Source organism: Rutidosis leptorrhynchoides, chromosome 6 (genome assembly GCF_046630445.1).
Source record: "Rutidosis leptorrhynchoides isolate AG116_Rl617_1_P2 chromosome 6, CSIRO_AGI_Rlap_v1, whole genome shotgun sequence".
Lineage (NCBI taxonomy): Eukaryota > Viridiplantae > Streptophyta > Magnoliopsida > Asterales > Asteraceae > Rutidosis > Rutidosis leptorrhynchoides.
In genome coordinates, this window is record NC_092338.1 from 206,938,125 (window position 1) to 207,010,213 (window position 72,089).

Genomic DNA, 72,089 nt, shown 5'->3' on the forward strand with positions numbered 1-72,089 from the left:
AATCCAATTTAACTTCTACCATGAACTAGTCAACTAACTAGAACTCCTTTTAACCCCACTCACCACGAACCATTCACCACTAACCAATCAATCCATTTCACTTCCAATTCTCTTTCTAATTCTCTCTCAACACCTAAACACACTTATGAACGAATTTTTCCAGTATACTAATCATCATCTTCATCAAAAATTACTTCAAGAATCAAGCTTTAATCATCATAGGAAGAACACTTCAAGAACACTTCAAAAATCCTTTCAAGTTTACTAGTTTACTTCCAAGCTTTTTAATCCACTCCAAGTAATCATCTAAGATCAAGAAACCTTTGTTATTTATAGTAGGTTATCTTTCTTATTCAATGTAATATTCATATTCAAATTTTGATTCGATTTCTATAACTATAAACTATCTTAATTCGAGTAAAAATCTTACTTGAACTTGTTTTTGTGTCATGATCCTACTTCAAGAACTTTTAAGCCATCCAAGATCCTTTGAAGCTAGATCATTTCTTGTCACTTCCAGTAGGTTTACTTACTAAACTTGAGGTAGTAATGATGTTCTTAATATCATTCGATTCATATATATATAACTATCTTATTCGAAGATTTAAACTTATAATCACTAGAACATAGTTTAGTATATTCTAAACGTGTTCGTGAATAAAGTTAATCCTTCTAAATTAACTTTTAAAATCAACTAAACACTTATTCTATATCTATATGATATGCTAACTTAATGATTTAAAACCTGGAAACACGAAGAACACCGTAAAACCGGATATACGCCGTCGTAGTAAAACTGGGGGCTGTTTTGGTTTGGATTATTAAAAACTATGATAAACTTTAATTTAAAAGCTATACTTATGGGAAAATGATTTTTCTTATGAACATGAAACAATATCCAAAAATCATGGTTAAACTCAAAGTGGATTTATGTTTTTCAAAATGGTCATAAGACGTCGTTCTTTCGACTGAAATGACTACCTCTATAAAAACGACTTGTAACTTGTATTTACGAATGTAAAATTATACTTTTTCTGTTAAGATTAATAAACTTAAGTTCATTATGAAACCATAGCAACTTGAATCACTCAAAACGGATTTAAAACGAAGAAGTTATGGGTAAAACAAGATTGGATAATTTTGCTTGTTGTAGCTACGTGAAATTTGTAACAAATCTATTCAAATCATAATTTAACTAACTTATATTGTATTACACATGTATTCTAACATATATTATGTAATCTTGGGATACCATAGACACGTATAGTATGTTTTGACATATCATATCGACCCATCTATATAATATATTTCGAAACAACCATAGACACTCTATATGCAGTAATGTTTGAGTTAGCTATATAGGGTTGAGGTTGATTCCAAAATAATATATATACTTTGAGTTGTGATCGAGTCTGAGACTTGTAGACACTGGGTCGTGGATTGATTCGAGATAATACTTATATTGATTTAACTCTGTACATCTAACTGTGGACAACTAGTTGTAGGTTACTAACGAGGACTGCTGACTTAATAAACTTAAATCGTTAAAATGTAATAAAAATGTTGTGAATATATTTCGATCATACTTTGATATATATGTACATATTTGTTATAGGTTCGTGAATCGACCAGTGGCCAAGTCTTATTTTCCAACAAAGTGAAAATACGTGAAAGTAAGTTATAGTCCCTCTTTTGAAATCTATTATTTTTGGGATGAGAATACATGCAGTTTTATAAATGTTTTACAAAATAGACACAAGTGATCGAAATTACATTCTATGTTGAATTATCGAACCGAATATGCCCCTTTTTAGCTTGGTAGCCTAAGAATTGGTGTTTATGATAATTGCCACCAATTGACGCGAATCCTAAAGATAGATCTATTTGGCCCAACAAGCCTCATCCAAGTTACGGATGCTTTAGTACTTCGATTTATCATATCCGATGTGAGTCCCGGAATGATGGGGATATTCTATATGCATCTTGTTAATGTCGATTACCAGGTGTTCATCATATGAATGATTCTTATGCAGTTTGCATGTTATTGAGAAATGGAAATGAAAATCTTGTGGTCTATTATATAGGTTAAACCTATAACTCACCAACATTTTTGTTGACGTTTAAAGCATGTTTATTCTCAGGTGATTATTAAGAGCTTCCGCTGTTGCATGCTAATTTATGGACAAGAGTTGGAGTCAGCATGCTTGCATAATATTGTTTAAAACTGCATTCGAAGACATATATTGATGTGTAATATTATTGTAAACCATTATGTAATGGTCGTGTGAAAACGCTATATTTTAGATTATCATTATTTGATAATCGTCGTAATATTTTAAAGGTTATGGTTTGTTTTAAAATCGAATGCAGTCTTTGAAAAACGTCTCATATAGAGGTCAAAACCTCGCAACAAAATCAATTATTATGGAACGTTTATAATGAATATGAACGGGACATTTCAGAAAGTGCAGGTCTCCGATTTGTTGGAACGAGGTGGGGGATAGACAAATTACGGGTCCGGAGATAATCCAAGAAACTACCGATAAAATCATTCAAATTCAACAACGGTTGAAAACCGCCAAAGTCGATAAAAGAGCTACGTGGACAGCAAAAGAAAAGATGTAGAATTTGAAATTGGTGACATGTTCATGCTTAAGGTATCACCTTGGAAAGGTGTTGTTCGATTTGGTAAACGGGGGAAACTGAATCCAAGATACATTGGATCATTCAAGATTATAGATCATGTCGGACCAGTAGCTTACCGACTTGAATTACCTCAACAACTCGCCGGCGTACATGATACTTATCACGTATCGAAACTGAAGAAATGCTTAGCCAAAGAAGATCTCACTATTCCTTTAGACGAAATCCAAATCAATGAAAAACTTCAATTCATTGAAGAACCCGTCGAAATAATGGATCGTGAGGTTAAAGGACTTAAGCAAAACAAGATACCAATAGTTAAGGTTCGATGGAATGCTCGTAGAGGACCCGAGTTCACCTGGGAGTGTGAAGATCAGATGAAGAAGAAATACCCTCACTTATTTCCAGACGATGCGTTAACACCTCCAACCGCTTAAAATTTCGGGACGAAATTTATTTAACGGGTAGGTACTGTAGTGACCCGAACTTTTCCATGATTATATATTAAATGAAAACTATATTTGCATGATTAAATGTTTCCAACATGTTAAACAATCAAATTTGTTAGGACTTGATTAATTGAAATGAGTTTATGTAGGCAATTGACCACCCCGTTTGCCTGATGATTTACGAACGTCATAACTTGTGATAATTTTTTATTTTATATATATATATATATATATATATATATATATATATATATATATATATATATATATATATATATATATATATATATATATATAAGAACAAATACAATTAAATCAAAGATGTACAGCTAAAACACTATTTGCTACAGTAAAACACTATTTGCTACAGTAAATTTTCGCTTTGCTACAGTAAAATACTATTTTCTACAGTAAAATACTATTTGCTACAGTAAAATACTATTTGCTACAGTAACACACTATTTACTACAGTACACTATTTACTTGTATTCAATCCGTATTCGTACTCGTACAATACACAACTTCTAAATGTATATACTATTGGTATATACATTTCAATGATCAGCTCTTAGCAGCCTTAATGATTCACCTAAACATGTGGGAACCATCATTTGGCAACTAGCATGAAATGTTTAACAAAAATACAAACTAATGGAACCTTATATTCAAGGGTAGGATCACGTTTTTCTTCACCAACCATAACACTTTCATTTTTCAACTTTCATGCATCAAACTTATCTCTCTCAAATTCTCTTTTGGTGTTCTAAGTGTTCTTCATCATCTTCAACAAAATCTAGCTCAATCTAGTTCATAAATCCTAACCTATATCAACTTTCAAAACAACTACTCAAGTAAACTTCAAGAACACTTTCAAGTTTGCAAGTCTACTTACTAGCTTTCAAATCTATTCCAAGTAATCATTTTAGATCAAGAAATCTCTGTTATTTATAGTAGGTTATCATTCTAATTCAAGGTAATACTCATATTCAAACTTTGATTCAATTTCTATAACTATAACAATCTTAATTCGAGTAGGAATCTTATTTGAATTTGCTTTCGTGTCATGATTCTACTTCAAGAACTTTCAAGCCATCCAAGATCCTTTGAAGCTAAATCATTTCTTGTCACTTTCAGTAGGTTTACCTACTAAACTTGAGGTAGTAATGATGTTCATAATATCATTCGATTCATATATATATATATATATATATATATATACATATATATATATATATATATATATATATATATATATATATATATATATCTTATTCGAAGATTTAAACTTGTAATAACTAGAACATAGTTTAGTTAATTCTAAACTTGTTCGCAAACAAAGTTAATCCTTTTAACTTGACTTTTAAAATCAACTAAACACATGTTCTATATCTATATGATATGCTAACTTAATGATTTAAAACCTGGAAACACGAAGAACACCGTAAAACCGGACATACGCTGTCGTAGTGAAACCGGGGGCTGTTTTGGATTAGATAATTGAAAAAATAATAAACTTTGATTTAAAAGTTGTTCTTCTGGGAAAATGATTTTTCTTATTAACATGAAACTATATCCAAAAATCATGGTTAAACTCAAAGTGAAAGTATGTTTTTTAAAATGGTCATCAAGATGTCGTTCTTTCGACGGAAATGACTACCTCTTACAAAAACGACTTGTAACCTGTATTTCTGACTACAAACTTATACTTTTTTTGTTTAGTTTCATAAATTTCAGTTCATTATGAAACCATAGCAACTTGATTCACTCAAAACGGATTTAAAACGAAGAAGTTATGGGTAAAACAAAATTGAATAAATTTGCTTGTTGTAGCTACGTGAAATTTGTACCAAATCTATACCAACCATAACTTAACTAACTTATATTGTATTATACATGTATTCTAATATATATTATGTAATCTTGATAGACCATAGACACGTATACAATGTTTTGACATATATATCGACGTCATCTATATATATTATTTGGAACAACCATAGACACTCTATATTGTGGTAATGATCGAGTTAGCTATACAGGGTTGAGGTTGATTCCAAAAATAATATATATACTTTGAGTTGTGATCGAGTCTAAGACTTGTATACACTGGGTCGTGGATTGATTCGAGTTAATATATATTGATTTATTTCTATACTACTAACTGTGGACAACTAATTGTGGACTACGAACGTGGGACTGTTATCTTAACAAACTTAAATCGTTAAAACATAATAAAACATATTGTGAATATATTTCGATCATACTTTGATATATATGTATATATTTGTTATAGGTTCGTGAATCGACCCGTGGTCAAGTCTTATTTTTCGACGAAGTGAAAATCTGTGAAAGTGAGTTATAGTCCCACTTTTAAAATCTAATATTTTTGGGATGAGAATGCATACAGCTTTATAAATGTTTTACAAAATAAACACAAGTGCGCGAAACTACATTCTATGGTTGGATTATTAAACCAAATATTGCCCCTTCAAGTCTTGTAGCCTAAGAATTAGGGAAATGGCCCCTAATTGACGCGAATCCTAAAGATAGATCTATTAGGTCTAACAACCCCCTTTCAAGTTATGAATGGCTTTAGTACTTCGATTTATATGGTGATTGCGATTGCCAATTTATGACATACTTGCGAGTATGCGGGGATTATTCTATATTCATTAAAGTTAATCTCGGTTACCAGTTGTTCATCATATGAATGATTTTTATACACTTGCAAGTGTAAAATTATTGAATAAATGAAATCGTGTGGTTTATTATTACGATTTGATAAATGTATAGGTTAAACCTATAACTCAACAACATTTTATGTTGATGTTTTAAGCATGTTTATTCTAAGGTGATTATTAAGAGCTTCCGCTGTTGCATGCTAAATAAAGACAGGATTGGAGTCTGCATGCTTGTATAATATTGTTTAAAAACTGCATTCGAAGACTTAAGTTGTTGTGTAATATTATTGTAAACCATTATGTAATGGTTGTGTGTGAACGCTATATTTTAGATTATCATTATTTGATAATCTTTGTAATGTTTTTGAACCTTTATCGATAAAATAAAGGTTAGTTTGTTTTTTTAAAAATCGAATGTAGTCTTTGAAAAACGTCTCATATAGAGGTCAAAACCTCGCAACGAAATCAATTAATATGAAACGTTTATAATCGATATGAACGGGACATTTCAGACTCTGACAGTTTACCTAGTCGCTTCTTCCAAAGCAATTAACTCAGTGTTAATACTTGACAGAGACAAGGTCAAGATGCCGTTATACTTCGTTAGTATAATCCTCCAAAATGGAGAAGTAAATTACCCGACAATGGAAAAACTAATTTATGCACTGGTACACACAGCAAGACGTCTCCAAAGTTGCTTTCAGGAAGACCCAATCCAGGTCCTCATGGACTAACCGATTAAACAAGTCCTGACTAGGCCAAAAATCTTGGGGCGACTGGCCAAGTGGGCAAACAAACTCGGCGAGCACGAAATGAGCTTTGTCCCGAGGAACTCCGTGAAAGGATAGGTGCTAGCAGATTTCTTGGTTGAACTCCCATCCGAAATAATAAAACATGGTGAAACCACCGTCTCTAGGAAAGAAGAAGATGAAATTTGGGAATTATACACCGATGGAGCATCTAGTGAAGAGGGAGCCAGAATAGGTTTACTATTCGTAAGTCCATAAGGAGAAGAAATCACTTATTCCATACGAATGAAATTCGTTGCATCAAATAATGAGGCCGAATACAAATTCTTGTTAGCAGGTTTGCGTTTCGCAAAAAGCATAGAAGTCAAACGGTTCACATCTTATGTTGATTCACAACTAGTAGCAAGCTACCTAAATAACAGCTTTGAAGCTCGAGATACGTCAATGAAAAATACCTGGAGCTAGCAACAACGCTAGCAAAAGATTTTGTAGCATTTGAAATAAAGCAAATACCGCAAAACCATAACAAAAAAGAAGATGCTTTAAGTAAACTTGCCTCCCTATTATACGATCATTTTACAAAAAAGGTCATGGTCAAAGTATTAGAAAGGAAATCTAATGACAAAGATACTTATATAGTGATCATAACGGAAGATGGAGACTGTTGGATGACCCTGTTCATACAGAATCTCACCGAAGGTGTTCTCCCGAAAGATAAGTTCCATGCCCGGAAGATCTGGATGCGGGCACCGATGTACCACTTCCAGGACGGTACGCTTTATCAAAAGTCATTCACGGAAACATATTTAAGATGTCTCGGACTGACATAGGCCAAAGAGATCGTACAAGAAATGAACGAAGGAGCCTTCTAGACACATTCTGGTTACCGAAAAGTGGTTAACATAATCAAAAGGATGGGTTATTTCTAGCCACAAATGTACCGAAACACGTATGAACTAATAGTTAATTGTAAATCATGCCAAATACATGCCTGCGTTAATACGTATCCTCGAACAACTATGGTCCCGGTTCAGGCAGCCTGGCCATTATGCAAATAGGGAATTGATATCGTAGGCCCATTCCCAAAGGGTGTCAGAAACGTTAAATTTTTAGTCGTGGAAATCGACTACTTCACTAAGTTGGTCGGAGAAAAACCACTAAGCATGATTAATGGGAGAAAATCCTCACATTTGTATGGGAAAACATCATTTGTCGCTTCGGTTTTCCCGAGAGATAGTCAGTGATAACAACACTCAATCCGCACACAACTCATTCAGAGATTGGTGCATTGACATGGTAATAAAGCAATCATTCACCTCTGTGGTATACCCACAGGCCAATGGCCAGGTTAAAGTTACAAACAGGGATATTGTAGCCAGAATCTAGACCAGGTTGGGAAAAAACTGAAAAGGGTGGGTCGATGAACTTCCACACATATTATGGGCCCACTGGAAGACTCCAAAAAAAAGTACAAATGAAACACCGTTTAGCTTGGTATATTGTACAGAGGTAGTCATCCCGGCTGAGGTAATCGTCCCAACTGCTCGCATAAACAAATTTGACTAATAAGAGAATGACGATGCACTAAGGGAAAAGTTGGACACCCTTGAAGAACGCAGGACCATGGCATCCATCCGTCTGGCAGAAAAGAAACAAAAAGTCACAAACCATTATAATAAGAAAGTAAAACCATTATACATTGATAGGTCAGATCATAGTGAGTTTCGAAGATGTGATAAGATTGAGTCAGACTCGGTAAGGTAAGAACAGACTCGCTATTAGAGAGAATCGGTAAATTTACATTCCACAGCTTCTTAAACTAGTTTACAATGCAATGGCTATCTAATTAGGACTACTAAGGTTCCCTATATAGCCCTCTTCTAAGGAACCATCATTTAGGCTTGTTTCACATTGACACTATACACACTTCGGGGTCCTAACAATCTCCCCCTTAGTGTTAAATGTGAAAATTACAGTGTAATCCTATTTGAATCATCTAAAGGAACTTTGTTCCTCATAAATGAACCTTTGATTTGAATCCATGAGTCTCTCATATCTTCTTATATTCACCCTTTTTTGAGACGACTCTTCAATCTTGTGATAATATATTTGACAATCTCATTATCTTCTGTTGAATAGCATTTGTTGATCAGTCTCCATCTTAAATTTTTGAAAGCATACATCAATGTTTCGTCTGACTATCTTCTGAAATCTGAACCTCTGATGAAGACCTTTGTTTAGTGAGAGTTGACAAACACAAACCCATATAGACAGTCACTTACTTCAAGTAAGGACATATACCGCAATCCATCAATTATTTACTAGGTTGTTTGATTCCAATCTTCTTGTGTCCAAATTCCAACCCCATCTGAAAGCCATGAACTGACATCCATCTCATAGAATCAAGAATAAACCTGTAGACCGCCTTTATTGAAGTAGCATGATAAATTGTCGCAGATTCATTCAGATTAGTTAAGTAATTGTAGATGAAGATAATGTTGTCCATCTTTAGATTATCGAAATCCGCCTCTGAGAACTGATAGTCCTCATCATCCATTCTTGTCACATAGAAAAGTGGCATCGTCACTCCATCCTTGTTGAGCATCAAGATCTTGTTTATGCTTTTGATATCTGAATTTCATTGTTATTGAAGTTTCTCTTCATTCTCCAACTTAAACTTGTTTCGAACATTAAAATGGTGTTTTATTGAAATTAAAATGTAAAAATGAATTGGTACAGGTATGGTCCGACTTTGTGACCAATTTTACAGTCTTTAGGGTGTACTAGTGTGTTAGGATTGACTATTGGATGAACTTTCATGTTCGGGTCATCGAAATCCGAGCCACGGATCACCCGTTATGACTAAAACATGTTTTTGAGCGGATTAAAGCTCCAAGTTGATTAATGGCTGTAGGTCACGATTTGGTGGCTGTTCTTGGGGTGTTATTGAGTACACTAATATGTCGGGTGGGTTGGTTAGGTGAAGATATATATAAGACTCGTCAAAAACTGATTCCCGGGGCTCAAGTTATGACCCGATGAACTTTTAATTATAACTTATGATTATTAAATAAGACTTATGACATAAATAATGATTATTATTATTAATAACTAACTTAGGATATAAAAAGCAATTATTTTAATTTAAGACTTATGATATAGGTATTTATTATATCTTTTATTAATTAATTATGATTTAATTAAACATTTAATTAAACTTATGATTAATAATACCTTTATTATTAATGAAAAATACTTACGATAAGTGTTAAACTTATGTTATGAGATTATTATAATAAGACTTATAATAAAGATTAATTAATTATTTAATTATTATAAGGGTTAGTTATTACTTAATTATAATTTAATTATTAAATACTTATGATTAAATAATTATAATTAGAAACTTATGATATGATTAATAATTTATTATTAATTAATAATACTTATGATATGATAAAAATTTATTATTAATTAATAATACTTATATTATGATTAATATTTAATTAATTAATTAAATACTTATGTTATATTAATTATATCATTTAAACTTATGTTAACTTTAATAATTTATTTTCATTTAATTAAACTTATGTTATGACATAATTATACATATATGACTTTAAATAAAATTATAACTTATATTATTAATATAACTTATACTTTAAAATTCAATGTTGACAATGTTTGACCAAGGTTGACTTTTGAGTTGACTTTCGGATGACTTTGACTTATAGTTGACTTTTGTTGACTTTCTAATTAAGGAAACTTTCCTAACTTATAAACTTTCCAAAAATAGCAACTTTCTAAATATGAAAACTTTCCTAAAATAGAAACTTTCCTAAAATAGAAACTTTCCTAAAATAAAAACTTTCCTAAACTAGTAACTTTCCTAAACTAGAAACTTTCCTAAAATAGAAATTTTCCTAAAATAGAAACTTTCCAAAAATAGAAACCTGCTAAAAATAGAAACTTTCTAAAAATAGAAAGTACGTGTCCTTACGCTGTTCTGATCAAACCAAAGCATGTTGAGTGTTGTTCTATGTCTACTTGAAATTAGTATTATAGCTATCATACAAAGAATTGACCTAAGTTAGTTATTTATACCGACCTGCTTTATTTATAGGTCGGCGTTGTGATCATTCTTGATCACTTACTTCGTTTGCTGTTCGCATTTTTGTGTGGTTACTTCTTTTGCTTAAAGGTGAGTTGTGGTCTCGTTTTTACATACTTTTCAAAGTATATTTTTGAGATGTGATTACATGCATTTTATTTTACGTTTAGACACAAGTGGCAATTAAATTTAAATTATTCATTATGAGTTGAACAAAAATATTCCCTAGTCTGGTAACTGTAATCACTGGTTTCTACTTGTGAACGCGAATCCTACAGATAGATCTATCGGGTTTGACAAGCCCATTTCGAGCTAGTCGCGCTAGCAATTTATAATCGGAATGTTTAGTACTTCGTATTTAGTTGAAGATACACTTGTTCAGTGTATATTATTTATTGTGTTTGGTAAGGATAAATAAAGGGTTAAGTGGTTACCAGGTGGCTCATTGATAATGGAATAATGTTTTATGTTTTCTAATATTTTAAATCTTGTGGTCTAAAGCTTATACATTTATTTAAACCTATAATTCACTCAACATTTTTGTTGACAGTTTACTCGCATGTTTTCACAGGTACTTGAGTTTGTTTGATGCTTCCGCTGTGTTAGAAGAGTCTGCATGCATTTGGGCAGATTTTGTTAAACATTTATGAAACTTTGAACTTGCATTCTATTTTTGGATAATTTAAACTTGTGGGTATCGTTGACAATGTTCTATGTCAACTTTGGTTATTAATATGTTGAGTTGTTTAAACTACATATTTTGGTATGTTTCCTTTTTGGGAAACTTTTGAAATAAAAGAATGCAATGTCATTTATTAAATTCATTTAAGTTCGATCAATCTGTGGGACCAAGTGACGGAGCCGTTAAGTGTATTGACGGGGCCATCACAGTTGGTATCAGAGCTCTGTATTGTAGGGAACTAGGCGGTCATAATGTGGTCAACCGATGGTCTTTAGGGTGCATTAGAGTCTAGTCTACAGCCCGACCTTCTTTGTTATAGCATTATTTTGCATTTCATTTCGTATGAGGAATAATTATAAGTTATTGCCTATGTTATTTCTATTTTGTATGTGGTTTGTGGTTTTAGTGTTTGCAAATGTCGGCTTCAAGTAACAACTCCGTTCCTGCCCCTGTTTCCCCATCTGCTGCTAGACGCCGTGCAAGTCAGCCTTTGATCAATGATCTGGTTAACTATTACATGGCTACCATCACTCACATGACCAGGACATATACGAATGAGACTCATATTGATGCTCTTAGCGACTGTATGTGTGTTTTTCTGCATAACGAGGTGATGGATGAGATTAGAGCTACTATGGATTCGTTCGTTAGCTTCAAGAATAGGATCTAGTTTGAGACTAGGAAGCGTAACTGTGAGGTGGACGCTAAGTTTAAGGCTCTTGAGAGCGTGGTTCGTGGTTTGAAGACGGAGTTGGAGGATGTGAAGGAAAAGTTGAGGAAGTATGAGACTCCTGACGAGCCTCATACCGGCCCAGCTTATCACATCTGCTCCAAGCAGATGTGATGTGATGATTCATGGTTGATTATTTATTTCATAAGACTTAATGTCCTTTTATACATTCATTTTTGGTGTGATGTACGGCGTCTTGCCGAGGATTTTGTTATGGGATATTTTTCATTTATGTATGGATGGTTATTTCTTTTATAACATCTGGTTATCATTATCATATTTTATTTCTGATATTGTGACTCTTTGCATGTAATATTATGCGTAATATAGTTCATGTATGTTAGGTGCTATGTGAAAGGACCCGTTCATATACATTATAAATGATTCACAATAGTTGATTACATTGCGAGGTATTTGACCTCTATATGATACATTTTACAAACATTGCATTCGTTTTTAAAAGACAATCTTTCTTTACATCAAAAATTGACAGGCATGCATACCATTTCATAATATCCACTATCCAACTATAAATTGATTTAATAATAATCTTTGATGAAATCAATGACTCGAATGCAACATTCTTCGAAATATGCTATGAAAGACTCCAAGTAATATCTTTAAAATGAGCAAATGCACAGCGGAAGATTTCTTTAACACCTGAGAATAAACATGCTTTAAAGTGTCAACCAAAAGGTTGGTGAGTTCATTAGTTTATCATAATCATTTATTTCCATCATTTTAATAGACCACAAGAATTTCATTTCCAGTTCTCATAAATATACGTCCCATGCATAGAGACAAAAATAATCATTCATATGGTGAACACCTGGTAACCGACATTAACTAGATACATATAAGAATATCCCCTATCATTCTGGGATTCTCCTTCGGACATGATATAAATTTCGAAGTACTAAAGCATCCGGTACTTTGGATGGGGTTTGTTAGGCCCAATAGATCTATCTTTAGGATTCGCGTCAACTAGGGTGTCTGTTCCCTAATTCTTAGATTACCAGACTTTAATAAAAAGGGGCATATTCAATTTCGATAATTCAACCATAGAATGTAGGTTCAATTACTTGTGTCTATTTTGTCAAACATTTATAAAAGCGCATGTATTCTCAGTCCCAAAAATATAAAGGGTAAAAAGGCAAATGAAAGTCACCATACTGTATTTCGTAGTAAAAATACATATAACGTCATTGAACAAGTGCAAGGTTGGCCTCGGATTCACGAACCTAAATTAATTATATATATTTACGTGTAGGTCAATATTTGTCTAACAAATTAGGTCAAGTCATAGTGTACCACAATCCTAATGCTCGAGACTAATATGCAAAAGTCAACAAAAGTAAATTTGACTCAAAATAATTTCCAAAAATCTATACATGATTAATATATAGTTTAAATATCATCATTTTATATTTTTAAATATTTTTAAAAGATTTATTAGAGTAAATAATATAATTTATTTATTAATAAATAAAATTTTATATTAAATTTATATAATAAAATATACTTTTATATATATTAAGTAATAAAATCTATACGGTTCATTTAATATTATAAAGATAATATGATAGGTATTATTAAAGTAAGTTATTACACGTAGTAAAATATGTTTGTATCACATATTTATTTGATAAAATAATATCTATAATGATAGTAAGTAAAAGTTGTATTATTTTGTAATAATAATAATTATTATAAAAATATCAATATTTATAATTATTAAGATGACATTATGATAAAACGATAATTCTAATTATGATAACTTTAATATTTACGATAATTTTTAATATTATCTTTAAAATAATAATTCTATTTAAAATAATAATAATGATGATATTTTATAGTAACAATGACATTTCTATTAAAATGATAATTTTTGTTAAAATGATAATTTTAATACTAACGATACTTTTAATAATAATAGTAATGATATAAATAATAAGAACGATAATTTTATTTAAATCAATATCTTATAATATTTTAATTTCATCATGATACTCTTGCCCATTATTTTCTAATCGTTTCGTTTAATAGCTTTTAATCGTCTTTTATATCGTGTTCATAATAATGATAATAATAATAATCAAAATAATTATGTGTTACAAAATTTGTTTTAATTACACTAATATTAATAATGATAGTTACTATAACATTATTAACGATAATACTAATAATTATCTTAATGATAATATAGTAATAATAATAATAACAATAACAATAACCATTTTTAAATAATGATATATATATATATATATATTAATAATGATAATAATAATAATAATAATAATACCAATAATAATAATAATAATAATAATAATAATAATAATTGGATAATAATAATAATACTAATTATAACTTTAACGATAATAACGATAGTAATAATAAAAAAATAACAATTTTTAATGATAAATCCCTTTTATTGATAAAGATAATAATAATGATAATAATAAGATAAAACTAGAACGACGATAAAAATGACGATAATAATAATCATTTTTAATAAAAATATCGAAAATTCAATTGATTATAACTTCTAATCCGTTTATCGAAACCATTCGATATCTAAAGGAAAAGTTCTTATTTTTTCGCTAGCTTTCCAAGGACATGCATATCTTATACCTTATCTCAACCGCAAATGTAACTAATTCAAGATTCAACCTAACCTGTCTAAGGGCAATATCAAAAGTACAAGCATGCATAATCCTAAATACTCGAGCACTAGTCAGGGATACACTATTAGTATGTAAAAGTTAAATTATGAGTACTCACGTATCAATATTGAGATTCAATATTGCAGGAAAGCTACGTAGACGCAACGGAAATGATAAACACTATATTGACCTCACGAGCATACCCATGAACCATACTCAATCACCTCCATAGCTATAACCCATAATTTTCTTAATCCTATCCCACTCGGAAAAAAATTCGAAATCACTCGGACAGCACTCCGTCGTAATATTTTATGTACACTAATAATATCTTGAAATAATACGGAGTAAATATATATATGTAAATCGATTGAGAGAGTTTAGAGAAAAATATTTTCAAGTTTCTATGAAATAATGAAACCTATTGAATTCTATTTATAATAGATTTTTGAATTATTAAAAATGAATTATTAAAATATGAATTATTAAAGTGAATTATTAAAGTGAATTATTAAAGTATGAATTATTAAGTGAATTATTAAAGTATGAATTATTAAAGTGAATTATTAAAGTTAAAGTAAAGTAAAAATAAAGTAAAGGTAAAGTTTAAGTATAGTAAAAGTATAAAACTATGTACGTATAATACGCGTATAAATATATATAATATTAATTTAAATCGTTATATATATTTAATAAAATAAAATATAAATATCGTTATCTTTATCATACTAGTTAAGTAATGAGTTGTCAAAAGTGGTTCTAGATATTTATAAAAGTTATATACGTTTTAATAATAAAGTTCTTTTTAAACTGAAAAAGTTTTTGTACGTTTGAAACTAAATAGATCAATGGAGTCTTTATGAGATTCAATCTTCCACTATCCTTTGTCTAGTTCTCAATGATTGACAATTTGTTCTTATTTATAAATCACTTTACCATTTTCTGAATATTGTTAAAATGGAAAGATTTCTCAAATCAACGTGGGCCTTTCAACAGAGACTTGTAATCATAATTCAATATATCTGATAATTCAATCTTTTGATCTTATCTTCTAATTCCATTGATAAACATTTTGAAACAGATACAATCATATAAAGTATTTAATCTAATATTTTGTTTACGTTTCAAGTTATAATATATATACACATATACATATATAATCATATTCGTTTAATAGTTCGTGAATCGTTGGAACTTGATCGAGGTTGAATGAATGTATGAACATAGTTTAAAATTCTTGAAATTTAACTTAACAAATATTGCTTATCGTGTCGGAAACATATAAAGATTAAGTTTAAATTTGGTTGGAAATTTCCGGGTTGTCACAGTACCTACGCGTTAAAGAAATTTCGTCCCGAAATTTAAGTGGAAAGGTCGTGAATGATAATAAGTATGTTTTCATGATGCATACGGGCTGAAAATTAGAGTTTTATCATCAGCGAATAATTTGGATACACAATCCATTTATATGAAGAGTACGAATGAAGCTAACATAGAAGAGTGAAATGAGTAAGTGTGGATTCATCTTATCATTTGATGTAGATATGATTGATTCCCAGATTTCAAGGGATTTGAAGAAAATCTTCTTAATAAGATTTGACTCTCCGGTAATCAAGGGAATTAGGATCCGCTTTAAATGCGATCGTCCATTTTAATTGTTCTGTCGGAGATTTTCTTATAAATTCACCTCCTTCATTTTCTTACAACTCACACCTTCTGTTGATGCATTTTATGCAAGTCCCTAGACATCTACCCACGTCTATTGCAGGTACAACAGTTTACAGGCCACCATGATTGCTCGTTATTATCCTATCCATGTTTGTATGTGGTTAGAGGAACTACAAGAATGAGATTTAGATGTTTGACTATGTTAGACTTAGTCAGACGTACGAGTGAAGCCTCACTAGTACGGCTGACAGGCTCATACGTACGGTTGATGCTGAGCTAAGTCACAATTACAACCTAGATGAGAAGACACGAGTGAGTGATCACCCGTACGGCTGATGAAGCTAACTCGTACGTGTGATGAATGAATCGTATGGGTGAGTCAACAGCAGGGGTATATAAAGTCTTATGTTCTTCATTTTAGGTTAAGCCTCTCATTTGTTACACACACTCATATCTAGTGAGCTCCTCCGATTCTCTCTCAGTCCAAATCACCCAGGTGGTGAATAATAGCTCTAGGTGTTGATCTAATCACACTTGATTTAGTTGTGGTTTGACTAAATTAATCAAAAAAAACTTAACCTATTCACTAGAGGGTTTGATTCACTTATTCCGACATTGTGTGAGTTAAATCTGTTGATTTCTAAGTTCCTAGTCATGTTTCATCACCTTCTATTCTTTCCCCCTCAACTCATATTTTAAAGTATTCATCAATATGCTCCATCCAGTTCTGATTCTCGATATACTTCTAACTTTCATATCGGTCATTCTTCTTTTTCATCTACCGCCGGAAGAATCTATTTACTTCTACTATACTCTTGGGTTTATAGTGTTTCTAGTTCTCCCGTGTCTTTATATTGCTATATGCATCGATATATTTGGTTTATAATTTCTGGTTTATCGTTGGGCTTTATATCTTCCCTTATATTTCAAAGTCTCTGCTTCTGTCTTTAATAATCATTATCATTCACAGTTAATGCTCTCTTTTATTTGCTGCAATTTATACCCCAATTTCTATTTCGGAGTTTTGTCCTTTTGTTTCTTCTTCTTGAGATTAAGTACCGCTTGTAATGGTCCAGAATTCATAGATATGAATTTCGGAATGAACATTGTTAATGTTCTAGGAAGAAAATTGTGATGGCACGATCTTAACTTGTCAAATTACTAGAATACCTTGGAAAAGGCCGAATCATCAAGAAATATTTTCTTGATATTTTAGAGGTTAAATAGAATACAAGAGTCGTATAACATGGCACATTATGATGTTATGATCTGTGAATCATCACGTTCCATTTAGAAACTCAGCATGACTTACTATACTATAATTACGTTGATCAAGTGTCATTATATTATACTAATTCATGCTTCAGTTCCCAACACTACTTCAAAATATTCCTATTTTAAACTTGAATGTTTCAGAATTTAGAAACTAAAATAGTTTCTTTTATGATGTAATACAGATAGTGCGAAGAGGTAAATGATTTCAAATAAGAAAAATTAAGAAAATATCTTCAGAAATATGGAGGATATTTATAATGAAAGATATGATGATATTTTAGAATTTCTAATATCAGAGGATGATGAAGAATATTGTCTGCAGGGGTTTAGAGTCAGGAGCAAGGTATTCGTTAATGACTTCAGCAGGTACTGAATCATTTGGATCCTTTGAAGTCAGGTTCAGTCTTTGTAATTTGTCCACAGCCTCCTTTCTACTTTGCTCAATCCGTTTTCCAGTTCTAAAACTTCTCTTTTTCTGCGCTTTGCCAGCACACTTCATCATTATCATCCAGCTTTTACCGTTTAAAGTCGTTTATAGTTTTTGCTGCTTCATCAGCATTTTTTCCATTTTCGGAGAACCAATTCTTAGTTCGGAATGTTTTTCAGAAACTTCACATTCAAATTAAGTCCAGAAGATAGACGTTATATATACACATATAACTGTTGGCGTAGACATGCTGCGAGATTTTAAAATACTGATTGCTAATTCCCAATGATTCGTATGGCAATTCTCATTACAAGATGCGAATGAGTAAATGATGGGGTTTCAATAAATAATTATAATGACTTTTTGGAGAGGCTAAAGTCAAAGGGTAATGAAGTTGTTGGTACATCTGCTAATAATGTGGTGGAATGTAAAAGGTTCCCTGGTAACAATGGTGTATATCTCAAGGTTATAATAAGGTTAGTCTGACTGAAAAGTCGAAGTTGACTTGCTGGAGCTGTGACAAAACTGGCTACTTTGAATAGGAGTCGCAAAATTATTTTTTCTAATAAATGCCAAAGAATCTGACGCGGATACGTTGTTTAAACTTTTACTTTGGTTTCAAGAGTTTTTCGGGTACATAACTGTGGGTAACATGTGGTTGGATCATCATCTCGATTGCTCATCATTCGAAGTGTCTTCAAAAATTTTCGAAGGGTTTAAACACATATTGTAATCGTTAACATACATTTGATGTTCTAACACAGTTTTGAAGTCAAAATATAGCTTGTGAAAGATGTAAGGATCTAAGAGTGATGATTTTGGTCATATCTCGAGTTGAATTTTGAGATCAGAATATGTAATTAAATTTTGAATGAGTATGGTTGTTTTGATTTCTATAAAAGAATGTATATTGTTGTGAAAGTAGGGAGTATAATGGATGATTTGCTGAATCAGATTCGAAGAATGTAACATATTATTTGTGAATTTATATATCTCTCGGGTATTACCTACCCGTTAAAAAAAAATTTCACAATTAATATTTTGTACAAAAGAATTTTATTACAGTCTTTATGAAAATATATATATGTATATTTTCTTCAGATGTAACATAGATTTAATGAGTTAATGTTAAATTAAACTCATTTGATTTATGGTTGAAACTAGAATTAAATAATCCCTAAAGGCTTTTAAAAGTACATAACTTTTACGCAGTATTTCTTTAATGACATTGAAATTATGAATCAATACTTCGTTATTTGTTGATGTATGATGTTCGGTTCGTGGAATTCTTGTGAATTTCGCAAAGTACGAATGATGTTATCTGAAAAGTTTCGGGTACATTAATGATGAAAGTGTAAAATCAAATATATACTTGATTTATTATGAATTGGAATTTATTGAATTGCGACAGAGATTGTAGTTAACGCTGGTTAAGTTGCGACCGAAGTACGTACATTATTACATATTTGTAATATGAATTAACCGAGTAGTTAAAATTCACAAACAATAGCTTAGCACTGAAAGATTTATTTCAAAATATATATATATATATATATATATATATATATATATATATATATATATATATATATATATATATATATATATATATAATACATATAATTTCTTCAGAGGGAATGAGTTAATTCTTCATAACTCGTTGATACAATATACACGTTATTGATTCGTAATGATGTCCACAGTGATTCTTGAACTGACGGAGTTTGTGATGTTATCGGTGTTATTGATTCGGATGTTGACTGTACTGACGATGCTGGTAACGCTGACAGTACTGTTGATGCTGTTGGTAAACCAAGTTTAGCTTGTTAATCACACACCATTTTTGTCCGGGTTTCTACTCTTTCTTCTATCATTTTGGTTCGCTTAACTGATTTATGGTTAGGGCTAGATTAGATAATCTCTAAGACTTTAGAGATTACATAATCGCCGCGGAATGTTTCTCCAATGAAGTTATGAATTAATACTTCGTCATTTATTGTTGTTGGTACTCCTTGGTGTCTATGGTATGTATGACGTTGATGCTCGTGGGACAGATTGTAAAATTGAGGTTTATGACGCGGTTGTGGTTGGAGGTGGTAATGGTACTATTGGCGTTGTTGATGGTGGTACTGGTTATGCTGTTGATGCTGCTGCTGGTGTTTGTAATCTCTGCACCATATTCTCCAAAGCCACTACCCGAGGGCGAAGGTCGTTGACTTCTTCTATTACACCGGTGTGATTGTTGGTTCGGACGAGCGGATAAATAAAATATAAAATTTGATGTAATATATAATCGTGATGAGATACTCTGGAAATGAGCGAGAACATGGTGTTTCGGACAGGTTCGCCAGTAAGTGCTTCAGGTTCTTCGTCAAGAGGGCAATGTGGTGGATGGAAGGGATCACCTTCTTCTTGTCTCCAATGATTGAGGAGGCTACGAACTCATCCCCAATTCATCTAGAATAGGAGATGACTGATTGGTTGATCTATTCCGATCACACTGCTTTCGGAGCTTGAATGGGATTCCATTTCGGAATCTGAGTGACTTGAACTGATGACGAATTCCATTTCATACGATTGGATAAAGGATTTTTTTCGATATAAAATGATTTTGGCTAACGGATGGTATTCTAATTACATAGAATATATATATATATATATATATATATATATATATATATATATATATATATATATATATATATATATATAGATCAAAAGATTTCGTAGATTACGGAGGACTTTGCGGGACATGTCAGGCAAAGTTTAAAGTAACAGATACGATAAGATATGATTTAGCAGATATGCTAAGATATTAATTTTTGTCTATACACTATTCATGCAATCAATGCAGCAAGACGTGTCTTAGACTAAAAATGATAAGCAGGTAATTTCCTGAGGATGATAAGTAGTTAATTTTCGACACAAAATGATAAGCAAAACTTTTGACATGCAGACACGGTCGAAGTCCAGACTTACTAATGCATCATATCGACTTATCAGTTAGACACACTAATGCAGACCTGGTTCGCTAAGACCACCGCTCTGATACCAACTGAAAGGACCCGTTCATATACATTATAAACGATTCACAATAGTTGATTACATTGCGAAGTATTTGACCTCTATATGATACATTTTACAAACATTGCATTCGTTTTTAAAAGACAATCTTTCTTTACATCGAAAATTGACAGGCATGCATACCATTTCATAATATCCACTATCCAACTATAAATTAATTTAATAATACTCTTTGATGAACTCAATGACTCGAATGCAACGTTCTTCGAAATATGCTATGAAAGACTCCAAGTAATATCTTTAAAATGAGCAAATGCACAGCGGAAGATTTCTTTAACACCTGAGAATAAACATGCTTTAAAGTGTCAACCAAAAGGTTGGTGAGTTCATTAGTTTATCATAATCATTTATTTCCATCATTTTAATAGACCACAAGAATTTCATTTCCAGTTCTCATAAATATATGTCCCATGCATAGAGACAAAAATAATCATTCATATGGTGAACACCTGGTAACCGACATTAACTAGATACATATAAGAATATCCCCTATCATTCTGGGATCCTCCTTCGGACATGATATAAATTTCGAAGTACTAAAGCATCTGGTACTTTGGATGGAGTTTGTTAGGCCCAATAGATCTATCTTTAGGATTCGCGTCAACTAGGGTGTCTGTTTCCTAATTCTTAGATTATCAGACTTTAATAAAAAGGGGCATATTCGATTTTGATAATTCAACCATAGAATGTAGTTTCAATTACTTTTATAAAAGCGCATGTATTCTCAGTCCCAATAATATAAAGGGTAAAAAGGCAAATGAAACTCACCATACTGTATTTCGTAGTAAAAATACATATAACGTCATTGAACAAGTGCAAGGTTGGCCTCGGATTCACGAACCTAAATTAATTATATATATTTATGTGTTGGTCAATATTTGTCTAACAAATTAGGTCAAGTCATAGTGTACCACAATCCTAATGCTCGAGAGTAATATGCAAAAGTCAACAAAAGTAAATTTGACTCAAAATAATTTCCAAAAATCTATACATGATTAATATATAGTTTAAATATCGTCATTTTATATTTTTAAATATTTTTAAAAGATTTATTAGAGTAAATAATATAATTTATTTATTAATAAATAAAATTTTATATTAAATTTATATAATAAAATATACTTTTATATATATTAAGTAATAAAATTTATAGGGTTCATTTAATATCATAAAGATAATATGATAGGTATTATTAAAGTAAGTTATTACACGTAGTAAAATATGTTTGTATCACATATTTATTTGATAAAATAATATCTATAATGATAGTAAGTAAAAGTTGTATTATTTTGTAATAATAATAATTATTATAAAAATATCAATATTTATAATTACTAAGATGACATTATGATAAAACGATAATTCTAATTATGATAACTTTAATATTTACGATAATTTTTAATATTATCTTTAAAATAATAATTCTATTTAAAATAATAATAATGATGATATTTTATAGTAACAATGACATTTCTATTAAAATGATAATTTTTGTTAAAATGATAATTTTAATACTAATGATACTTTTAATAATAATAGTAATGATAAAAATAATAAGAACGATAATTTTATCTAAATCAATATCTTATAATATTTTAATTTCATCATGATACTCTTACCCATTATTTCCTAATCGTTTCGTTTAATAGCTTTTAATCGTCTTTTATATCGTGTTTATAATAATGATAATAATAATAATAATCAAAATAATTAGGTGTTACAAATATTTGTTTTAATTACACTAATATTAATAATGATAGTTACTATAATATTATTAACGATAATACTAATAATTATCTTAATGATAATATAGTAATAATAATAATAACAATAACCATAACCATTTTTAAATAATGATATATATATTAATAATGATAATAATAACAATAATACCAATAGTAATAATAATAATAATAATTGGATAATAATAATAATACTAATTATAACTTTAACGATAATAACGATAGTAATAATAAAAAAATAACAATTTTTAATGATAAATCCCTTTTATTGATAAAGATAATAATAATGATAATAATAAGATAAAACTAGAACGACGATAAAAACGACGATAATAATAATCATTTTTAATAAAAATATCGAAAATTCAATTGATTATAACTTCTAATCCGTTCATCGAAACCATTCGATATCTAAAGGAAAATGTCTTAATTTTTCGCTAGCTTTCCAAGGACATGCATATCTTATACCTTATCTCAACCGCAAGTGTAACTAATTCAAGATTCAACCTAACCTGTCTAAGGGCAATATCAAAAGTACAAGCATGCATAATCCTAAATACTCGAGCACTAGTCAGGGATACACTATTAGTATGTAAAAGTTAAATTATGAGTACTCACGTATCAATATTGAGATTCAATATTGCATGAAAGGTACGTAGACGCAACGGAAATGATAAACACTATATTGACCTCACGAGCATACCCATGAACCATACTCAATCACCTCCATAGCTATAACCCATAATTTTCTTAATCCTATCCCACTCGAAAAACAATTTCGAAATCACTCGGACAGCACTCCATCGTAATATTTTATGTATACTAATAATATCTTGAAATAATACGGAGTAAATATATATATGTAAATCAATTGAGAGAGTTTAGAGAAAAATATTTTCAAGTTTCTATGAAATAATGAAACCTATTGAATTCTATTTATAATAGATTTTTGAATTATTAAAGTGAATTATTAAAGTATAAATTATTAAAGTGAATTATTAAAGTATGAATTATTAAAGTGAATTATTAAAGTATGAATTATTAAAGTGAATTATTAAACTATGAATTATTAAAGTGAATTATTAAAGTATGAATTATTGAAGTGAATTATTAAAGTTAAAGTAAAGTAAAAATAAAGTAAAGGTAAAGTTTAAGTATAGTAAAAGTATAAAACTATGTACGTATAATACTCGTATAAATATATATAATATTAATTTAAATCGTTATATATATTTAATAAAATAAAATATAAATATCGTTATCTTTATCATACTAGTTAAGTAATGAGTTGTCAAAAGTGGTTCTAGATATTTATAAAAGTTATATACGTTTTAATAATAAAGTTCTTTTTAAACTGAAAACGTTTTTGTACGTTTGAAACTAAATAGATCAATGGAGTCTTTATGAGATTCAATCTTCCACTATCCTTTGTCTAGTTCTCAATGATTGACAATTTGTTCTTATTTATAAATAACTTTACCATTTTCCGAATATTGTTAAAATGGAAAGATTTTTCAAATCAACGTGGGCCTTTCAACAGAGACTTGTAATCATAATTCAATATATCTGATAATTCAATCTTTTGATCTTATCTTCTAATTCCATTGATAAACATTTTGAAACAGATACAATCATATAAAGTATTTAATCTAATATTTTGTTTACGTTTCAAGTTATAATATATATACACATATACATATATAATCATATTCGTTTAATGGTTCGTGAATCGTTGGAACTTGGTCGAGGTTGAATGAATGTATGAACATAGTTTAAAATTCTTGAAATTTAACTTAACAAATATTGCTTATCGTGTCAGAAATATATAAAGATTAAAGTTTAAATTTGGTTGGAAATTTCCGGGTTGTCACACTATGTATGTTGTATGATTTCTACCATAAAGTATGTATGCATGTGGTGGCTATTTATATAACTATCATAACTGTCATGTTATTACTCATAGTGTTTATTGACTATTATTTTAATGGTTAATCTTTCGTGTTCGATCTATTACTTTATAACACTGGTATTATTCTTAGTACTAACAGTCGTGTTATTCTGTTTTGAAGATTATGCCTCCCCGTAAGTCCAACGAAGCTCGCATGCAATGTCTGATTTCCGAAGGGATTGCCACTGCTATGGCAGCTAATACTAATGTGAATGCAAATGACAACAACCAGGTGGGATGCTCCCACAAGACTTTTATGGCAAGTCGTCCACAAGAATTTAGTGGCACCGAAGGACCCATTGGACTTACTCGTTGGTTTGAGAAGATTGAGTCTATTTTTAGGGTTAGACGAGTCTGAGAGGAGGATAAGGTTAGTTTTTCAAGCTGCACTCTTAAAGATAGTGCATTAACTTGGTGGAACAACTTGGTGAATAGTTTGGGTAATGATGTGGCGTATGGTGTGACGACCCGGAAATTTCTGACTAAATATAAACTTGATCTTTATATGTTTCCAACACGATAAGCAAAGTCTGTAATGTTGAAGTCTCAAAAATTTTGAACTATGTTCTTGTATTCATTTAACCCTTGACTATTTCCAACGATTCACGAACAATCAATTATAAATAGATATATGTATATGAATATATGTATAGATATATTTATATGATAACATGATAACTTGAAATGCATTAATAAGATATTATACGATTTAGTTTCTGGAATTAAAGACGTATAAGATAACTTATGATATACATAACTATTACTATTTGTATATTATTAAAATGTATAAATATTAAATATATAATGTATATTATATAAATATGAAACATTACATAACTAATAATATATGTGTAAATACAAATTAAAATATAATTATTATTATTATTTGTAAGACCCTAATCAGTTTGTACAGCAGTTTAATTATGTTACATAGAGTGTGGGTGATGTTGTGCAGTTAAACAGAAGTCACTGAGTGAGCTGAGCCTAGTGCGCGCCGCGCACACTAAAGGGAGCGCGCCGCGCACTCCTTACTATAGCCGGGTTCCAGCTTTTTAAATCAGATATTTTGATGGGCATTTTGGTAAATTCACTTATGGATGGGTTAAAGACAGATAGGTCAGTTTGGGGAGCACCATTACTCCATTATCAACAACCTTATCACTTTAACTTTAATTCTAGAGACAGATTGTGATTTTTGAGAGAGAAGGCTTAAATCCAAGAGGAAGGAGCATGTTTTGGGTTAAAGTTCAAGCATTAAAGTCGTTCATCTTATCTCTAGCTTCGTTGTGGTATGTTCTAATTTTATTTTCCTTACTTTGATTTAGTGTAAGGGTTAGGGTTTGAGTAAATGATAAACACAAAACCCATTATTGGTGATTTTGGGTGTTCTTGGGTAAAATTGAGTCTTGAATACTAATTGGTGACTAGTCTAGGGTTTCAAAGTATTAAATGATGTTTATGAACCCTAATTGGTGAGTTAATTACTAACACACCTAGTTATTTAGTAAATGGGTGTTGGTTAGTTAGTGGATGACCCGAAATGGGTGTGTTGTCTTAAAATGGTTATTTGGGTAATAAATTGACATAGTTTAGAGAGATGGGTATGAATTACCCTAATTATGTGTTAGTTGGTGTTGTTGGACCTTAATCACTAGCTTTTAAGTGATTAGTGGTGGTCTTGACTTTAATTGTGCGGTTTTGGTATAAATGGGTGATTTAATACATTAAGTCATTAAATGCTCATGTGTAAGTGTTAGTATTGAGTCCACTTAGCTTGTGTGTTGATCAAGTACTTATTATATTAGGTACTTTGCTTTGTAGCTTGTGGAGGTTGAAATCGTCATCTAATTGTTAAGGTGAGTGGAATAATTATATGCGTATGTATATAATGTATCTATTTGTTGTAGCGTGAAAGGTGTAGTGTCGAGGTGTTAAGACACCACGTTTCACGTGAAGGGTGTAGCATCGAGGTGTTAAGATGCCACTCGGGTGTAGCATCGAGGTGTTAAGATGCCACCTTGGAGTGTAGTGTCGAGGTGTTAAGACACCACTCCGTAAAATAATGAGTGTTGCATCGAGGTGTTAAGATGCCACTCGGGGTGATGTGCCGAGGTGTTAAGGTGCCACCCTAGGGGTTAGTGGTGCGAGGTGTTAAGTTCCCTAATGGATGTTATGAACACCGATGGCGTTTTCGCGAGCGCCGTTCCCTTGTACTATTGGTCGACCATGGTTACTTGTGTTGTAAGCATATTATATCATTTCGAGTTATATTATTATGCGGTTGTTGCTAGCTTGTGGTATTGGAGATTATAGCTTGTTAATTTGACGATAAGCTAATTGTGTTGCTAGCATGTTTGCGTTTTGTGTAAGTGTATGCAAGTAGGTATAATTATATATGTATTCGTATAATTATTGCATTCACTAAGCTTTGCTTACCCTCTCGTTGTTTACCATTTTATAGGTTCGGTTTTGGGCAAGGGTAAGGGCATTGTATTGGACTAGAGATCCCGCTTGATACTAGGGGACGCTTTTGGCTTTAGTAGCTCTTGGAGTTTGACCGGTAGTTGGGTAGTTTAATCCCAAACGCCATGCTCATTGTGTAGTTTGGAACTTAAACTTTTTGGTGGTCGAAACTCTAAACTTGTATTAAACTTGTATTTTGGGTCGTGTGGGCCCCGCTTGTAAAACATTATTTTTATGTTTGATTCTTGTTAGTTTTACATATATAAGTTTGTTTTGAAAAGCGTTCGGTCTAAAAATGTCGGGAAGTGGTCCATCTTTTTGTGTGTTAAAAAAAGTTCGGACAGAAGCTGGAATGCTCTGTGCGCGCCGCGCACTACAGGGGATGCGCGCTGCGCACTCCCCTGTCCGGCAGCTTTTAAATTTTTTTTTGGGACTGTTTATGGTCGGTTATCGGGTTGGATTGTTACAAGTGGTATCAGAGCATGGTCTAAGGGATTTAGGTGACTTGAGATAGGCGCCTAGACTTAGACTTTTGTGTGCGCGTGTACGCGGGACTTGTAGGACTTTGGGTCGGATCGAGATGGTTAGTGCATAGGTTTATGTGAACTAATCATGCGCTATTTGTTTGTGTTGTGTTTAGCAATCATCAAGCGAGATTGGCATTGTACTAGCGAGTTAATGTGACGTGCTCTCGTAGTAATGACTAGCTACCATTGTTACGGGTGCAAATCGTGTTAAACAAGCAATGTACGACGATTGTTGAGCGAGATGGAGTAGTGTGGCATATATGTATATACATATGTAATTGTCCTTTCGTTTTTGAGGTTTAACCTATTTCGTTTTATAGAATGAAGACGAGAAACGGTCCCGATCATGATAACGGAAGTACAAGCGAGGACGCCGAGTTTTCGGCCAAGGTTGAGGCCGTCTTTAAAAAGTTAAAAGCGGATTTTCTTACGGACGTCCGAAAGGTCTTTCAAGATTCGGTTGATGAGCAAATAACCGATCTAATTAATAAACGAATGAAGGCCACTATCGAAGAGGACCTTGACGCTAGGAATATCTATCCTCGCGGTGAAGGAGGCGAAGGAAGGCGGGACTTCCACTACAAGAACTTCAAGGATGCTCAACCTCCGATGTTTAATGGGGTGCGGGATCCTTTAAAAAGTACATGTTGGATCTCCGATATTGAGGGAGCTTTCCGTACCGCGGAATGTCCTCCCGAAAAGAAGACGAGGTATGGTTCTAGCATGTTACGCGAAGAAGCTAAGTTGTGGTGGGACGATAAAATCAACTTGTATGGTGAAGAACAATGTATGGGTTTGACTTGGGAAGACTTCAAGAAAGAGTTTTTCAAAGAATACCGAACTTCTTTCGACCTCGATAGAATCCGGGACGAGTTGCACCATTTGCAACAAGGTTCCATGGATTTGGTTACCCTCAAGTCCACATTCTTGGCAAAGACTCGTTTTTGCCCGGAATATGTTGGTGATGATCATAAGCTCATGAAGGATTTCTACCGTACTTTGAATGATGTGTACAAGGGGAAGATTATTCGGGGTATGGCTAAGTCTTTTGATGAATTGTTCGAGTTGGCTCGGGGTTTTGAGCCGGAGGTTCCAAGAAAGAGTGATTTCATGTTTACCAAAAGAAAGTTTGAAGGTTTTAGTTACTCTAACGCCTCAAGCAAGAAGAGCAAGAGCAAGAGGGGGGCCGAAAGTGTCAATAGTTCAAAGAAGGGCACTACCGGTGGGTTTTCTTATACGTGCTACAATTGTGGGCAACCGGGTCATATGGCTCGTGAGTGTTCGAAACCATCTTCCGGAAACAAAGTCACTTGTTTTAATTGCGGCAAAGAAGGGCATAAGAAGCCGGAGTGTCCCGACTTGCGAAACGACAATGTGAAGCGGTTAGAGAAGGCGGCGGGTACGGCTAGGGGTCGCAACTACTTGATGACTAATGATGAAGCCAAACAATCGAACGAAGTTGTCTCAGGTACTTTCATGGTTAATTCTAATCCGGCGAGGATTCTTTTCGATAGCGGTGCAAATTTGTCGTTTGTGTCTCCTAAATTTGTGCCTAAACTTAATAGACCATTAGCTAAGTTAAGTCGTTCGATAGAAGTCAAAATAGCGGATGGCAAGACGGTGCTAGTGGTTGATGTGTGTGAAAATTGTGATGTTGTTTTTGGTGCCGAAACCTTTAAAATTGATCTTATTCCAATGACCTTGGGCGACTTTGATATTGTTGTTGGTATGGATTGGCTCGATCGTTATAGAGCCGATATTGCATGCCATGATAAGTTTATTCGTGTGAAGACCCTAAGTGGGGGAGAGTTAATTATTCATAGTGATAAGCGAAGGAGACCGGTGCCGATATGCACTTTTGCACGGGCACATCGTTTTGTTGTTACCGGTGGCATGGCTTTCCTTGCTCACGTTTTTGATACTCGCAATGAGCCACCACCTATTCGTGAAATTCCGGTTGTTAGTGAATTCGAAGACGTTTTTCCGGACGAATTACCGGGTGTTCCGGCGGAAAGACAAGTTGAGTTTCGTATTGAGTTGGTTCCGGGAGCTACTCCCATTGCTAAAACTCCTTATCGTTTAGCACCAACAGAAATGTAAGAGTTGTTAAATCAAACCCAAGAGTTGCTCGAGAAGGGTTTTATTCGACCGAGTGCTTCGCCATGGGGCGCTCCGGTGTTATTTGTGAAGAAGAAAGATGGTAGTATGCGTATGTGCATTGATTACCGTGAGTTGAATAAAGTGACGATCAAGAATCGTTATCCATTACCTAGGATTGACGATTTATTTGATCAACTTCAAGGTGCAACGTATTTCTCTAAGATCGACCTACGGTCCGGCTATCACCAAATGCGGGTCCGTGAGGAAGACATAGAGAAAACGGCTTTTCGAACGCGTTACGGGCATTATGAGTTTGTATTTATGCCCTTTGGTCTTACGAATGCACCGGCGGCATTCATGGATCTTATGAACCGAGTGTGCCAACCTATGTTGGACAAGTCGGTAATAGTGTTCATTGACGACATACTAGTCTACTCGAAAAGTATGAACGAACATGAACATCATTTGCGTGAAGTATTGAAGACGCTACGAAAGGAGAAGTTGTATGCAAAGTTCTCTAAATGTGAATTTTGGCTAAGGGAAGTTCAATTCCTTGGTCATATTGTGAACGAAAACGGTATTCAAGTAGATCCGGGGAAGATCGAGACGGTGAAGAGTTGGGGACGACCGACTACGCCTACGGAAATCCGAAGTTTTCTCAGATTGGCCGGTTATTATCGTCGGTTTATCCACAATTTTTCTAAGATCGCTTCTTCGTTGACGAAATTGATAAGGAAGAATGCGAGGTTTGTTTGGGAGAACGAGCAAGAAATTGCTTTTCAATTGTTAAAAGAGAAGTTGTGTCAAGCTCCGGTGTTAGTGTTACCGGAAGGTGTTGAAGACATGGTGGTTTATTGTGATGCTTCCTTAAATGGTCTCGGGTGTGTTCTAATGCAAAGAGGTAAAGTCATCGCTTATGCCTCTCGACAATTAAAGGAACATGAAACGAGGTATCCGACTCATGATCTTGAGTTGTCGGCGGTTGTGCATGCGTTGAAAATTTGGCGCCATTACTTGTATGGTGTCAAGTGTACGATTTATTCGGATCATAAGAGTTTGAAACATCTCTTTAATCAACGAGATTTGAATTATCGCCAACGTAGGTGGATGGATGTGGTGAAAGACTATGATTGTGAGATACTTTATCATCCGGGTAAGGCGAACGTTGTCACGGATGCGTTGAGTTGAAAGAGTCAACATCCGGCGATACGAGTTGGATTGTTACGTTTGATTATTACCAACGATTTTCTTGAAAAGCTTAGTGATCTTCAAATAGAGGCTTATGTTCACAACAAGCATACGGAGCGAATCGTGGGCCAATCGGAGTTTATTACTATGGGTCCGCGTGGTTTGTTGTCTTTCCAAGGAAGGGTGTGGGTGCCTAAGATGGGTGATTACCGACGAGTGCTACTTGATGAAGCACATAAGTCAAAATATTCCATTCATCCGGGCGCGACGAAAATGTATCTTGACTTGAAGAAAGATTATTGGTGGCCGGGCATGAAGCGTGATGTTGTGAAGTATGTTGAGCAATGCGTCACGTGTTTGCAAGTAAAAGCCGAACACCAAAAGCCGTATGGTAAATTGCAACCGTTAGAAATTCCGAAATGGAAATGGGAGCACATTACCATGGATTTCATAACAAAGTTACCTAAGACGGCGAGAACCCAATTTGATACGATTTGGGTGATAGTTGACTGGTTGACGAAAAGTGCTTTGCTTCTTCCTATTAAAGAAGCGATATCGTCGGAGACCTTGGCTAAGTTGTTTATCAAGGAAGTGGTCGCTCGACATGGGGTTCCTATATCTATTATTTCGGATCGAGATACCCGTTTTACATCTCGATTTTGGGAAAAGTTTCATGAGGATATGGGTACACAATTGAAGTTGAGCACGGCGTATCATCCTCAAACGGACGATCAAACCGAACGTACGAACCAAACTTTGGAAGATATATGTTACGGGCGTGCATTATTGATTTCGGTGGTAGTTGGGATGAGCATTTGCCTTTGGTGGAATTCTCGTACAATAATAGTTATCATACTAGTATCGGGATGCCACCTTATGAGATGCTTTACGGGCGGAGGTGTCGAACTCCCATTTGTTAGGGAGAAGTGGGTCAAAGAGAAATCGGGAGTACCGATTTGGTTTTAGAGACGAATAACAAGATTGATATTATTCGGGAACATTTGAGAAAGGCTCAAGATAGACAAAAGTCGTATGCCGACAAATGTAGACGAACGATCGAATTTCAAGAAGGCGATATGGTGATGATTAAGGTTTTGCCATGGAAGGTTATTATTCGATTTCGAAAACGGGGAAAGTTAGCTCCTCGGTTTATTGGTCCCTTTAAAGTTTTAGCTCGTGTTGGTGAAGTTGCGTATCGTTTGGAATTACCTGAAGAGCTTGCGGGGATTCATAATACATTTCATGTTTCCCATCTCCGTAAGTGTCTTGCGGATGATTCATCATGGGTGCCGTTAGACGAAATTGAGCTAAATAACAAGTTGGAGTATGTTGAGGAGCCGGTTGCTATACTCGATGAAAAGGTTAAGAAATTGAGAAATAAAGAGGTGAGGACTTTTAAAGTCCAATGGCGTCGAATTATAGGTTCCGAGTTTACTTGGGAGCCCGAAGAGTTCGTGTTGGTATATCTTCCCTCTTGTCATGCGGCTTGGATTGCGAGGACGCAATCCGAATAAGTGGGGGAGAGTTGTAAGACCCTAATCAGTTTGTACAGCAGTGTAATTATGTTACATAGAGTGTGGGTGATGTTGTGCAGTTAAACAGAAGTCACTGAGTGAGCTGAGCTTAGTGCGCGCCGCGCACACTAAAGGGAGCGCGCCGCGTACCCCTTACTGTAGACGGGTTCCAGCTTTTTAAATCAGATATTTTGATGGGCATTTTGGTAAATTCACTTATGGACGGGTTAAAGACAGATAGGTCAGTTTGGGGAGCACCATTGCTCCATTATCAACAACCTTATCACTTTAACTTTAATTCTAGAGAGAGATTGTGATTTTTGAGAGAGAAGGCTTAAATCCAAGAGGAAGGAGCTTGTTTTGGGTTAAAGTTCAAGCATTAAAGTCGTTCATCTTATCTCTAGCTTCGTTGTGGTATGTTCTAATTTTATTTTCCTTACTTTGATTTAGTGTAAGGGTTAGGGTTTGAGTAAATGATGAACACAAAACCCATTATTGGTGATTTTGGGTGTTCTTGGGTAAAATTGAGTCTTGAATACTAATTGGTGACTAGTCTAGGGTTTCAAAGTATTAAATGATGTTTATGAACCCTAATTGGTGAGTTAATTACTAACACACCTAGTTATTTAGTAAATGGGTGTTGGTTAGTTAGTGGATGACCCGAAATGGGTGTGTTGTCTTAAAATGGTTATTTGGGTAATAAATTGACCTAGTTTGGAAAGATGGGTATGAATTACCCTAATTATGTGTTAGTTGGTGTTGTTGGACCTTATTCACTAGCTTTTAAGTGATTAGTGGTGGTCTTGACTTTAATTGGGCGGTTTTGGTATAAATGGGCGATTTAATACATTAAGTCATTAAATGCTCATGTGTAAGTGTTAGTATTGAGTCCACTTAGCTTGTGTGTTGATCAAGTACTTATTATATTAGGTACTTTGCTTTGAAGCTTGTGGAGGTTGAAATCGTCATCTAATTGTTAAGGTGAGTGGAATAATTATATGCGTATGTATATAATGTATCTATTTGTTATAGCGTGAAAGGTGTAGTGTCGAGGTGTTAAGACACCACGTTTCATGTGAAGGGTGTAGCATCGAGGTGTTAAGATGCCACTCGGGTGTAGCATCGAGGTGTTAAGATGCCACCTAGGAGTGTAGTGTCGAGGTGTTAAGAAACCACTCCATAAAATAATGAGTGTTGCATCGAGGTGTTAAGATGCCACTCGGGGTGATGTGCCGAGGTGTTAAGGTGCCACCCTAGGGGTTAGTAGTGCGAGGTGTTAAGTGCCCTAATGGATGTTATGAACACCGATTACGTTTTCGCGAGCGCCGTTCCCTTGTACTATTGGTCGACCATGGTTACTTGTGTTATAAGCATATTATATCATTTCGAGTTATATTATTATGCAGTTGTTGCTAGCTTGTGGTATTGGAGATTATAGCTTGTTAATGTGACGATAAGCTAATTGTGTTGCTAGCATGTTTGCGGTTTGTGTAAGTGTATGCAAGTAGGTATAATTATATATATATTCGTATAATTATTGCATTCACTAAGCTTTGCTTACCCTCTCGTTGTTTACCATTTTATAGGTTCGGTTTTGGACAAGGGTAAGGGCATTGTATTGGACTAGAGATCCCGCTTGATACTAGGGGACGCTTTTGGCTTTAGTAGCTCTTGGAGTTTGACCGGTAGTTGGGTAGTTTAATCCCAAACGCCATGCTCATTGTGTAGTTTAGAACTTAAACTTTTTGGTGGTCGAAACTCTAAACTTGTATTAAACTTGTATTTTGGGTCGTGTGGGCCCCGCTTGTAAAACATTATTTTTATGTTTGATTCGTGTTAGTTTTACATATATAAGTTTGTTGTGAAAAGCGTTCGGTCTAAAAATGTCGGGAAGTGGTCCATCTTTTTGTGTGTTAAAAATAGTTCGGACAGAAGATGTAATGCTCTGTGCGCGCCACGCACTACAGGGGATGCGCGCCGCGCACTCCCCTGTCCAGCAACTTTTAATTTTTTTTTTTTTGGGACTGTTTATGGTCGGTTATCGGGTTGGGTTGTTACATTATTACTACATTCAATATTAAAACAAATATTAATATTAATACTAATATCAGTATTATGAATATTATTAGATATAAATATAAAATTCGGTACATTTAAGTTGTTATTACATTCATTATTATTAATATCAATACTAGTACTAAAAATATTAATAAAGATTATAATATGATATTTGATACACTGATTTGTTATTGTACCATTATTATTGTTAACATTGTTAATAACATTATTATTATAACTAATAGTTAAATTATAATTTTAGTTACTATGATTATTATTATTATTATTATTAGATACTATTATTACTATTATCAATAAGAATTATTATTATTATTATAAATTATTATTATTATATTTTAAGTACCATTATCATTAAAAAAAATTATTATTTTTATTATAATTATCATTATTATTATCATATTATTATTTTTATCATTTATTATTATTAGTATCTTAATCAATAAAATTATTATTATTATTAACATTATTATTAATTAGTATTATTATTATTAATATATTTATATTTATTAAATATTAATATTAATTATATATATACATAAAATCAGTAATAGAATCGAATCTGGGAAAATCACCATCGAACTTTATTTTCTTTTTGTTTTCAGTCTGCTGTTTGCTATGAGTTGATTTCAGTGGCCAAATACAGACAATTGTGTTACTACATCAATCACTCAATCATATTATATAGGTGCACTTCTGCAAATAAAAAAAAAAAAAACAAATTTCCTTCATACAGCTCGATATACTCTGTATGGTCATGATTAAATCAAAAACTCGAAATCAAAACACTTTGAAAAATCTAAAAATACAGAAGTGTTCTAAATCATATTGTGAATGTTTCCTCAAAATTTCAGGTTCCAATTCGTCAAAACGAATTCGAATTCTCTAGTCATAGTCTCGTTTCAAAACGTCAAACGTATGAACATTTATCAAATTCTAGTTCATATGGTTGTTTTAAGTTAAATTGATGTTTGATAAAGTTTATAGAAGTGATTTGGAAATTATTTCATGAAGAAAGCATAGCCTAAAAATGTCCAAATTTCGAAATCAATATTTGAGTTCATCGATGGGTGCAGCTGCAGTTTATTTTATTTTTTTTTGTTTTTCTTCTGGTCTGTAAATCACACTCACCCATTGCAGATCGTTTATATTTCAATTACAAATCTTAAAACCACCAAATATTTTCGCGGATAAGATCATTTGGGCTGTTATGATTATGGTTATGTAGAAGATGAAGTAAAACAGAAAATGTAGTTTGAATAAAATTAGGATATGATTTTAGCCAGAATGAAAGCAGGAGCTCAATGTTCTAGGGTCTTAGTGGGTTATCGAGAGGTCTCGGGTTCGATCCATGGCAGGGTCATTATATTCTTTTTGGGCCGAATTTTGAGGTAGTTCTTGTATTATTATTATTATTATTATTATTATTATTATTATTATTATTATTATTATTATTATTATTATTATTATTATTATTATTATTATTATTATTATTATTATTATTATTATTATTATTATTATTATTATTATTATTATTAAAGATTGTTATTGATTAGGTTAATATAGATAATAGGAGTAATGTTATTATCACTTTTGTTATTACTAATTAATAACACTAAGTACTATTATTATTATTATTAATATTGGTACAAGTATTATTATTATTATGATTATCATTATTAATTATTGATATTATTACGAGTATTATAATTATCAATACCATTATTATTACTAACATACGTATTTTTATGATTATAGTTACAAATGAGATTTTTAGTATTATTAATGCTATTACTAATATTAATATTATCTTTCAGAGTATAAATTATATCATTTTACCACTAGTATGAGTAATATTATCATTGTTATAATTATTATGATTATTATTATTATTATTATTATTATTATTATTATTATTATTATTATTATTATTATTATTATTATTATTATTATTATTATTATTATTATTATTATTATTATTATTATCTAAAATGTTATCAAATCATTATTATAATGATCATTAACAGAAAAGTTAATATTTTACAGTTATTATTATACATATCATTATTATTATCATTAATATAATTATTGACATAAATACCTTTAATAGTAATATTAAGTATTATAACTATTATCATTTTTACCAATACTAATATGAATTTAGTATTATTAGCATTAGTAATATCATTATTCTTATTAACATTATTATTATCACTTTTATTATTATTATTATAAAATATCATTATTATTACTAAAAATTAATATTATCATAATTAACATTTTCACAAACAAAGGATCTTCATATAAAAATATACTTAACATACATAACTTAACTATATTAATATCTTTAAAATATATGAAATGAATATATTTAAACAAATAATGAAACCTATAAATTTTTAATGACATCACTAATAAATATATATATTTGTTCGACTACAATACATGTTTTAATATATATACAAATGATATAGGTTCGTGAATCCGAGGCCATACCCTGCATTATTCAGTATCGTCCTATGAATATTTTTACTACAAAATATTGTAGAGTGAGTTTCATTACTCCATTTATAAATGCTTTTGCAATATATATTTTTGGGACTGAGAATACATGAGCTTTTATAACTGTTTTACGAAATAGACACAAGTAATTAAAAATACATTCTATGGTTGGATTATCGAATCGAATATGCCCCTTTTTAGTCTGGTAATCTAAGAATTAGGGAACAGACACCCTAATTGACGTGAATCCTAAAGATAGATCTATGGGCACTAACAAGCCCCAGTCAGATAATTTGAACTGCTTTAGTACTTCGAATTTATCATGTCCGAAGGGAGTCCCGGAATGATGGGGATATTCTATATGCATCTTGTTAAGGTCGATTATCAGGAGTTCAATCCATATGAATGATTTTTGTCTCTATGCATGGAAGTATATTTATGAGAAATGGAAATGAAAATCTTGTGGTCTATTAAAATGATGAAAATGAATGATTATGATAAACTAATGAACTCACCAACCTTTTGGTTGACACTTGAAAGCATCTTTATTCTCAGGTATTAAGGAAATCTTCCGCTGTACATTTGCTAATTTTAAAGATATTACTTGGAGTCATTCTTGGCATATTTTAAAAGACATTGCATTCGAGTCATTAAGTTCATCAAGATTGATAAGAAGTCATTGATAGATTGATATATTAGGAAATGGTATGCATGCCTATTTAACATTTGATATAATGAAGGTTGTCTTTTAAAACCGAATGCAATGTTTGTAAAATGTATCATATAGAGGTCAATTACCTCGTGATGTAACCAACTGTAAGCGGTGGTCTTAGTGAACCAGGTTTTGCATTAGTGTGTCTAACTGATAGTTGTTTAGATGCATTAGTGGGTCTGGACATCGACCGTGTCTGCATGTCAAAAGTTTTGCTTATCATTTCATGTCAAAAATTACTTGCTTATCATCTTAAGTCTAGACACGTCTTACTGCATTTAGTGCATCGATAGTGTATAGACAAAATTCATATCTTAGAGTATCTATTACTATAGACCTTTCCTGACAGCTTCGGTAGATTCCTCTGTAACTTATGGGATTTTAGTATTATATATGCAATATGTAAATCGTGTATTGCAGGGTACTAATCTACATCCTATAATCTATTTCATATCGAAAATCTTTCATCTGATCGTACGAGATGAATCCCTCAACTAGTTCGAGTCCCTCAGATTCCGATAGCTATTCCGACAGTTATTCCAACGACATGGAAATCCACTCGAGCTTTGAAAGCAGTGTGATCGGAATGAATCAACCAATCAGCCATCATCAATTCATCTGTTGAGTTTGTAGTCGATTTAATCAACGGAAACGAGAAGAAGGTGATCCCTTCCACCAACCGAATTCACCTCTTGACGATGAACCTGAAACACTTACTGTAGTGACCCGAAATGTTCTATGATTATATATTAATTGAAAACTATATTTGCATGATTAAATATTTCCAACATGTTAAGCAATCAAACTTATTAAGACTTGATTATTTGAAATGAGTTTCATGTAGACAATTGACCACCCAAGTTGACCGCCGATTCACGAACGTTAAAACTTGTAAAAACGACATGAAAATATATATATGGATATACATATAGTTAACATGAGATTATGATAAGTAATTATCTCCATATGTATATTAACAATGAGTTATATACATAAAAATGAGACTACTAAGTTAATAAACTCGAAACGATATATATAACGATTATCGTTATTACAACGTCTTACTAAATACATATGTATCATATTAAGATATTGTTACACTATATTTAACATGATAAAATGATAATTATATATATCATTAAGTATGTTAAAAATGAACTACATATGTAAAACAAGACTACTAACTTAAGAATTTTGAATCGAGGCATATATGTAACGATTATCATTGTAACGACATTTTAATGTATATATATCATATTAAGATATATTCATACATCATAATATCATGATAATGTAATAATTTAACATCTCATTAGAGATAATAAACAATGGGTTAACAACATTAAATGAGATTGTTAACTTAAAGGTTTCAAAACAACACTTACATGTAACGACTAACGATGACTCAACGACTCAGTTAAAGTGTATATACATGTAGTGTATTTAGATGTATTATGAAATGTCCCATTCATATCGATTATAAACGTTTCATATTAATTGATCTCTTTGCGAGGTTTTGACCTCTACATGAGACGTTTTTCAAAGACTGCATTCGTTTTTAAAACAAACCATAACCTTTATTTTATCGACAAGGTTAAAAAGTCACCACCTAGATTATCAAGAAATGATAATCTAAAAATATCACACTTACACACTACCAATACATATTGGTTTACAATATTAATATGTTACAACAAAGTAAATCTCGAATGCAGTTTTAAACAATATTATACAATCATGCTGACACCGAATCTTGTCCATATTTTAGCATGCAACAGTGGAAGCTCTTAATAATCACCTGAGAATAAACATGCTTTAAACGTCAACAAAAATGTTGGTGAGTTATAGGTTTAACCTATATATTTATCAAATCGTAAAAATAGACCACAAGATTTCATATTTCAATATACATCCCATACATAGAGATAAAAATCATTCATATGGTGAACACATGGTAACCGACATTAACAAGATGCATATAAGAATATCCCCTATCATTTCGGGAAATCCATCGGACATGATAAAAAACAAATTCGATGTATTAAAGCATCCGGTACTTTGGATGGGGTTCGTTAGGCCCAATAGATCTATCTTTAGGATTCGCATCAGTTAGTAGATCGGTTTAATAATTCTTAGGCTACCAAGCAAAAGGGGCATATTCGGCTTCGATCATTCACCCATATAATATAGTTTCAATTACTTGTGTCTATTTCATAAAACATTTATAAAACCGCATGTATTCTCATCCCAAAAATATTAGATTTTAAAAGCGGGACTATAACTCACTTTCACAGATTTTTACTTCGTCGGGAAGTAAGACTTGGCCACTGGTCAATTCACGAACCTATAACAAATATGTACATATATATCAAAGTATGTTCAAAATATATTTACAACATTTTTATTACGTTTTAATGATTTGAGTTTATTAAGTCAGCTGTCCTCATTAGTAACCTACAACTAGTTGTCCACAGTTAGATGTATAGAAATAAATCGATATATATTATCTTGAATCAATCCACGACCCAGTGTATACACGTCTCAGGCTAGATCACAACTCAAAGTATATATATTTTTGGAATCAACCTCAACTTTGTATAGCTAACTCAAACATTACTGCATATAGAGTGTCTATGGTTGTTCCAAATAATATATATACATGGGTCGATATGATATGTCAAAACATTTGTATACGTGTCTATAGTATCCAAAGATTACATAATATATTAAAATATATGTATTATACAATATAAGTTAGCTATGTTATGATTAATATAGATTTGTTACCAATTTTCACGTAGCTACAACAAGCAAAATTATCCAATCTTGTTTTACCCATAACTTCTTCGTTTTAAATCCGTTTTGAGTGATTCAAGTTGCTATGGTTTCATATTGAACTTAAGTTTATGAATCTAAACAGAAAAAAGTATAAGTTTTTAGTCAGAAATACAGGTTACAAATCAATATTATAAGAGGTAGTCATTTTAGTCGAAAGAACGACGTCTTGATGACCACTTTGAAAAACATACTTTCACTTTGAGTTTAACCATAATTTTTGGATATAGTTTCATGTTCATAAGAAAAATCATTTTCCAAGAAGAACAACTTTTAAATCAAAGTTTGTCATAGTTTTTAATTAACTAACCCAAAACAGCCCGCGGTGTTACTACGACGACGTATATCCGGTTTTACGGTGTTTTTCGTGTTTTTAGGTTTTAAATCATTAAGTTAGCATATCATATAGATATAGAAAATGTGTATAGTTGATTTTAAAAGTCAAGATAGAAGGATTAACTTTTGTTTGCGAACAAGATAGTTTTATATATATGATTCGAATGATGTTATGAACATCATTACTACCTCAAGTTTTGTGGATAAAACTACTGGAAATGATAAAAATAGATCTAGCTTCAAAGGATCCTTGGATGGCTTGAAAGTTCTTGAAGCAAAATCATGACACGAAAACAAGTTCAAGTAAGATTTCTACTCGAAATAAGATTGTTATAGTTATAAAAATTGAATCAAAGTTTGAGTATGAGTATTATCTTGAATTAGAAAGATATCTTACTGTAAATAAGAAAGATTTCTTGATATTGGATGATCACTTGAAATGGATTTGCAAGATTGAAAGTAAGCTAGCAAACTTGGAAGTGTTGTTGGTGTGTTCTTGAGTAGTTGTTTTGTAACTTGGTTTATGTATGGATTTATGAACTAGATTGAGCTAGATTTTGATGAAGATGATGAAGAACACTTAGAACAATGAAATAACACTTGAGAGAGTTTAGTTTGATGCATAAAAATTGAAAAATGAAAGTGTTTATGGTGATGATTGAAAAAGTGATGTAGGTACTCCATATAAGGTCACATTAGTTTGTAATTTTGTGTAATCATTCATGCTAGTTGCCAAATGATGGTTCCCACACGGTTAAGTGACTCACATGGGCTGCTAATAGCTGATCATTGGAGTGTATATACCAATAGTACATATATTTAGAAGCTGGGTATTGTACGAGTAATAATACGGGTGCATACAAGTAGAATTGTTGATGAAAATGAAGGAGGATGTAATTGTAAGCATTTTTGTTAAGTAGAAGTATTTTGATAAGTGTCTTGAAGTCTTTCAAATGTGAATGAATACATATTAAAACACTACATGTATATACATTTTAACTGAGTCGTTACATGTAAGTGTTGTTTTGAAACCTTTAAGTTAACGATCTTGTTAAATGTTGTTAACCCATTGTTTATTATATCTAATGAGATGTTAAATTATTACAATATCATGATATTATGATGTATTAATATATCTTAATATGATATATATATATATATATATATATATATATATATATATATATATATATATATATATATATATATATATATACATTTAAATGTCGTTACAATGATAATCGTTACATATATGTCTCGTTTTGAAATCCTTAAGTTAGTAGTCTTGTTTTTAAATATGTAGTTCATTGTTAATACACTTAATGATATGTTTACTTATCATTTATCATGTTTAAATATAGTGTATCAATATCTTAATATGATTCATATGTATTAAATAAGACGTTGTTATAACAATAATCGTTATATATATATATCATTTTTTGAGTTTCTTAATTCAATAGTCTCATTTTTATGTGTATAACTCATTGTTAAAATAGCTAATGAGATACTTACTTATCATAATATCGTGTTAAATATATATATATATATCCATATATATGTCATCATATAGTTTTTACAAGTTTTAACATTCGTGAATCGCTGGTCAACTTGGGTGGTCAATTGTCTATATGAAACCTATTTCAATTAATCAAGTCTTAACAAGTTTGATTGCTTAACATGTTGGAAACACTTAATCATGTAAATATCAATTTCATTTAACATATATAAACATGGAAAAGTTCGGGTCACTACATATTAGTATACTTTTGAAAGACTTCAAGACACATATTAAAGTACTTCTACTTAACAAAAATGCTTACAATTGCATTCTCATTTATTTTCATCAACAATTCTACTCGTATGCAACCGTATTCGTACTCGTATAATACCCAGCTCCTTGACGTATATACTATTGGTATATACACATAATAATTCAGCTCTTAGCAGCCCTAGATAGTCAACAAACATGTGGAACCAATAATTAGACAACTAGCATGACTTATGAGCAAGGTAACAAAAACAAGAACTCCTTTTAACCCCACTCACCTTCACCACTCACCACCTACTCCATTTCACTTCCAATTTTCTTCCCAATTCTCTCTCAAAACACACACTCTTCTATAAATGTCTAAGTTACTATTTTTCCAGCAAAAATCATCAAATACAAGCTTTGGTTATTACCTATAATCATCTTAAAAAAAATTACTCAAGAACACATCAAGAACACTTCCAAGTTTACAAGTTTACTTCCAAGTTTCCTAATCCATTTCAAGCAATCATCTAAGATCAAGAAACCTTTATTATTTACAGTAGGTTATCTTTCTAATTTAAGGTAATATTCATATTCGAGCTTTGATTCAATTTCTATAACTATAACTATCTTAATTTGAGTAATAATCTTACTTAAACTTGTTTTCGTGTCATGATTCTACTTCAAGAACTTTCAAGCCATCCAAGGATCCTTTGAAGCTAGATCTATTTTTCTCATTTCTAGTAGGTTTATCCACAAAACTTGAGGTAGTAATGATATTCATAACATCATTCGATTCATATATATAAAACTACCTTATTCGAAGGTTTAAGCTTGTAATCACTAGAACATAGTTTAGTTAATTCTAAACTTGTTCGCAAACAAAAGTTAATCTTTCTAACTCGACATTTAAAATCAACTAAACACATGTTCTATATCTATATGATATACTAACTTAAAGATTTAAAACCTGAAAACACGAAAAACACCGTAAAACCGGATATACGCCGTCGTAGTAACACCGCGGGCTGTTTTGGGTTAGTTAATTAAAAACTATGATAAACTTTGATTTAAAAGTTGTTCTTCTGGGAAAATGATTTCTCTTATGAACATGAAACTATATCCAAAAATTATGGTTAAACTCAAAGTGAAAGTATGTTTTTCAAAATGGTCATCAAGACGTCGTTCTTTCGACTGAAATGACTACCTTTACAAAAACGACTTGTAATCTGTATTTACAACTATAAACTTATACTTTTTCTGTTTTTATTCATAAACTTAAGTTCAATATGAAACTATTGCAACTTGAATCACTCAAAATGGATTTAAAACGAAGAAGTTATGGGTAAAACAAGATTGGATAATTTTGCTTGATGTAGCTTAGTGAAAATTGGTAACAAATCTATATTAATCATATCCTAGCTAACTTATATTGTATCATACATGTATTCTAATATATTATGTAATCTTGGGATACCATAGACACATATGAAAATGTTTTGACATATCATATCGACCCATGTATATATATTATTTGGAACAACCATAGACACTCTATATGCAGTAATGATTGAGTTAGTTATACAGGGTTGAGGTTGATTCCAAAAATATATATACTTTGAGTTGTGATCTAGCCTGAGATGTGTATACACTGGTTCGTGGATTGATTCAAGATAATATATATCGATTTATTTCTGTACATATAACTGTGGATAACTAGTTGTAGGTTACTAACGAGGATAGCTGACTTAATAAACTTAAAACATTAAAACGTATTAAAAATGTTGTAAATATATTTTGAACATACTTTGAAATATATGTACATATTTGTTATAGGTTCGTGAATCGACCAGTGGTCAAATCTTACTTCCCGACGAAGTAAAAATATGTGAAAGTGAGTTATAGTCCCACTTTTAAAATCTATTATTTTTTTGGGATGAGAATACATGTGATTTTATAAATGTTTTACAAAATAGACACAAGTAATCGAAAATACTTTCTATGTTGGATTATCGAACCGAATATGCCCCTTTTTAGCTTGGTAGCCTAAGAAATAGGGAAATGGCCCCTAATTGACGCGAATCCTAAAGATAGATCTATTTGGCCCAACAAGCCTCATCCGAGTTATGGATGCTTTAGTACTTCGATTTATCATATCCGATGAGAGTCCCGGAATGATGGGGATATTCTATATGCATCTTGTTAAGTGAAAGGACCAGTTCATATACATTATAAACGATTCACAATAGTTGATTTCATCGCGAGGTATTTGACCTCTATATGATACATTTTACAAACATTGCATTCATTTTTAAAAGACAAACTTTCTTTACAACGAAAGTTGACGGCATGCACACCATTTCATAATACATCCAACTATAATTGACATAATAATAATCTTGATGAACTCAATGACTCGAATGCAACGTCTTTCAAAATATACCATGAATGACTCCAAGTAATATCCTTAAAATGAGCTAATGCACAGCGGAAGATTTCTTTAATACAAAGAATAAACATGCTTTAAAGTGTCAACCAAAAGGTTGGTGAGTTCATAGGTTTATCATAACAATCATTTCAATATATTAATAGACTACAAGATTTCCGTTTATAAATATATGTACACTCGCAAGTGTATAAAAGTATTCTATAAGTTGTAGGCACCCGGTAACAAGCCTTAACGTTCATGTTTTACCCTCTGAAGTACACCAGATCAGGTGTGTTTAAAATAACCTCGAAGTACTAAAGCATCCCATAGTCAGGATAGGGTTTGTCAGGCCCAATAGATCTATCTTTAGGATTCGCGCCTACCGTACATAGACAAGTAGTTTAATGTTACCAAGCTAAGGGTATATTTCTGGTTTAAACCCACGTAGAATTAGTTTTAGTACTTGTGCCTATTTCGTAAAACATTTATAAAAAATAGCGCATGTATTCTCAGTCCCAAAAATATATATAAAAGGGAGCAAATGAAACTAATCATACTGTATTTCGTAGTAAAAATACATATAACGTCATTTAACAAGTGCAAGGTTGGCCTCGAATTCACGAACCTATATTAATTATATATATTTATATGTTGGTCAATATTGGTCTAACAATTTTTGGTCAAGTCATAGTGTACCACAATCCTAATGCTCGAGACTAATATGCAAAAGTCAACAAAAGTCAACGTGACCCAAAATGACTTCTAAAATTTATACGTGTTTATTATATAACTTAACTATAGTCGTTTTATATGTTTAAATATATTTATTAGATTTTATAATAATAAAAGTCATTTATTAATAAAAATTTATATTAACGTTTATATATGATAAAATATACTTTTATATATCTTAAGTAGTAAAATTTATAAAGTTCACTTAATATCTTAAAACTATAGTGGTAAGTATTATTAATGTAATTATATTACGCGTGGTGAAAAATATCTTTGTATCCCCTATTTATTTGATAAAATAATATTGATCATAATAATAATAAGTAAAAGTTGTATTATTTTATAATAATAATTATTATTATTCTATAAAAAAATAACAATATTTATATTTACTAAAAATGTTATTATGATAAAATGATAATACTAACATAATAGTAATAATGATATTTTATAATAACAATGATATTTCTATTAAAATAATAACGACGATAGTAATAATAATCATTTTAACAATAATATTAAAATTCAGTTGACTATAACTTCAAATCCGTTCATCGAAACCATTCGATATCTAAATGAAAAGTTCTTAATTTTTCGCTAGTTTTCCAATGACATGCATATCATATACCCTATCTGTAGTGACCCGAACTTTTCCATGTTTATATATATTAATTTAGATTGATATTTACATGATTAAATGTTTCCAACATATTAAGCAATCAAACTTGTTAAGACTTGATTAATTGAAATATGTTTCATATAGACAATTGACCACCCAAGTTGACCGGTGATTCACGAACGTTAAAACTTGTAAAAACTATATGATGACATATATATGGATATATATATATAGTTAACATGATACTATGATAAGTAAACATATCATTAAGTATATTAACAATGAACTACATATGTAAAAACAAGACTACTAACTTAATGATTTTTAAACGAGACATATATGTAACGATTATCACTGTAAAGAGATTTAATGTATATATATCATATTAAGAGACATTCATACATGATAATATCATGATAATATAATAATTTAAAATCTCATTTGATATTATAAACATTGGGTTAACAACATTTAACAAGATCGTAAACCTAAAGGTTTCAAAACAACACTTACATTTAACGACTAACGATGACTTAACGACTCAGTTAAAATGTATATACATGTAGTGTTTTAATATGTATTTATACACTTTTGAAAGACTTCAATACACTTATCAAAATACTTCTACTTAACAAAACTGCTTACAATTACATCCTCGTTCAGTTTCATCAACAATTCTACTCGTATGCACCCGTATTCGTACTCGTACAATACACAGCTTTTAGATGTATGTACTATTGGTATATACACTCCAATGATCAGCTCTTAGCAGCCCATGTGAGTCACCTAACACATGTGGGAACCATCATTTGGCAACTAGCATGAAATATCTCATAAAATTACAAAAATATGAGTAATCATTCATGACTTATTTACATGAAAACAAAATTACATATCCTTTATATCTAATCCATACACCAACGACCAAAAACACCTACAAACACTTTCATTCTTCAATTTTCTTCATCTAATTGATCTCTCTCAAGTTCTATCTTCAAGTTCTAAGTGTTCTTCATAAATTCTACAAGTTCTAGTTACATAAAATCAAGAATACTTTCAAGTTTGCTAGCTCACTTCCAATCTTGTAAGGTGATCATCCAACCTCAAGAAATCTTTGTTTCTTACAGTATGTTATCATTCTAATACAAGGTAATAATCATATTCAAACTTTGGTTCAATTTCTATAACTATAACAATCTTATTTCAAGTGATGATCTTACTTGAACTTGTTTTCGTGTCATGATTCTGCTTCAAGAACTTCGAGCCATCCAAGGATCCGTTGAAGCTAGATCCATTTTTCTATTTTCCAGTAGGTTTATCCAAGGAACTTAAGGTAGTAATGATGTTCATAACATCATTCGATTCATACATATAAAGCTATCTTATTCGAAGGTTTAAACTTGTAATCACTAGAACATAGTTTAGTTAATTCTAAACTTGTTCGCAAACAAAAGTTAATCCTTCTAACTTGACTTTTAAAATCAACTAAACACATGTTCTATATCTATATGATATGCTAACTTAACGATTTAAATCCTGGAAACACGAAAAATACCGTAAAACCGGATTTACGCCGTCGTAGTAACACTGCGGGCTGTTTTGGGTTAGTTAATTAAAAACTATGATAAACTTTGATTTAAAAGTTGTTATTCTGAGAAAATGATTTTTATTATGAACATGAAACTATATCCAAAAATTATGGTTAAACTCAAAGTGGAAGTATGTTTTCTAAAATGGTCATCTAGACGTCGTTCTTTCGACTGAAATGACTACCTTTACAAAATCGACTTGTAACTTATTTTTCTGACTATAAACCTATACTTTTTCTGTTTATATTCATAAAATAGAGTTCAATATGAAACCATAGCAATTTGATTCACTCAAAACGGATTTAAAATGAAGAAGTTATGGGTAAAACAAGATTGGATAATTTTTCTCATTTTAGCTACGTGAAAATTGGTAACAAATCTATTCCAACCATAACTTAATCAACTTGTATTGTATATTATGTAATCTTGAGATACCATAGACACGTATACAATGTTTCGACCTATCATGTCGACACATCTATATATATTTCGGAACAACCATAGACACTCTATATGTGAATGTTGGAGTTAGCTATACAGGGTTGAGGTTGATTCCAAAATATATATAGTTTGAGTTGTGATCAATACTGAGATACGTATACACTGGGTCGTGGATTGATTCAAGATAATATTTATCGATTTATTTCTGTACATCTAACTGTGGACAACTAGTTGTAGGTTACTAACGAGGACAGCTGACTTAATAAACTTAAAACATCAAAATATATTAAAAGTGTTGTAAATATATTTTGAACATACTTTGATATATATGCATATATTGTTATAGGTTCGTGAATCAAACAGTGGCCAAGTCTTACTTCCCGACGAAGTAAAAATCTGTGAAAGTGAGTTATAGTCCCACTTTTAAAATCTAATATTTTTGGGATGAGAATACATGCAGGTTTTATAAATGATTTACAAAATAGACACAAGTACGTGAAACTACATTCTATGGTTGAATTATCGAAATCGAATATGCCCCTTTTTATTAAGTCTGGTAATCTAAGAATTAGGGAACAGACACCCTAATTGACGCGAATCCTAAAGATAGATCTATTGGGCCTAACAAACCCCATCCAAAGTACCGGATGCTTTAGTACTTCGAAATTTATATCATATCCGAAGGGTGTCCCGGAATGATGGGGATATTCTTATATATGCATCTTGTTAATGTCGGTTACCAGGTGTTCACCATATGAATGACTTTTATCTCTATGTATGGGATGTGTATTGAAATATGAAATCTTGTGGTCTATTATTATGATTTGATATATATAGGTTAAACCTATAACTCACCAACATTTTTGTTGACGTTTTAAGCATGTTTATTCTCAGGTGATTATTAAGAGCTTCCGCTGTCGCATACTTAAATAAGGACGAGATTTGGAGTCCATGCTTGTATAATATTGTGTAAAAACTGCATTGAAGAAACTTATTTTGTTGTAACATATTTGTATTGTAAACCATTATGTAATGGTCGTGTGTAAACAGGATATTTTAGATTATCATTATTTGATAATCTACGTAAAGATTTTTAAACCTTTATTGATGAAATAAAGGTTATGGTTTGTTTTAAAATGAATGCAGTCTTTGAAAAACGTCTCATATAGAGGTCAAAACCTCGCAACGAAATCAATTAATATGGAACGTTTTTAATCAATAAGAACGAGACATTTCACTATCTCAGTAGCATATGTATCTAATTCAGGATTCAACAAACCTATCTAAGGACAATATCGAATGTACAAGCATGCATAATCCTATATACTCGAGCACTAGTCAGGGATACACTATTGATATATAAAAGTTAAGTTATGAGTGCTCACGTATCAATATTGAGATTCAATATTGTAGGAAAGTACGTAGACACAACGGAGATAATAAACACTAGATTGACCTCACGAGCATACCCATGAACCATACCCATCACCTCCATAGCTATAACCCATAATTTCCTTAGCTTCGACTCATTCAAAAAACTATTTTGAAATCACTCGGACATCACTCCGTCGTAATATTTTATGTATACTAATAATATCTTGAAATAATATAGAGCAAATATATATATATATATATGTAAATCGATTGAGAGAGTTTAGAGAAATATATTTTCAAGTTTCTATGAAATAATGAAACCTATTGAATTCTATTTATAATAGATTTTTGAATTATTAAAATGAATTATTAAAGTATGAATTATTAAAGTGAATTATTAAAGTATGAATTATTAAAGTGAATTATTAAAGTATGAATTATTAAAGTGAATTATTAAAGTATGAATTATTAAAGTAAATTATTAAAGTTAAAGTAAAGTAAAAGTAAAGTAAGGGTAAAGTTAAAGTATAGTAAAAGTATAAAAACTATGTATGTATAATACGTGTATAAATATATATAATATTAATTTAAATCGTTATATATATTTAATGAAATAAAATATAAATATCGTTATATTTATTATACTGGTTAAGTAATGAGTTGTCAAAAGTGATTCTAGATATTTATAAAAGTTATATACGTTTTAGTAATAAAGTTCTTTTTAAACTGAAAACGTTTTTGTACGTTTGAAAATAGATTAATAGAATATTATGGAAACCAATTCTCCACTAGCTTTTGTCTAACTTTCGTAAATGACACTTTTTATTTTTATTTATAAATAGCTTTACAAATTATTCCGAATATCGTTAAGAGGAATAGATTTCTCAAATCATAGTGGACCTCTCAATAGAGACTTGTAATCATAATTCAGTGTTTCTGATAATTCAATCATTTAATATATTTTTTTAAATTTCGTCGATAATCATATTGAAACAAATACGTTCATATAAAGCATTATACTTTTAAATACTTTGTTGACATTTTCAATTTATAACATATACACATATACATACATATTCATATATGTTCATTTAATGGTTCGTGAATCATTGGAATTTGGTCGAGGTTTAAATGAATGTATAAACATAGTTTAAAATCCTTGAGATTTAACTTAACAAACATTGCTTATCGTGTCAGAAGAATATAAAGATAAAGTTTAAATTTAGTCGGAAATTTCCGGGTCGTCACAGTACCTACCCGTTAAAGAAATTTCGTCCCCGAAATTTGATAGAGGTCGTTATGGCTAACAATGAGAATGTTATTATGACGATTATGAAGTTTTATCATGTCTAAGAAGTATGGATAAAATAATTCGATTACTCAAAGCGTACGAGGGAAGTTATCGTAAATGAAGGAAATAAGATTATAGTGATTCGTCATATCTTTTGACGTCATCACAATTGATCTCCGAATTTAAAGAAAATCTTTGTAATCTATGTTGGATTTGATGCTTCGGTGATTAAGGAGATTATGATTCTCTTCGAATTAATAAGATAATCTATCTTGATTTCTCTGTCGGGTATTTCACAATAAATCCACCTCCTTCGTTTCCTTACAACTCACACCTTCTATTCTTTCTCCCTCAACTCATATTTTAAAGTATTTGTCAATATGCTTCATCCAGTACTGATTCTCGATATACTCCTCACTTTCATATCTGTCGTTCTTCTTTTTCATCTGCCTTCGGAAGAATCTATTTAATTCTACTATACTCTCGATTTTATAGTGTTTTTAGTTCTTCCGTGTCTTTATATTGCTATATGCATCGATATATACGGTTTATAATTTTTGGGTGGTTGTTGGGTTTTATATCTTCCCTTATATTTCAAAGCCCCTGCTTTTGTCTTCTATAATCATTGACATCCAAGTTAATGCTCCCTTCTATTTGCTGCGATTTATACTCCAATTTCTATTTTGGAGTTTTGTCCTTTCGTTTCTTCTTCTTGCGATTAAGCAACGTTTGTAATGGTCCAGTATTCGCAGATATGAATTTCAGAATGAACATAGTTAATGTTCTAAGAAGGAAATGGTAATGGCACGATCTTGATTTGTTAATTTACCAGAATACCCTGAAAAGACCGAATCATCAAGAAAATATATTCTTGATATTTTTAGAGATTAAATAGAATACAAGAGTCGTGTAACATGGAACATGATGACGGCATGGTCTGTGAATCGTCATGTCCCATTAGAATCTCAGCATAACTTACTCTAATATAATCACATTGATCAAGTGTCATTATATTATACTAACTCATGCTTCAGTTCCCAACACTACTTCAAAACATTCATAATTTAAACTCGAAAGTTTATAGAATATAGAAACTAATAGTTTCTTATATGATGTAACACTGATAGCGCAAAGAGATAAATGACTTCAGATAAGATTAGTTGTGAAAATATCTTCAGAAATATCGCGGAAATTTATAATGAAAGATATGATAATATCTTAGAATTTCTAATATTGATGGATGATGATGAAGATTTGTCTGTAAAGGTTTAGAATAAAGAGTAAGGTATTCATTAATGACTTTAGCAGGCACTGAATCATTTGGATTCTTTGAAGGCAGATTTAGTCTTTGTAATTTGTCCATAGCCTCCTTCATAGTCTGTTCAATCCGTTTTCCAGTTCCAAACCTTCTCTTTTTCTCAGCTTTACCACCTTACTATTCTTTGTCATCAAACTTTTTACTGTTAAGATCGTTTACAGTTTTTGATGCTTCATCAGCATTTCAAGAACTAGTTTGCAGTTCAAAATATTTTTCAGAACTTCACATTCAAAGTATGTAAGTCCAGGAGATAGACGTTTTACGTACACATATAATTGTTGGCGTAGACATGCTGTGATATTTCAAAATACTGGTTACTGTTTTTCAATGATTCGTATGACAATTCTCATTACAAGATGCGAATGAGTAAATGATGTAATTTCAATAAATATAATGATTTTTCGAAAAGTCAAAGATAATTGAAGTTGTTGGTAAGTTTATTGCTAAGGTGGCGAGATATGAAAGGTCCCCAGTAATGATGACGAAAGGGCAACGTATCTATCGAGGTTATAATAAGACTAGTCCGACTGAAAAGTCGAAGTTGACTTGCTGGAGCTGTGACAAAACTGTCTACTTTGAAAAGGAATTGAAAAGTCATTTTAGCTAATAAATGCCAAAGGGTCTGACACGGATACGCGTCGAACTATGACTTTGGCTTCGAGAGCTTTTTAGGTACATAAATGTGGGTAATATGTGGTTGGATCATCATCTCGATTTTTCATTGTTTGAAGTGTCTTCGAAAACTTCGGAGAGTTTGAACACAGTTAGTAATCGTTAATATACATATGATGTTCTAACACGGTTTTGAAGTCAAAGTATAGCTTTGAAAGATGTAGGAATCTAAGAGTGATGTCTTCTGTTAAATCATGACTTGGATTTTGATTTGTCAAAATCAGAATGCGTAATCAAATTTGGGTGAGAATGGTTGTTTTGATTTCTATACAAGAATGTATATTGTTGTGAGGTTTTGGGAGTATAGTTGATGATTTGCTTAATCAGATTCGAAAAATGTAATATATTAATTGTGAATTTATATATCTCTCGGGTATTACCTACCCGTTAAAAAAAATTTCACAATTAATATTTTGTACAACAGAATTTTATTACAGTCTTTATGAAAATATTTATGTGCATATTTTCTTCAGATGTAACAAAGATTTAATGAGTTAATATTAAATTAAACTCATTTGATTTACGGTTGAAACTAGAACTGAATAATCCCTAAAGACTTTAGAAATTACATAACTTTTACGGAGTATTTATTCAATAAAATTGAAATTATGAATTAATACTTCGTTATTTGTTGGTGTTTGTAACCCTTGCACCATATTCTCTAAAGCCACTACTCGAGCGCGAAGCTCGTTGACTTCTTCTATTACACCGGGGTAATTGTCGGTTCGGACGAGCGGATAAATAAAATCTAGAATTTGATGTAGTATATAATCGTGACGAGATACTCTGAAAATAAGAGAGAAAATGGTGTTTCGGACCGGTTCACCGGTAAGTGCTTCAGGTTCATCGCCAAGAAGGCAATGTGGTGGATGGAAGGGATCACCTTCTTCTTGTCTCCAATTATTGAGGAGGCTACGAACCTATCCCCAATTCATTCATAATAGATGATGGCTAATTGGTTGATCCATTCCGGTCACACTGCTTTCGGAGCTTGAGTGGGATTCCATATCGGAATTCGAGGGACTTGAACTAATGACGAATTCCATTTCGTTCGATTGAATAAAGAATTTTTCGATATGAAATGATTTTTCGGCTATCGGGTGGTATTCTAATTACATAGAATATCTATATATATAGCGCAAAAGATTTCGTAGATTACGGAGGAAATTACGGGATATGTCAGGCAAAGTTTACAGTAACAGATACGCTAAGATATAGATTAGCAGATACGTTAAGATATGAATTTTGTCTATACACTATTCATGCAATCAATGCAGTAAGACGTGTCTAGACTAAGAATGATAAGCAGGCAATTTCCGACAAAAATGATAAGCAAAACTTTTGACATGCAGACACGGTCGAAGTCCAGGCTCATTAATGCATCCTAACGACTATCAGTTAGACACACTAATGCAGACCTGGTTCGCTAAGACCACCGCTCTGATACCAACTGAAAGGACCCGTTCATATACATTATAAACGATTCACAATAGTTGATTTCATCGCGAGGTATTTGACCTCTATATGATACATTTTACAAACATTGCATTCGTTTTTAAAAGACAAACTTTCTTTACAACGAAAGTTGACGGCATGCACACCATTTCATAATACATCCAACTATAATTGACATAATAATAATCTTGATGAACTCTATGACTCGAATGCAACGTCTTTCAAAATATACCATGAATGACTCCAAGTAATATCCTTAAAATGAGCTAATGCACAGCGGAAGATTTCTTTAATACCTGAGAATAAACATGCTTTAAAGTGTCAACCAAAAGGTTGGTGAGTTCATAGGTTTATCATAACAATCATTTCAATATATTAATAGACTACAATATTTCCGTTTATAAATATATGTACACTCGCAAGTGTATAAAAGTATTCTATAAGTTGTAGGCACCCGGTAACAAGCCTTAACGTTCATGTTTTACCCTCTGAAGTACACCAGATCAGGTGTGTTTAAAATAACCTCGAAGTACTAAAGCATCCCATAGTCAGGATAGGGTTTGTCAGGCCCAATAGATCTATCTTTAGGATTCGCGCCTACCGTACATAGACAAGTAGTTTAATGTTACCAAGCTAAGGGTATATTTCTGGTTTAAACCCACGTAGAATTAGTTTTAGTACTTGTGCCTATTTTGTAAAACATTTATAAAAAACAGCGCATGTATTCTCAGTCCCAAAAATATATATAAAAGGGAGCAAATGAAACTCACCATACTGTATTTCGTAGTAAAAATACATATAACGTCATTTAACAAGTGCAAGGTTGGCCTCGGATTCACGAATCTATATTAATTATATATATTTATATGTTGGTCAATATTGGTCTAACAATTTTTGGTCAAGTCATAGTGTACCACAATCCTAATGCTCGAGACTAATATGCAAAAGTCAACAAAAGTCAATGTGACCCAAAATGACTTCTAAAATTTATAGGTGTTTATTATATAACTTAACTATAGTCGTTTTATATGTTTAAATATATTTATTAGATTTTATAATAATAAAAGTCATTTATTAATAAAAATTTATATTAACGTTTATATATGATAAAATATACTTTTATATATCTTAAGTAGTAAAATTTATAAAGTTCACTTAATATCTTAAAACTATAGTGGTAAGTATTATTAATGTAATTATATTACGCGTGGTGAAAAATATCTTTGTATCCCCTATTTATTTGATAAAATAATATTGATCATAATAATAATAAGTAAAAGTTGTATTATTTTATAATAATAATTATTATTATTCTATAAAAAAATAACAATATTTATATTTACTAAAAATGTTATTATGATAAAATGATAATACTAACATAATAGTAATAATGATATTTTATAATAACAATGATATTTCTATTAAAATAATAACGACGATAGTAATAATAATCATTTTAACAATAATATTAAAATTCAGTTGACTATAACTTCAAATCCGTTCATCGAAACCATTCGATATCTAAATGAAAAGTTCATAATTTTTCGCTAGTTTTCCAATGACATGCATATCATATACCCTATCTCAGTAGCATATGTATCTAATTCAGGATTCAACAAACCTATCTAAGGACAATATCGAATGTACAAGCATGCATAATCCTATATACTCGAGCACTAGTCAAGGATACACTATTGATATATAAAAGTTAAGTTATGAGTGCTCACGTATCAATATTGAGATTCAATATTGCAGGAAAGTACGTAGACACAACGGAGATAATAAACACTAGATTGACCTCACGAGCATACCCATGAACCATACCCATCACCTCCATAGCTATAACCCATAATTTCCTTAGCTTCGACTAATTCAAAAAACTATTTTGAAATCACTCGGACATCACTCCGTCGTAATATTTTATGTATACTAATAATATCTTGAAATAATATAGAGCAAATATATATATATATATGTAAATCGATTGAGAGAGTTTAGAGAAATATATTTTCAAGTTTCTATGAAATAATGAAACCTATTGAATTCTATTTATAATAGATTTTTGAATTATTAAAATGAATTATTAAAGTATGAATTATTAAAGTGAATTATTAAAGTATGAATTATTAAAGTATGAATTATTAAAGTGAATTATTAAAGTATGAATTATTAAAGTGAATTATTAAAGTTAAAGTAAAGTAAAAGTAAAGTAAGGGTAAAGTTAAAGTATAAAAACTATGTATGTATAATACGTGTATAAATATATATAATATTAATTTAAATCGTTATATATATTTAATGAAATAAAATATAAATATCGTTATATTTATTATACTGGTTAAGTAATGAGTTGTCAAAAGTGATTCTAGATATTTATAAAAGTTATATACATTTTAATAATAAAGTTCTTTTTAAACTGAAACGTTTTTGTACGTTTGAAAATAGATTAATAGAATATTATGGAAACCAATTCTCCACTAGCTTTTGTCTAACTTTCGTAAATGACACTTTTTATTTTTATTTATAAATAGCTTTACAAATTATTCCGAATATCGTTAAGAGGAATAGATTTCTCAAATCATAGTGGACCTCTCAACAGAGACTTGTAATCATAATTCAGTGTTTCTGATAATTCAATCATTTAATATATTTTTTTTAATTTCGTCGATAATCATATTGAAACAAATACGTTCATATAAAGCATTATACTTTTAAATACTTTGTTGACATTTTCAATTTATAACATATACACATATACATACATATTCATATATGTTCATTTAATGGTTCGTGAATCATTGGAATTTGGTCGAGGTTTAAATGAATGTATAAACATAGTTTAAAATCCTTGAGATTTAACTTAACAAACATTGCTTATCGTGTCAGAATAATATAAAGATAAAGTTTAAATTTAGTCGGAAATTTCCGGGTCGTCACATTAAGGTCGGTTACCACGTGTTCAACATATGAATAATTTTTATCTCTATGCAGTTTGCGAAATGCCTGATATGAGATGTGTTATAAAAATGAAATCTTGTGGTCTATTATTATGATTTGATAATATGTAGGTTAAACCTATAACTCACCAACAGTTTTGTTGACGTTTTAAGCATATTTATTCTCAGGTGATTATTAAGAGCTTCCGCTGTTGTATACTAAATTAAGGACAAGATTTGGAGTCCATGCTTGTATAATATTGTTTAAAAACTGCATTCGAAGATTTATGTTGATGTGTAATATTATTGTAAACCATTATGTAATGGTCGTGTGAAAAACACTATATTTTAGATTATCATTATTTGATAATCGTCGTAATATTTTAAAGGTTATGGTTTATTTTAAAATCTAATGCAGTCTTTGAAAAACGTCTCATATAGAGGTCAAAACCTCGCAACGAAATCAATTAATATGGAACGTTTATAATCAATATGAACGGGACATTTCAGTTGGTATCCGAGCGTTGTTCTTAGAGAACCAGAATTTTTGCATTAGTGTGTCTTACCGAGTTTGTTAGGATGCATTAGTGAGTCTGGACTTCGACCGTGTTTTTCTTCAAAAACGATTGCTTAACATTTTTGTTGGAAACTATATATTATTAACATGTAAATATTATGTGATATAGTAATCTCTTAACATGTGTTTGATATTGTGTGATAGATGTCTACCTCTAGTACAAATCCCATCGACTCACTTAATAATAATGAAGAGTCGAATATATTTTGGGAAGATTCACAAATTCCCGAAGAGGAACCGGAAGAAGAGGAACCGAACGAGGAGGAAGCGGAAGAAGAGGAACCGGAAGAAGAGGTTCTGGAGGAAGAAATATTGATACCTACAGTAAATCGATTAAATAAAAGAAAATCCTCAACCAATGAACCAAAGTTAAAAATGGTCAATGGTGTTTCCACCGAGGAAACAAAATATTAGAAAAATTACTAATTTTCTGATGAATCGGATCCCGATGAGGATTCCGATGATGTTATAGAAATTACCTCGACCCAATTTAATAAATCAAAAGAAAATAATAAGGGAAAAGGTATAAAAATAGAGAAACCTGATTCCAACCCCAATGAACTTTATATATATCGGCAACATCCGTATTTCCTAAATTGTAACAATAACCCGGGAACCTCTAAACCACCAGGTTTTTCTAAACCACTGTGGAAAACGATGGCTCGTATTAGAGGAACACCATATATCCCTAGAAAATTAGGAAAACGAACCAAGTCCGAAGAAGAAGAAACCAGTGATTCAGATTAGAGGGTTGTAATCATGTTGTGTATTATATATATTGAAGTGTGCTTGTACTTTTATGTTCTATGTAAAAATTGCTTGTATTGTTTGTTAATTATCTTTTACGAATCTAATCCTTGTCTATTTTATAGTATAAAAACACAAACTGGAAGTTAAGGGTAGACAACCGAATATTTTAGAAGACCTACCAGAGGATATGATTGATGAAATCTTGTCTAGAGTCGGTCAGAATTCACCAGCACAATTAGTTATGGTGAAATTAACATGTCAAACATTTGAAAGACTTTTCAGAAATGCCTTAGTTTATAAAAGGCTTTCCTTTGATAGGTGGGGTACATCACATTGGGGAGATCGTAAGTTACGCCGTGTTTTCTTTAAAGCGTTAAGTGCGGGGAACCCAAATGCAATTTTACGCTACGGGTTAAGTACCTATTTTGACTCAACATATCCCAACATAGGATTTCATGAGTTAGAAAGAGCTTCTAACATGCAGCATAATGAAGCATGTTATGCTTACGGGTTAGTGATGTTCGCTTCTCACCAAAGTGAGAAAAAGAACATCGGATTACAACTTTTAAATAAAACCTTTTCACAAGTGACGGATTCAGTAGTTGGAGCGAGAAACAAGGTTTTTAGATTATTACGGGGCTGTTGGACATTATGAAACCCTCGTCCCTTTGACGACATTACAACATGTTGTCTTGTCAACGGTCATAACAGTTATGTTCCACAAGACCAAGGATGGGAAGTAGTCCTAGTAAAACCAGAATGCATGACTTGTTTCTGGACTTATGAATTACGTGTCTTTATTGCCTTTGTTGAACGACTTGCGTATTAACTAGAATTGTCTTCGCAACTGTTTTGTATCAGAGTTTTTATGTGCTATATTTCATGCTATATGTAAAATAGCGGTATTGTAAGTTTGCAAAATATTGTATAAAAGTTTGAATGTGAAATATTATTATAATCAGTTTTTCATATAGAATTGTAGTAGTTGAATTGTATGTTAGCTACTAAGTATGAACTTAACGGGTAGGTATTACCCGAATTAAAACTTAAAAAACACTAATATGAAGAAAAAGCTTTTATAAATGAGTTCATATTATGCTACGGAATACTATTGACTACTCTTAATATTCTATATGATTAACTTAATTCTTTTAGCTATTTTTGAAGGAAATGGCACCGACTACTCGTCAGAAATTGAACATGAGTGAGGAAGACTTCCGTGCTTTCCTTGCAGCAAATATAGCCTCAGTACAGGCTGCAATGCAAAACAACAATAACTCAGGGTCTAGCAGTAGAGTTAACTCCACGGGAAACCGTGTAGGATGCTCCTACAAGGCTTTCACTGCGTGTAAACCTCTGGAATTCGATGGAACTGAAGGACCAGTCGGACTGAAATGATGGACCGAAAAAGTCAAATATGTGTTTGCTATAAGCAAATGTACTGAGGAATATAAGGTAAAGTACACCACGCATACCTTCACAGGTACTGCGTTAACATGGTGGAATACCTATCTCGAACAAGTGGGACAAGATTCTGCTTACGCACTACCGTTGTCAGCATTCAAACACTTGATGAACGAGTAGTACCGTCCCAGAAACGAAGTCAATAAGCTCAAGACAGAGCTTAGAGAATTACGAACGAAGGGATTCGATATCATCACATACGAACGACGATTCACCGAGTTGTGTTTATTGTGCCCAAGAATGTTCGAAGATGAAGAAGAGCAGATCGATGCGTTTGTAAAGGGGTTACCAGAGAGAATTTAGGAGGATGTGAGTGCAAGCGCGCCCACTTCAATGCAAAAGGCATGCCGAATGGCTCACAAACTTATAAACCAGATCGAGGGAAGGATTAAAGAGCAGGCGGCCGAGGAGGCCAAAATGAAATAAGTCAAGAGAAAGTGGGAAGAACCCAGTGACAAGAGTCACAATTTCAACAATCAACTCCACAATAACAACCACAATCGCACCATTTTTCGCAACAATAAACATAACAAAAACCATTCCAACAACAACAACTACAACAATCATCCCAACAACAATACCAACCGCAACAACAAAAATCCCAACAACAATCTCAATAACAACACTGGTAATCAAAATTAGAAATTTCCATGTCTAAGGTGTGAAGGGTACCATCCAACTACTTTTTGTCCAGCAACATCTACTAAATGTAATAGAAAGGGTCATGATACAACGAAGTGTGAAATTTATGGACCATCGGGTAAAAGAACAAGTAATGCCCACATTATTTGTTATGGATGCGGGAAGAAGGGCCACTACAAAACTGCGTGTCCAAACCAGAGAAATAATAATGGACAAAGCCGTGGGAGAGTTTTTAACATTAATGCGGAAGAAGCACAGGAAGACTCGGAGCTTGTTACGGGTACATTTCTTATCGATGAAAAACCAGCTTATGTTTTATTTTATTCGGGTGTGGATAGAAGTTATATGAGTAGAGATTTTTGTGCAAAATTAAGTGGTCCATTGACGCCTATGAATAATAAATTTTTACTCAAATAGCAAACGGTAAATTAATTTCGACAGATAAAATATGTCGGAATCGAGAAATTAAACTGGTTAGCGAAACGTTTAAGATCGATTTGATACCAGTAGAGTTAGGGAGTTTTGATGTGATAATAGGCATGGACTGGTTGAAAAAGGAGAGAAAGGAAATCGTATGTTACAAAAATGCAATTCGCATTGTACGAGAAAAAGGAAAACCTATAATGGTGTACGGAGAAAAGAGCAATGCGAAGCTAAATCTTATTAGTAATTTGAAGGCGTAAAAATAATAAGAAAAGGTTGCTATGCCGTTCTAGTACACATCGAAAAAGTCAAACCTGAAGAAAAGAACATCAATGATGTTCCCGTCGCAAAAGAATTTCCCGATGTATTTCCGAAAGAATTATCGGGACTACCTCCACATTGATCTGTTGAATTTCAAATAGATCTCGTACCAGGATCTGCACCAATAGCTCGTGCTCCATACAGACTCGCACCCAGTGAAATGAAAGAACTTCAAAGCCAAATACAAGAACTTTTAGAGCGTGGTTTTATACGACCAAGTACATCACCATGGGGAGCTCCTATTTTGTTTGTCAAAAAGAAGGATGGTACATTCAGGTTGTATATCGACTACCGAGAGTTGAACAAACTTACCATCAAGAATCGTTATCCACTACCAAGAATCGACGACTTATTTGATCAACTACAAGGATCGTCAGTTTATTCGAAGATTGATTTACGTTCTGGGTATCATCAAATGCGGGTGAAGGAGGATGATATTCTGAAGACTGCTTTCAGGACGCGTTACGGTCATTAAGAGTTTATGGTTATGCCGTTTGGGTTGACTAATGCACCAGCTGTGTTCATGGACCTCATGAACCGAGTGTGTGGACCATACCTTGACAATTTTGTCATTGTTTTTATCGATGACATACTTATTTACTCAAAGAATGATCAAGAGCACGAAGAACATTTGAGAAAAGTGCTAGAATTGTTGAGGAAAGAAAAATTGTACGCTAAGTTTTCAAAGTGTGCATTTTGGTTGGAAGAAGTTCAATTCCTCGATCACATAGTGAACAAAGAAGGTATTCAAGTGGATCCGAAAAATATTGAAATCGTTGAAAACTGGGAAACCCCGAAAACTCTGAAGCATATACGACAATTTTTAGGACTGGCTGGTTACTACAGAAGGTTCATCCAAGATTTTTCCAAAATAGCAAAACCCTTGACTGCATTAACGCATAAAGGGAAGAAATTTGAATGGAGGGATGAGCAGGAGAAAGTGTTTCAATTGTTGAAGAAAAAGTTAACTACGGCACCTATATTGTCATTGCCTGAAGGGAATGATGATTTTGTGATATATTGTGATGCCTCAAAGTAAGGCCTCGGTTGTGTATTAATGCAACGAATGAAGGTAATTGCTTATGCATCCAGACAATTGAAGATTTACGAGCAAAATTATACGACTCACGATTTGGAATTGGGCGCTGTTGTTTTTGCATTAAAGACTTGCAAGCACTACTTATATGGGGTCAAAAGTATCATATATACCGACTACAAAACTCTCCAACATATATTTAATCAGAAACAACTGAACATGAGGCAGCGTAGGTGGATTGAGTTATTGAATGATTACGATTTCGAGATTCGTTACCACCCGGGGAAGGCAAATGTGGTAGCCGACGCTTTGAGTAGAAAGGACAGAGAACCTATGCGGGTAAAAGCTATGAATATAATTATTCGTACTAACCTTATGTGACGACCTGGAAATTTCCGACTAAATTTAAACTTGATCTTTATTTGATTTCGACACGATAAGCAAAGTCTGTAATGTGAGTCTCAAAATTTCTGAACTATTTTAAAATATTCATTTAACCATTGACTACTCCCGACGATTCACGAACTATTATCTGTAAATAAATATGTAAATATATTTATATAAATGTAAATATAAGAATATATATATATATAAATAAGATACACTTTAAATAATTAAAATTAAAAATGCAAAATAATAAACAAAAATTCAGTACAATTAAAAAGGAAAATATAAACATTTACATGATATTATTATCTATATGTATATTTATGATTCAATATCCAATAAGTGTTATCATAGGATATATAATATAACTAATAAATATTACATAGCTAATAAAATATAATATCAACATAATAAACCTACTTGCAGATAAAAAATATAATTGCTATAATACTTTCAATATTAATAGTAATATCTGTATTAATAATAATATTATATATAGCAAATAGATATGAAATTTAATATGTAAGTATTGTTATAACATTTTTATTGTTAATTATAATTAGTATTACTATCAGTATTATTAATAATATTAATATTAACAGTTTTATTATCATTGATTATTATGAAAATTTATTGAAACTATCATTGTTATTAATATATTATCATATTATTATTATCAAAATGTATAATTAGTATTATTTTATAAAAGATATTATTATTATTATTAATGTAATTATTATTAATTGGTATTATTATTATTACTAAACATTTTTGTTATATAAAATTATCATTATCATGATTCTTATTAATTTTATCATTATAATTAATATTACTAGTATTATTTTTTTTAATATTAACTGTATTTTAGTATTTATATATTAATATTTACTAATCATTAATTATTATTTATATATATAAAATCAGGTTTATAAATGAATCTATTGCAAATTATTTTTTTCAACTATATATATATTTTTTATGTACAATCCATCCTTTCAGCACTTTTTGATTTTTGTATCTGTCTAAAATTCGTTACCTGTCTACTTCAAATTCTAAATCAGTCCAAAAATCCAATTGAGTTTCGATATCTGCTGTATCTATTTTATTTTTATTCATTTGTTTCCTCCTTCTAAATTATTCTAGCTGTCGACCACCATTTGATACAAATCCATGGAAATTTCACTTGAATATTAACACAATTAATCAGCTTCACATCCTCACTATCCATTATCATTATATCAGTCTCTTTATTTTCACGAATTTAATAAAAAAAATGAAGAACAGATGTTATCGGCTCTGTTCTTACTTCAATTCTCAAAAAGCTCGTTTTCAAATAAAAATTCAAATTGTATAAATGTAGTTACATTGGAAAACTTTCGTTTAAACTATTTGTAAAATCTCAAGGTCTAATTTTATCTATCAAGGTCGAATTTTTGAAGTCAAACCTTCGAGTTCAAAAGTCAAACGGTTCTTCAAACTTCAAATTCAACAACTGTGATTCGATTCTGGGTGAATTGATAATTCCTAATGTTTCTAAGAGTGATTTTTAACACATTTCATTTTGTAATCGGAGTCTAAAATGATCCTGAATTCAAGATCAAAAATTATTTTTTTTTGTTTTGTTTTGGTATTCATGACTGCACAGCAGTCTAATTTTTTTTAAAGATTTATTCTCTTTTATGCTTAATCGAACAAGGTATCAATTAAAGGTAGTTAGTGATTAAGCTTTAAAGGTTAATATTGAGTGTGAGGGGAATAAATTCATCCCTGGTCGATAAAAATAAGAGTGAGGAAGATGAGGAGTAAAACAGAAAGATAAGCAGGTTAAAAATATATACTGTACGTTTCAATCAGACAAGTAGCAGCAGCGTGACGGTATATGTGTGTGACGGGTTAGCGAGTGGTCTCGAGTTCGATTCTCTGCTGGGACACTTATTTTTTTTTTTAAATCCTCCATTTAGGTAGTCTCATTTTCTTTATTATTATTATTATTATTATTATTATTATTATTATTATTATTATTATTATTATTATTATTATTATTATTATTATTATTATTATTATTATTATTATTATTATTATTATTTTTATTATTATTAGTTATGGTTATCATGTTGATTATTGTTATGGATATCATGATTTATATTAATATAGTTTACATTATTATCAATTATATAAGTAGTATAATTATTATTATTATCATTAATCTGATTAATAATATTATCATTGTTGTTGTACTAGTATTATCATTAAGTATTGTGGTTATTATTATTTTTACTACAAAAGGTATTAGTTATCAATTATTATCATTATCATGATTACAATTACAATTTTGATTATTATTATTATAATTATTATTGTTATTACCAATATTATTATCAAAACTACACCAGCAGTAAAATTATTATTTTAATTATTATTATTATCAGTAGTATTATTATTAGTATTATTATTAGTAGTATCATTAAGGTTTGAATATAGTACCATTATGGTTAAATCAATATTTTAGTATTATTATCATTATTATCAAAATTTTCATTAATAAGTAGGATTGTTATATTAAAAGTATCATCTTATTTGATATTATCAGTTCCAAATGTTATTAAAAATCTATCAACCTTAAAATTTGCATTTTATTAAAATTAACATTTTCATTAATAATATTCATGTTATTGATATCATTATTTTAGTATTATCATTAACTTAACAAACGAACGATATTATATAAAAATATATTTAATACACATAACTTAACTATATAAATATTTTTATATATATGAAATGAATATATTTAATGAAATAAATAAGTTATTAATATAAAAATTATATCACTAATAATAATATATATATTTATTCGATTACGATTATATATATTAAAGAATATACAAATGATATAGGTTCGTGAATCCGAGGTCAACCCTGCATTATTCAATATAGTCATATGTATTTTTACTACAAAATACATTAGGTGAGTTTCATTTGCTCCCTTTTTAAATGCTTTTGCAATATATATTTTTGGGACTGAGAATACATACGCTTTTATAAATGTTTTACGAAATAGACACAATTAATCGAAACTACATTATATGATTGAATGATCGAAGCCGAATATGCTCCTTTTTACTTGGTAACCTAAGAATTAGTAAACTAGTCTACTAATTGATGCGAATCCTAAAGATAGATCTATTGGGCCTAACGAACCCCATCCGTTGTAGCGGATGCTTTAGTACTTCGATGTTGTTTTATCTTGTTCGATGGATGTCCCGGAATGATAGGGGATATTCTTATATGCATCTTGTTAATGTCGGTTACTAGGTGTTCAATCCATATGAATGATATTTTTGTCTCTATGCATGAGACGTATATTTATGAGAAATGAAAATGAAAATCTTGTGGTCTATTAAAATTGATGGAAATGATTATTTATGTTAAACTAATGAACTCACCAACCTTTTGGTTGACACTTGAAAGTATGTTTATTCTCAGGTACGAAAGAAATCTTCCGCTGTGCATTTGCTCATTTTAGAGATATTACTTGGAGTCATTCATGACATATTTCAAAAGACGTTGCATTCGAGTCGTTGAGTTCATCAAGATTATTATTAAGTCAATTATAGTTGGATATATTATGAAATGGTATGCATACCGTCAATTTTCAACGTAATGAAAGTTTGTCTTTTAAAAACGAATGCAATGTTTGTAAAATGTATCATATAGAGGTCAAGTACCTTGCGATGTAACCAAATGTAATGTATTCGTCCTGATGAATTAGGACGGGTCATTAGAGTTGGTATCAGAGCGGTGGTCTTAGCGAACTAGGTCTTGCATTAGTGTGTCTAACTGATAATCGTTAGGATGCATTAGTGAGTCTGTACTTCGACCGTGTCTGCATGTCAAAAGTTTTGCTTATCATTTTTGTCGGAAATCATCTGCTTGTCATCCTTAGGAAATTAACTGCTCATTATTCTTAGTCTAGACACATTTTACTGCATTGACTACATGAATAGTGTATAGACAAAATTCATATCTTAGCGTATCTGACAAGTCATATCTTAGCGTATCTGTTACTGTACACCTTGCCTGATCTCTCTCGTAAATTTCTCCGTAATTTAAGGGATCCTGGTACTATATATATCTATGCATATTATGCATTAAGAATACATCCAACTATCAATTGTTGTCACTAAACTCTTCATGCCAAAAATCTTTTCTGTGATCGCGTAAGATGGCCTCTACAAATCGACCACGTTCCTCTGACTCTGAAGACAGCGTGACAGGAGCACACCAACCAATCAACTACCGTGATTAGTGGATAAAATGGGGGTGGGTTCACGACATACTCACCCTATGGAGAAAGGAAGAAGGTACTCCATATCATGAACCGAATCAACCACCTAACCTTGGAGTACTCGACCCGCTCACCGGCGAACCAGTTCGCAACACCGTTTATACCCTTTTTGCTAGAATTTTTTGTCTTGAGGCTACCATTAACGAAACTAGAGAAGATATCCGACCTCTGCCTCACACTGATAACTTAGTAGAAGAAGTTAAAGAACTACGAGCTCGAGTGTTAACTTTAGAGAGCACGGTACACAATTTGCAAGCACCAGCAGTATCACCAACACCAGTAACATCACCAGCCTCAGCACCAACAACACTAGTACCAAAAACAACAACTTCCGCATCACCAGCTTCGACATCACATTCTGTACCTCGAGTATAATCATCGTTCTACATGACGTTCTACATCATCTATCTTCGTTCGACATAGCGATTATGTAATCTCTAATGTTTTAGAGATTATATATTCTTGTTCTAACGGTAAATCAATTGAGTTTAATATCATATTAACTCATTAAATCCATGATTACATCTGAATAAAAAATATATAGGTATATATATATTTTTCATACATATTGTAATTAAAAATTCTTTCGTACAAAATGTTAATGGTGCAAATATTTTAACGGGTAGGTAATATCCGAGGAATATTTAGACATTAATAAGTACACTGTACATTCTTTCAAATCTAATTCAACAGTCATTTACTATCCTATTTACAACCACCGATATACGTATCCGTTCACCGCAGAATAACCAATTTCATACAATTTTATATTTGGATTTTGACCTATTAGAATCCAACAAGTGGCATAATGAAGAAAACATTGAACAAAATAAAATTTGTTAGAAACAAACAATTTAACTATGAGAAAAAAAATTTGTTAAGAATCCACGCTAACAAAATCCTAGCTAACTGTTCCTAGCTAACTGATTACATTTTATTTATCGCAGTTTATTTATCGCAATATAATTATCGCAATTTTATTTATCGTCATTTAATTTCTGTTATTTACTTTACGCACTTTATTTATCGTCATTTAATTTCTGTTATTTATTTTACGCACTTTAAATACCGGGATACGTATACAAGGTTTTGACATATCATATCGACGCATCTATATATATTATTTGGAATAAGCATAGACACTCTATATGTAGTAATGATCGAGTTAGCTATACAGTATTGAGGTTGATTCTACAATAATATATATAATTTGAGTTGTGATCGAGGCTGAGACATGTACACGGGTCAAGATACGTATTAATTAATTCGAATATTATAAATTAAACTATGTATGATTTATTGGACTGTTAACTGTGGACTATCGACTGTGGACTAAAAACATTGGACAATTAAAATGAATTAAAATATTGATTTTAACATATGAAACTAAACAATTCTTCAAGCTTGCCACTTGATTTCATCTTAAACCTCATTTATATCTTGACAATTACAATCTGCGTTCAAACCTTTTATGATTTATGAAAACGCCTTAATCGAGAGGATGAATCAATCACACTTCATCTACGGAAGAAAAGATTAATGCATATAGTTATGCACCTGAAAACACTCGGAACATGAGTAAACGTTTAACACGTATCTGTGCTAGTTCCTTTGGCATTGTTATTACCGAAAATAACTTGCAATCCCTTTTCAAATTAGCCAATTTTGTCACAGCTCCAGCAAGTCAACTTCGACTTTTCGTTCGAAACAACCATATTATAACCTTGATATATATGCGTACTCTTTTATTATTACCGTGGAACCTTTTATATTCCACCATATTACCATCAGCGTTTAATCATCTAAAAACACAATTCTCTTGAAACTACCTCGGATTGATAACCAATGATTCAGATATTGTAGCATTAAATGCAGAGGAAACAGAAAAAAATTGTAGATGGTCTAAACGGCCAAAAGTTTGATGATAAAGAAAGGAGTGTTAGGAACGCTCGATAGAAAATTTGGTACTGAAAAACATATTGAGTAAACCATGAAGGAGACTAAGGCTAAATACAAGGACTATACCATATATTCAAAGAAACCAGGTAATTTTGGATCCGATGAAACCTTCAACGAATATCTTTCTCCGTACTCATGTTAAAATGTTGCGAAAAAATCTTTCTTCATCAACCATCGAACTTAGAAATTCCAAAATATCATCATAAATATCTTCGATATTTCTGAAGATATTTTCATAAATATTCTCGTCCGAAATTATTTATCTCTTCCTGCTATCTATATTACATCATAAAGGAAAGTACTTTAGTTTTCTAATTTCTTTAAAATTCGAGTTTGAATTAAGAATGATTTTGAAGTAGTGTTGGAAATTGATGCATGAGTTAGTATAATATAATGACACTTGATCAACGTGATTATATTACAGTAAGTCATGCTGAGTTTCTAATGGAACGTGATGATTCACAGATTTTAACGTCATCATGTGCCATGATACATAACTCTTTCATTCTACTTAACTTTTGAACATATCAAGAAAGTATACTCTTGATAGTTCCATTCTCAGTGATTCATGTAATTTGACAAATCAAATCGTGCGATTACGTTCTTTCTTATTTAGAACATTAAGTTCATTCAAAATTCCATACTTATGAGTTCTGGACCGTTACTCGCTTTACTAGAGGTCGAGAAGATAATAAAAAGGCAAAGAGCTCCAAAATATAAGACAAAATATAAAGCCCAATAACAACACGGAGGTCACAAACCATGGATATTAATACGAATAGCAATATAAAGACACGGTAGAATTAATGTTCTAAAATTATTATTATCAGTAGTATTATTATTAGTATTATTATTAGTAGTATCATTAAGGTTAGAATATAGTACCATTATGGTTAAATCAATATTTTAGTATTATTATCATTATTATCAAAATTTTCATTGATAAGTAGGATTGTTATATTAAAAGTATCATCTTATTTGATATTATCAGTTCCAAATGTTATTAAAAATCTATCAACCTTAAAATTTGAATTTTATTAAAATTAACATTTTCATTAATAATATTCATGTTATTAATATCATTATTTTAGTATTATCATTAACTTGACAAACAAACGATATTATATAAATATATATTTAATACACATAACCTAACTATATAAATATTTTTATATATATGAAATGAATATATTTAATGAAATAAATAAGTTATTAACATAAAAATTATATCACTAATAATAATATATTTATTTATTTGATTACGATTATATATATTAATGAATATACAAATGATATAGGTTTGTGAATCCAAGGCCAACCCTGCATTGTTCAATATAGTCATATGTATTTTTACTAAAAAATACATTAGGTGAGTTTCATTTGCTCCCTTTTTAAATGCTGTTGCAATATATATTTTTGGGACTGAGAATACATGCGCTTTTATAAATGTTTTACGAAATACACACAAGTAATCGAAACTACATTATATGCTTGAATAATCGAAGTCGAATATGCCCCTTTTTACTTGGTAACCTAAGAATTCGTAAACCAGTCTACTAATTGACGCGAATCCTAAAGATAGATCTATTGGGCCTAACGAACCCCATCCGTTGTAGCGGATGCTTTAGTACTTTAATGTTGTTTTATCATGTCCGATGGATGTCCCGGAATGATAGGGGATATTCTTATATGCATCTTGTTAATGTCGGTTACCAGGTGTTCAATTCATATGAATGATATTTTTGTCTCTATGCATGAGACGTATATTTATGAGAAATGAAAATGAAAATCTTGTGGTCTATTAAAATTGATGGAAATGATTATTTATGTTAAACTAATGAACTCCCCAACCTTTTGGTTGACCCTTGAAAGCATGTTTATTCTCAGGTACGAAAGAAATCTTTCGATGTGCATTTGCTCATTTTAGAGATATTACTTGGAGTCATTTATGACATATTTCAAAAGATGTTGCATTCGAGTTGTTGAGTTCATCAAGATTATTATTAAGTCAATTATAGTTGGATATATTATGAAATGGTATGCATGCCGTCAACTTTCAATGTAATGAAAGTTTGTCTTTTAAGAACGAATGCAATGTTTGTAAAATGTATCATATAGAGGTCAAGTACCTCGCGATGTAACCAAATGTAATATATTCGTCCTGATGAATTAGGACTGGTCGTTAGACCTTACTACTCAAATAAAGGAGGCGTAGCAGGGAGTTGTAAAAGAAGGAAAGTTGAAGAATGAAATACCCAAAGGATCGGAGAAACATCTTAATATTCAGGAAGACGGAACACGGTATAGGGCTGAAAGAATTTGGGTACGAAAGTTTGGAGATGTGAGAGAAAAGGTACTTAAGGAAGCGGGGAAGATGTACAAAGATCTCAAGAAACACTTTTGCTGGCCGGGTATGAAAGCCGATATTGCTAGATACGTAGGAGAATGTTTGATGTGTTCTAA